Below are 72,089 nucleotides of genomic sequence, written 5' to 3'. Positions count from 1 at the left end.
ATGAGACCGAACCTCGACCGCGGGAGGGTGAGTGCGTCCTCCTTGCCACTCACATCGACCGTGGATTTTCTCTGCCTCCGCATCCTTTTTTCCGGGCTTTCTTGAATTTCTTTGGAGCACAATCACTTTTCCCCCAACACCATCATATATCTTGCTGCTTTCGTGTCTCTGTGCGAAAACTTCTTGGGTTGTCGACCACATTGGGGTCTCTTCAAGCACATTTTCACGTGTCGCTCCCAGTCGGTCAAGAAGGCTAACCCGAGTAACGAGAGGACTCAGGTGATCCAGATGTGTGGGGGTCTTGGGATTCAGATGAGGGGTAAGAGCTCTTTCCCAGCCATAACTTTTCCTGAGTCAATACGAGGATGGCAGTCGACCTGGTTTTACTTCAAAGACCAGCCGACTCCAGGTCAGTCGGCTGGACTTCCTCCTTTTTCTATGGCTCGCGTAGAGAAGCCCTCCGCCCTGAAAGTGACTCCAGGGGAGAGCGGAGGTGAAAGTGCTGGTTGAGCGAGTGGTCTATCTCATCCGTGAGGGTGTAACTGGAATGGATCTGCAGGAAGTCTTCCTCAGACGACGCATTCAGCCACTTCAAGCCCGCGACCATCCAATGTGGATGTATTCGGGCATGGAAGATTCCACTCGGGTGCACCCAGAAGAAGTCGACGAGGATACGGTGGAGAAGTGGTTGAAGAGTATCACTGGCAACAAGGATAACCCCAGAGGAGCCAGGAGAATCCCTCCACTTGACCAATCCTACGAACCAGAAAAGGTTCGATTCTGAATTACCGAGTGTCATCTTTATTTAACATGCAACTGTTTATGCTTCACCGACTGACTTTGTCTTGCTTGTTTTCTTCTAGGCCTTTACTAAAATGTATTCGATGCCCAACGGAGAGCAGGAGCAGGACCCGGAGGGGGAGGCAAGCAGAGGTGAAAGCGGCGAGTGGCACTCCAACGGAGAGGGGGACGAGGAGAGCGACGACCCGAGTGACGAAGAAGAGTTCGACTCTCCTCCCCGCAGGAAAAGGCGATGAAAACTTACTCACGACCCGGCGAGCGCCTGTGACAAGGCGACCATTTAGACTGGGCAGTCGTCAAAGCCTCCTCGGACGTCCTCTCCGGCACCAACTGAAAAAGCTCCAAAGCAGTCCAAGGTTGCAGTGCAGAAGACTCAGAAGGCGCTACCGAGAATCAAAATTGACGTTCCTGTTGCTTCTGCGTGAGTGTTCTTCTTTCGCTTTTACTCGACATTCTGTGCTGTTTATTTTTCCCTTGGTTTGACCGAATGAATCTTGAAACTGGCAGTGCCGCTACCTCTGGGACCTCTGCTTATAAGAACGATGATGAGGAAATGGCAGATACGGTGACCTCCAATCCGGGTACAATCCTCGTGACTCTGTCTTCGATTTGTCGATTGAACTGCGATATATCCAATCGGGTGATGAAACTTTGGCGACTGATCTTTTTACAGCCCTCAACGTCATTGACCTTGTGGAGACGAAACAGGAAAACGTCCGCTGGCAAGACGCTTCAATCAACACCGGTGGCGGAACCGGTAATTCAGGACGCCGGCAATGCCAATCGGACTTCCGTCTCCTTCTGCAGGGACCCCGACTCATAAGTCGTGATCACCGAATGCACGTGTACAGTGATCCCAGAGATCAATGCTCACTGAACACACAGAAGCTGAATAACAAGAGTCTTACATCCATTCATACCGTATTACACATGTAGGACCATTGTGGTCAAGTCTTGAGTATAACTTCGCAGCGGAAATCTTCATCGATAACTTGGACCCATGCCATCTGCCTTAACCCCACAGGCATTCTGACTGGGAAGCATCCTAGCTTGCATGTTCGTCACGAAGTATTCTTCATAAAATCCTGTTCTTTCATGCCTGGCCAATAAAATAACCAGTGGCAAGCCAATGAGTACTTTGAATGTACTCGCAAGCAACCCAAGGGTGATAACAGAATAATTATGCAAGGGACTACTGCTAAATTGGCATTTTTGCGGAAAGCTGGTTTTTCTCATGCAAGTATGATCAACATTTATCAAGGATATGAATGCGTCTGCAACAAGTATCAGGAGGTTACAGACATCAACATCGAGAGAGAGTTGTGAACAACTCAAGCTCAAGCTCATCGTGACTTCCTCACGAATCACGTCAACAGATTTACCAAACCATGTTGTTTTCCAGAAACATATGGACGTAGTCTAAGCAGCACCACCCAACTGTCCTTGACCATGGACACGGCTATTCGAATAGTTTTACACTCTGAAGAGGTTGCACACTTTACCCACAAGATCCGGGTAACTTCCGTGTCATCCACGACCAGCGGTACCTCATGTACCTGGGGTAAGCACCCGATCACTATCTTTCCCTAGACGACACTAACATAGAGTCCACTTGATTGGTAGTAACCCCCGTGCCCAACATTTCACATCTTAAAATTGTGGAGCCTCGCTCCCATATTCATCACATACCACAAGCACGGGGTACCAACGGTGTGTCCGGTGCCCTGTGAAAACATTCATCGCCGCCCTACCTGACACGACCCCGTCCTGAGAGAGCGCAACAACGACTCTCCCGTCACTAGTAATGCGGGCTCCAAGCTAGTATCAGCCTAGGTAATCAATAATGCCCTTTCCCATATAAGGGTAGAGTGGTTGCGCATGTAAGGTTGGGACAGTCGACAAATCTTAAATCTAATCCGTCTCTGTAAACATCACTTTTATCAAGCCTCGGTACACTACTTCTCCACCAAGTAGTGACCTAGTTCATCATCATCTCCCAGGGGCATCAGTGGCACCCACTGGGGTTGTTTGCAAGTATGTCAAACCACACTTGTTTCTTTCCATGCATAACCCTGACCCACTTTGTGTAGCAACTACTTTAGCATCCTATCTACTCCCACCGGCATAACCCTCATAAGGAGGCAGGGTCATGCACCATGCAAGTATCAACGAGGAAGTAACGGTGGCAAACCATCAAGGTGGTTGCCACCTCATCATGATTCCGTTGCAACAACAATATGGTGCTATATGACATGCATAAAAAGGGTTTCATAGACATGGTCAAAGGGCTGCTTGCCTGGTTAATCAGAGTCTTGAAATCTTCTGGTCCTTCTCCAAGTACTCCATCTACTTCATCAACTAACGCCGAAAGCAACCATAATAAGCAACACAACAAGGCAGAAAATAGAAGTGCTCTAAAAATATTAATTTGATTTTTCTAGGACATCTCTGGTTATATGAAAATTAACCAGAGTGGTTTCATTGGAATTGGGTCAGTGGATATTCCTAAACATTTTGATATGATGGAATCAAGGGGTTTATGGATTTGCAAGAAGTGTACAGAAACATATTTTTGAAAAATGAGCAAAGGCACCCATTTAACAAAGGATGATTTTAAAAGCATCTAGGAGTTGGTTTCACTGGATTTGGAGTTCAAATGATTTTCCTATGAATTTGCAAAGTTGACAAGTATGAAGAAATGGCTCATTATTTTGTGTGGTACAGAAAGTATTAATAAAAATGTTCATAAACTAAGTTATGAACTCAAGAGCATCTAGGAATTTGAATCATGGCATTTGGATCAAGGATGATCTCTCTGTGATTTTCTAAAGTTCATCACATAAATAGGAAAATAGGGTTTCACGAAATATGTGTGAAGAAAAGTTTCCTGGAAAAATGTGCAAACAGCACCATGTGACAGATCATGATTGATGGATCCCCTAGAAATTTGAATCATCAAATTTGGAGTAATTTGATTTATTTAAGTGCTTTCGAAGTCTACTGGGAAAAAGAAAAAGGAAAAGGGGGCTTTACCCTTATCATGCGCGTAAGGCGAGAGATAGGCAGCGGGCCGGCCCAGCTGCTCGGCCGCGCGCGGGCTGTCGACGCAGGAGGCGCACTCGAGGGAGTGCGCCTTCCCCGAGCGGAGGCGGTGACAGGCAGAGCCCGTCTCCACTCAACGGGGCGGGGCGAGGCCCACTAGCTAGCGGCTCCGCCTTGCTGGCTGACCGACAGGGGGGGCCCCGGCTGTCGGGTTCGTCTCCCTCCCCCCGCTCGAACAGATCAGTGGCAGGAGCGACTTGTCGTCGCTCGCGCCGGCGACCCAGGCAGCCTCCGGCGACGTTCCACCTACCTACGTGGTCAGCGCGAAGGGGCGCATCCATCCATGGGTCACACGCATGCCGGAGAGGACCAGGTCAAGGAGAACGCCGATCGTGGCAGACGTGGCCGATGGCGATGGCGGGCATGGCGCTCCGGCCGTCGGGAGGAGTAACTGGAGTGAGGGGGAGCTCCGCGGGGCCAGTAGAGATGCAAAGTAACCCATAGGTGGGGAGGAGGGGGCCCGGACGACGAGAATTTAGGCGGTGGTCGGCGGCTCGGCTCCAGCCATGGACGAGGTTGGAGGGCACGAGGAGGGGAGTGGGTTGGTCCAGGGGATGCACGGGAGGGAGATAGAGCCAAAGGGGTAGAGAGGGGGCTCAGGGGTGGCCTTAAATAGAAGGGGGCGAGGTGCACCGTAGACGGGTACGCCGGCGAGGTAGTTGCCGTTGCTAGGGGTCGCGGGGGCTCGCGTGTGCATGCCAGGGGCGTTTGTAGAGATGGTCTACGGCCAGGGCAAGGGAGAGAAGGAGCGGGGAGCGCTCCGGGTGGAGCCACGAGCTCGCACGCGCATTGGCGGCTCGGGCAGCTCTGGGCACGCGCGGCATGGGCAGGACAGAGAGGGGAAGGAGGGGGCCAGCATGGTGGCGTGTTGCGGACATCGAGGCACCACGACTGGTGCAAGGGGGAGGCTCGAGGTTGTTGGGGAACGCGGCGTCAACGGTCGGGAGCACGCTGACGTGCTCCAGAGCACGCGAATGGCCGGCACCCGCGGCTTTTTCTCGCGTCCTCACGCGCCCACTTGCGTCTGGCAGCTGCAAGGGGGAGTAAACAATGTGGCAATGGCATTGGATGCCCCGGGAATCCACTAAAGGGGAGAGGGAGTTGAGAGAGAGTGGAAATGCTGCTGTCCAGGGAGGGAAAAAGAGCTTTTCACCCCCCTTCATCATGGCTTCTCGGGCAGGGAAAGATGCAGGGGGTTAGAGGAGTATCACATGAGGTTGTGGTACAAATTTGGACACAAGGAGATTAGTGAAAATGGACAAGACATGCATTTTAAATTTCTGCCAGAAGGTGTTTGATGTAGGTTTGGGCAAGCAAATGGACTTCCCTTGTCATGAGGCTTGACATGGTCAAATGGCATGAGAAAATAAGAGGTTCCACCAAGATTGAGTTCATTTGGGAAAAGTTGCCAATGCAACTTTTGTAAACCCTAGAAATCAACAAAAATGGACTTTTCAAGATTTATTCATGCAAAGCTATTCTCCTTGATGCACCACTTAGTGTAGTGTCATCATTTGAGGTTCTGAACATGTCCACAAAAGTTGAGATCAAAAGGAGAAAGTTGCCAATGTAAAGTTGTTCAAATTTGGTTCTGGACAGGAAGGGTTTTGGGGCACTTTGATCAACTTAACTTGTTCTCCAACTTGTTCCACTTGGTCTAGATGAATAATTAGACCATTTTAGCATGTGGACCAAGTATGAGAGCATTTGGACAAGTTTAATAGTGTAAAGTTGTTCAAACTTGAAAAAAGACAGAAATGGTTTTGGGAGGGTTTCATGGGGTTATACTGTTCTCCATGACATGAGACATGGCAAGATCAGAACATAGAGCATTTGTGACATTGATGGAATTTTCTTGGATTTTTATCAAAATATTTCTTGTAGAAATATTTCAAATCCTTGAAAGGGGCAGAAATGGTTTTGGGAGGTTTTGTCCAATATTTTGAACATGACCATGTGCTGAAACTCTTATATATGGACAATATATGTCCACTGAGTTTGCCTAGGTTTTTCCCAAATATTTTTGAAGCTTTAAAATAATTTTAACCTATTAAAGACCATTTCTAGACTTAGGAAAAAGCCTTTCAATAAAATAGGAAAATAACTTTTAAAATTATATTTTTGTGGTTTTTGGGTGTCCTATATCTAATAGGAGTCAAATATATTTTTGGAAAGATTTTTACTACCCTTAATTAAGTACTTGCAGTGCAAATATCAATTCAGGGGTTTTTGGAAAACTAATTTTTGAAAATACTATTTGGCCAAATTATTTTTGTAAGAAATTATTTTTATGTCCTATACACATGGCATGATCATTGGGAAAGGTTTTTGGATCAAGGAGAAGGATTATAAGAGTTGGAGACTTTATTTTATTTTTAGAGCACTTGCAAACAACAGTCAAACATTCAATCAAAGCAAATACAAAACACTCAAAAGTTTTTGTCAAACCACATTTTATCATGATTTATTAGCTTAAGTGTTGTGGCATGCAAATCAGGGTGTGAGAGACCTACCCCCCTTACAAGAATCTCGTCCCCGAGATTCCCAGACTAGGCGCGGAAAGGGGTACAGAAACTTGGATCTGGGGTAGTCTTCAAGTCCTCATGTTGCTTCTGCTTCCGTGTGGTGCTCCATTGAGCTAGAAGTATTTGATGGTGTGGCTTCGTGTACAACGTTCTTCTTGATCCAGGTTGCTAATGGGTAGCTCGCGGTAGGTTAGATTGGGCTAGGGGTCGATGGCTTGGTGATCGATATCCTTGTAGAGATCGGGCTTATCAGGAAGTTGGAAACAATTCCAGGGTTGTGATGCATGGAAAACGTTGTGCACATCAGGTAACTCAGGTGGCAACTCCAGCTGGTAACTGTCTTCCCTTCGTCTCGTAGCGATCTCGGAGGGGGTTGTTAAATCTTGGTGTGTGTTTTCCCTTGAAACGGAGATGCTTGGTTCTTCTGAGAGGAGTGACCCGTTGGTACACCTGGTGTTCGACGCAGGAGTTTACTTCTTCACGATGGCCGTTGGTTTAGTTCTTCCTCCTTGACATGGCGGTCTTCAGATGTCCCTTAACCAGCTGAACGATTCTTCTTCCATCTTTGGGTAGACAAGTATGTCATCAAATAAGGATGACAACTAACTTGTCCTAGTACTCCATGAAGACTTTGTTCATGAGGTACCTAAAGTAGGATGGGGTATTGGTGGTGGTCATGGTTGAGTGTTGGCCAGGGTCTACTTGACCTAGAACCAAAGCTCGTGGTCATGATCCGACCATGTTGTGGCTTGGTAGGGTTTTAGGGTTTCAAGGATTCTACGGTGCGTGTGAATGTTTATCATCCTATCCTTGAGCACAGTTTCTGAGATGCCAATAGTTCTACCTAGTCCTTCAAACAAATCACATCATATTACCAAAAGAATCATCTTGTGTAGGTCAACTCCAATCATCAGTCATGCTATTCATATCCTTATGACTCTCGAGAGGAGGTTTAACAAAATCATATATGTCTATGATCCCCAAACTCATATGTATGGCTACCCATAACAATCCGTGGGTAGAGCATACAAGCTTCCAAGATGGAATAAAACATGACAATGCAAGTGCTCATCCTATTCTTCCAGGGTCCAAGGTAGTGCATCTCTATCCTAAGGAAACACGTCGTATGCCACTCCAAGATCTTGGTGCCTTCCTATGAATCAACTCCAGCAGCCCATTATCTTCCGTCAATCACTACACAATCCATTAATTCTACAAATCCAATGTTTATGGTGTTCCACACGATCTTATAATGCCCTATAATCCACAAATACTGGAAAGGGCTATCTTTGCTATAGTCAGTCTACCGATTCCCATTATCATGGTCAAGTAAACTCCAAGGTCAAGCTTATATAGAATCCTAAATCAACTCCGACAATTAAATCCAATCTCCTAGTTTATCGTCCACCGAGAAACATGGTATCATGATCGAGATCATCAGTCTAAATCCAATTTACTCCGAACCATGTAGACTTACTCACCACCTATACTCCACTAGGATCACCTATTTAAATCCAAATCTCACGTCCAACGAGAATTCCTACATGTTTACCCCAAGTCATACTTGTATTGTCAACTATCTCCTATCCATATCCCCTGGTTAAGACAAATCCCTATACTTCCAAGAATTTTTTTAGCTTGCGATCATAATTGTCCTACTAAATCCAATTTACCCAGGGCAATGAGAGTCATGTCACTCTATTAACTGATCCCACCAAGTTCATCCACCAACATGAAAGCCTCATAATTCACCAAAAAAACTTAGATAATTCCTCAAGGTCACTGATATAAACTCATCATGTCATTAGTCCTCTGTTCATATATCCTCAATTTGGTCTACCCTATGGCATCGCCAGTTCTAGTACTGTCTTAGGATGATAATGTGCTCGTACACTATGTCCACTAGTTCCATAATGAACCCAGTGATGAGCAAGGTTACTGACGCTTAACTAGTTCTCTTGCAATTTTGTGAGTTAAGCACATGGTTAAGGATTCGATATGGGGTATCTCGTGAAGTCTCGAAGGGTCTATGTATGGGTTTCTAGCCTGGAGGGTTAAACATAATTCTACGGGGTTGCACTTGGTCGAGGAGGCTGCAAAAAAAGTCTCCAATGCTAGTTGGTCGCCGAGGTGGAATCCTTGGTGCATCTTGTCTTGCTGGTCTTTGGTTGATGAAAGAGGTGAGAGGGGAAGTAGCATAGATGGGGGATGCCTAAAGGGGGTTCTATAGTGCAGGTGCAAACAAACAAGTGCCAAAAGAGCCAAGTACAAGCATCAAGATAAGGAAGGTGATATTGTCGCGTACTTGTTGCCTAGGGCAAAAAGAGCGACTGATATCAAAATGCAAACAAATAAAAACAAGCAACACACAATCATGGTTCTATTCAAACCATCATATGGACTCGACTGCGCATAGGGGGGTACACGACTCATCCTACCCTAGGGGTCCTCGGATTCAGTAGTCATGCTTTGCTCCGTGCCTGGTGCAGTCTTCTGGGTTTTCCTCAGGTGTCGCTACATCTCTTGTAGTTGTTCGATGAAACGATCCGGGTTGAGCCTGAAGAGTCTTCAATGACTTCTCGCCTGTTGAAGTGATGGGGTGAAGGTGGCTCCTCGAAGTTGGCATTGACTCGGTCTTCGGTTGTCTTCTTAACCATGATAATCCATTTTGCCTTCTAAGGCGTCAAGGGTTCCACGTAAGCAATCCTTTATGCAATGACATAAACAAGGCATAGTAGAGGTCCATCCTATCGGTTACGTTGATGAAAACATCGACACCAAGAGCGGGAGACGAAGAGAACCGTTTTCCTGCTCACTATAGTGAGGCGGACCTAATGGCGAGGTTCTCATCCACCGGTGGTTGCCGATACAATAATGATAAGGACAGGGTTGCTCTATTAGCGATGTATATCATTATCTTGCATATCCAATGCCCTGATCATCGTAGGCCAAGGTTGCATCATCCTGGGCCAAATTCAAAGGTATCACCATCCTCTGGGTCTTCATGTCCTCATTCCACGAAGATGTATCTTCTGTTGGCATCGTTTGCTCGGGTGTCGCCAATCTTGTGTTTAGAAGAGGTGGGTGAGTGTTTGGCAAGGTGTACTCCTTCTAGGATTACAAGGAATCCTGTGGTCAGGGGCATAAGGGTAGTAGCGACCAAAAGTTTTGAAGGGGAAGAGATCAATAAGGAAAATATACCTTAGTTTTCGAAAAACTGAGAAGGGAAGAGAAGTATAGATAGTTTTGAAAACTAGTAATAGTTTTGGGAATAGCTTTACCCTAACTAACGACCATGCTAACTAAGGCTTCCTACAGTCAGGATGGCTCTGATACCAGCTCTGTGGGGACCCCGACTCATAAGTCGTGATCACCGAATGCACGTGTACAGTGATCCCAGAGATCAATGCTCACTGAACACACAGAAGCTAAATAACAAGAGTCTTACATCCATACATACCGTATTACACAAGTAGGACCATTGTGGTCAAGTCTTGAGTATAACTTCGCTGCGGAAATCTTCATCGATAACTTGGACCCATGCCATCTGCCTTAACCCCACAGGCATTCTGACTGGGAAGCGTCCTAGCTTGCATGTTCGTCATGAAGTATTCTTCCTCAAATCCTGTTCTTTCATGCCTGGCCAATAAAATAACCAGTGGCAAGCCAATGAGTACTTTGAATGTACTCGCAAGTAACCCAAGGGTGATAACAGAATAATTATGCAAGGGACTACTGCTAAATTGGCATTTTGGCGGAAAGCTGGTTTTTCTCATGCAAGTATGATCAACATTTATCAAGGATATGAATGCGTCTGCAACAAGTATCAGGAGGTTACAGACATCAACATCGAGAGAGAGTTGTGAACAACTCAAGCTCAAGCTCATCATGACTTCCTCACGAATCACGTCAACAGATTTACCAAACCGTGTTGTTTTCCAGAAACATATGGACGTAGTCTAAGCAGCACCACCCAACTGTCCTTGACCATGGACACGGCTATTCGAATAGTTTTACACTCTGAAGAGGTTGCACACTTTACCCACAAGATCCGGGGAACTTCCGTGTCATCCACGACCAGCGGTACCTCATGTACCCGGGGTAAGCACCCGATCACTATCTTTCCCTAGACGACACTAACATAGAGTCCACTTGATTGGTAGTAACCCCCGTGCCCAACATTTCACATCTTAAAATTGTGGAGCCTCGCTCCCATATTCATCACATACCAGAAGCACGGGGTACCAACGGTGTGTCCGGTGCCCCGTGAAAACTGTCATGGCCGCCCTACCTGACACGACCCCGTCCCGAGAGAGTGCAACACTGACTCTCCCATCACTAGTAATGCGGGCTCTAAGCTTGTATCGGCCTAGGTAATCAATAATGCCCTTTCCCATATAAGGGTAGAGTGGTTGCGCATGTAAGGTTGGGACAGTCGACAAATCTTAAATCTAATCCGTCTCTGTAAACATCACTTTTATCAAGCCTCGGTACACTACTTCTCCACCAAGTAGTGACCTAGTTCATCATCATCTCCCAGGGGCATCAGTGGCACCCACTGGGGTTGTTTGCAAGTATGTCAAAACACACTTGTTTCTTTCCATGCATAACCCTGACCCACTTTGCGTAGCAACTACTTTAGCATCCTATCTACTCCCACCGGCATAACCCTCATAAGGAGGTAGGGTCATGCACCATGCAAGTATCAACGAGGAAGAAACGGTGGCAAACCATCAAGGTGGTTACCACCTCATCATGATTCCATTGCAACAACAATATGGTCCTATATGACATGCATAAAAAGGGTTTCATAGACATGGTCAAAGGGCTGCTTGCCTGGTTCATCAGAGTCTTGAAATCTTCTGGTCCTTCTCCAAGTACTCCGTCTACTTCATCAACTAACGCCGAAAGCAACCATAATACGCAACACAACAAGGCAGAAAATAAAAGTGCTCTAAAAATATTAATTTGATTTTTCTAGGACATCTCTGGTTATAAGAAAATTAACCAGAGTGGTTTCATTGGAATTGGGTCAGTGGATATTCCTAAACATTTTGATATGATGGAATCAAGGGGTTTATGGATTTGCAAGAAGTGTACAGAAACATGTATTTTGAAAAATGAGCAAAGGCACCCATTTAACAAAGGATGATTTTAGAAGCATCTAGGAGTTGGTTTCACTGGATTTGGAGTTCAAATGATTTTCCTATGAATTTGCAAAGTTGACAAGTATGAAGAAATGGCTCATTATTTTGTGTGGTACAGAAAGTATTAATAAAAATGTTCATAAACTAAGTTATGAACTCAAGAGCATCTAGGAATTTGAATCATGGCATTTGGATCAAGGATGATCTCTCTGTGATTTTCTAAAGTTCATCACAGAAATAGGAAAATAGGGTTTCACGAAATATGTGTGAAGAAAAGTTTCCTGGAAAAATGTGCAAACAGCACCATGTGACAGATCATGATTTATGGATCCCCTAGAAATTTGAATCATCGAATTTGGTGTTAATTTTATTTATTTAAGTGCTTTTGAAGTCTACTGGGAAAAAGAAAAAGGAAAATGGGGCTTTACCCTTATCATGCGCGCAAGGCGAGAGATAGGCAGCGGGCCGGCCTAGCTGCTCGGCCGCGCGCGGGCTGTCGACGCAGGAGGCGCACTCGAGGGAGTACGCCCTCCCCGAGCGGAGGCGGTGACAGGCAGAGCCCGTCTCCACTCAACGGGGCGGGGCGAGGCCCACTAGCCAGCGGCTCCGCCTTGCTGGCTGACCGACAGGGGGGGCCCCGGCTGTCGGGTTCGTCACCCTCCCCCCGCTCGAACAGATCAGCGGCAGCAGCGACTTGCCGTCACTCGCGCCGGCGACCCAGGCAGCCTCCGGCGACGTTCCACCCACATGCGTGGTCAGTGCGAAGGGGCACATCCATCCATGGGTCACACGCATGCCGGAGAGGACCAGGTCAAGGAGAACGCCGACCGTGGCGGACGTGGCCGATGGCGATGGCGGGTACGGCGCTCCGGCCGTCGGGAGGAGCAACCGGAGTGAGGGGGAGCTCCGCGGAGCCAGTAGAGACGCAAAGTAACCCATAGGTGGGTAGGAGGGGGCCCGAACGACGAGAATTTAGGCGGTGGTCGGCGGCTCGGCTCCGGCCATGGACGAGGTTGGAGGGCGCGAGGAGGGGAGTGGGTTGGTCCAGGGGATGCACGGGAGGGAGATAGAGCCAAAGGAGTAGAGAGGGGGCCTTAAATAGAAGGGGGCGAGGTGCACCGTAGACGGGTGCGCCGGCGAGGTCGTTGCCGTTGCTAGGGGTCACGGGGGCTCGCGTGTGCGTGTCCGGGGCGTTTGTAGAGATGGTCTACGACCAGGGGAAGGGAGAGAAGGAGCGGGGAGCGCTCCGGGTGGAGCCACGAGCTCGCACGCGCATTGGCGGCTCGGGCGGCTCTGGGCACGCGCGGCATGGGCAGGACAGAGAGGGGAAGGAGGGGGCCAGCATGGTGGCGTGTTGCGGACGTCGAGGCACCTCGACTAGCGCAGGGGGGAGGCTCGAGGTGGACGGGGAACGTAGCGTCAACGGTCGGGAGCATGCTGACGTGCTCCAAAGCGCGCAAATGGCCGGCACCCGCGGCTTTTTCTCGCGTCAGGAGCACGCTGAGTGCACCCACAGGGTGTAGATCTTTTAACCAGTGGGGGCACGCTGAGTGCACCCACTAGGTGTAGTCCCCGAGACCATAATTGACTGCGGGCAGTCGGCTATTGTCTGAGCATCAGAATTTGAATTTCTTCACTCGGTCAGGTCGGGCCATGTCGAGTGGAACTTTGAATCAGTGGTTTTTTTTTGCACTCGTGCTGGAAAGGCCTTGTCGACTGTAAACTAAACCAGTGGGGGCACGCTAAGTGCACCCACTGGGTGTAGTCCCCGAGACTACTGTTGGATGTTTGACTCGGTAGTAGTCTTAGAATTTGTTGCCTTTATCTTTTTACCTCTCCGAAAGAGCCAATCTTTTCACCAGTCGGCTGACCTGTTCTTTGGTTGCAGAAATCTTGTTGTCTTGGAGCTCGTTTTGCTGACCTGGAGAAGCAGCAGATTTAGCTCAACCTCGATGTGGAGCTGGCCAAGACAGAACTGCAGAAGGCCAAGGATGACGCCGCTGGTAAGGAAGACATGTCGACTAAGTTTTCCCTGAACTGGATTTCATTCTGCTTTTTCTAAATCCAGCATTATTTCTTTCAGAGAAACTGAACCAAGCTCTGGCGAAAAAGGATCAAGATCTGGCGGCCGCACAGAAAAAAGCTGATGAGAAAACTGCGCTCGCTGAACAGAAGTTGGCTTCAGTCGGCAAATTGGAGGACGAAAACTCTAGGCTGAAAACTGCCCTTGACGAAGCCAATAAAGAAGCGACTCGCCTGAAGAAGGACAAGGAAAATCTGAACGAGAAGATGGAAGGTGTTGCCCGCAGGAGGAACGATCTGGAGAATTATCTGGGAAACCTTGCTAAGAAGTTGTTCGTCATGCTTGAAGGTGTTTCCTTTGATCCGACTGGTTTGTTCTTTTCGACTCGGCATATGATCATTGGCTTACCCTTGAATTGTGTATGCAGAGTTTTGCCGGGACTTCGAGGAAGAGACCGGGCGAATTGAACCAAGCTTGCACCCCATCAACTCTCCGGTGAAGGAGGAAGCTGCCATGAACGTGCTCCGACTGGAATCCCGCATCACTGGTGTTGTCAATTATCTCGCCCAACTAAAAGTCGCGATGTCGCGGATTGACACAGCTCTCTGGCCCATGGCAACACTTCAGAATGACCTCGAGTCTATGATGGCTCAGCTCAATGAAGCTCCCAGTCGAATTCAAGAATGGAAGAAGTCTTCTGCCCGGTGCGGCACTGATGTGGCCCTATCTCTGGTTCGCGTCCACTGTCGAGAAGCTCGGGAAGAGAAGCTGGCGGCGATTAAAGTTGCTAACACCAAGAGGCACGACTTCCAGTCCTTCATGGAGACTTTCATTGCAGCCGCCACTCGGATTGCTGACAGGATCGACCTGGACGAATTCGTCGAGCCCGCCAGCCCTCCTCGTGTGGAGTGAACAAACTTTTATGCTCTGCCTTAAATTTGCCTCGGAATGCCGAGTGATTTTGTAACCGTTAAACTCCTTCGGTCTGAATGCCCGAGTACTTTGATCCGTGGTCTTGAACTTTAGGATTTATCTGAACTTCATTTATCTCTGAATATGCTTGTATTTGTCTTCGAGTGGAATTTGTTCTTCACACGGAATAATCTTTGTGCTTGAGATGCAGCTCTGAGGTTGATGTTCCAGTCGACCCGCACTTCGTCGTCCTTGCGGATAAGGGTGGAGCGCACGTTGTACTTGTGGCGCAGCTCCGAAAGAGAAAGTTGCAGTCAACCCGCACCTCGTCGTCCTTGTGGATAGGGATGTTGCGCACACTGTACTTGTGGCGCAACTCCGAAAGAGAAGATTGTAGTCGACCTGCACCTCGTCGTCCTTGCGAATGGGGATGGACTTCGAACTTAGGCGAGTACTAGACTGCAGCTAAGCCCACGAGTGGGAGGATTGCTCACCACTCGGTAGGATTTTTCAAACTTAGGCGAGTACTGGACTGCAGCTAAGCCCCCGAGTGGGAGTGTTGCTCACCACTCGGTAGGATTTTACAAATTTAGGCGAGTACTGGAGTGCAGCTAAGCCCCTGAGTGAGAGGCTTGCTCACCACTCGGTAGGATCTTACAACCTTACGCGAGTACTAGACTGCAGCTAAGCCCCCGAGTGAGAGGCTTGCTCATCACTCGGTAGGATTTTATGAACTTAGGCGAGTACTGGACTGCAGCTAAGCCCCTGAGTGGGGGGATTGCTCACCACTCGGTAGGATTTTACAAACTTAGGCTAGTACTGGACTGCAGCTAAGCCCCCGAGTGAGAGGCTTGCTCATCACTTGGTAGGATTTTACAAACTTAGGCGAGTACTGGACTGCAGCTAAGCCCCCGAGTGAGAGGCTTGCTCATCACTCGGTAGGATTTTACAAACTTAGGCGAGTACTGGACTGCAGCTAAGCCCCCGAGTGAGAGGCTTGCTCACCACTCGGTAGGATTTTTCAAACTTAGGCGAAACGGATTCGCGGCTAAGCCCCCGAGTGAGAGGCTTCCTCACCACTCGGTAGGATTTTTCAAACTTTAGGCGAAACGGATTCGCGGCAAAGTCACCCACTGGGGGATTTTAGACGCAAACAAAAGCAACAACAACCATTTAGGAAGACTATAAAGCTCTTGTCTTTGATAAACAAACTACAAAGGTATTTCTTATTACATCTCATCCGAATGACTACTTAAGTATAAAAGGGGCGCAGCAGCTCCGCGTTCCAAACCCGTGGCTTGTCTTTTTGATGCTCAACATTGTAAAGATGGTATTCTCCATTGTGGAGAACTCTGGTGACAATTAAGGGACCTTCCCAAGCAGGGGCGAGCTTGTGTGGTTTCTGCTGATCCACTCGAAGAACCAAGTCTCCCTCTTGAAAGGCTCGGCCTCTCACGTTTCTGGCGTGGAATCGACGCAAGTCTTGCTGATAAATGGTCGACCGTATTAAGGCCATCTCTCTTTCCTCCTCTAGGAGATCGACTGCGTCCTGCCGGGCTTGTTCTGCTTCATCTTCAGAGAAGAGCTTGACTCGGGGTGCATTGTGAAGCAAGTCACTCGGTAGAACAGCTTCAGCTCCATAAACCAAGAAGAACGGAGTTCGGCCAGTCGACCGATTGGGAGTTGTCCTCAATCCCCAAAGAACTGATGGAAGTTCATCGACCCAGGCGCCTGCTGCGCGCTTGAGATCACGCATAACTCGGGGTTTTAGTCCTTTGAGAATCAAGCCATTTGCTCTTTCTACTTGTCCATTCGACTGGGGGTGGGCGACTGAAGCATAGTCGACTCGTGTGCCTTGGGAAGCACAGAAGGCTCTAAACTCATCAGAATCGAAGTTCGACCCATTGTCAGTGATGATGATGTGCGGAACTCCATATCTGAATGTCAATTCTCTGATGAAGCTGGCGGCAGTACTGGCTTCAAGATTCTTGATAGGCTTGGCTTCAATCCATTTGGTAAACTTGTCGACTGCTACAAGCACATGAGTGATGCCGCTCCTACCAGTCCTCAGGGGTCCAACCATATCCAATCCCCAAACAGCAAAGGGCCAGACGAGTGGAATAGTCTTCAGGGCTGACGCAGGCTTGTGGGCGTATTGGAGTCAAACTGGCAGCCTTCACATTTGTCGACTATATCTTTCGCCATTTCATTTGCTCGCGGCCAATAAAATCCAGCTCGGTATGCTTTGGCCACAATGGTTCGAGAGGACGCATGCTGACCACAGGTCCCCGAGTGGATGTCGTTGAGGATCACTCGACCTTCTTCTGGTGTTATGCATTTCTGGCTGACTCCGGTTACGCTTTCCTTGAACAGTTGTCCTCTTATCACAGTAAAGGCCTTGGATCGACGGATGATCTGTCGAGCCTCTTCTTCATCCTCTGGGAGTTCCTTCCTAAGGATATACGCAATGTATGGCACTGTCCAGTCGGGAGTGATGACCAAAACCTCCATGATCAGGTCAACCACGGCTGGGACTTCGACTTCAGTCGGATCTGTGACACTCTTAGGCTGCGGGGGTTCTTCAGTGAAAGGATCTTCTTGAACTGAAGGTGTATGAATGTGTTCCAAAAACACGTTGCTGGGAATGGCTTCCCTCTTGGAACCTATCTTTGCCAAATCATCGGCTGCTTGATTTTTCAGTCGGGGTATATGATGGAGCTCTAACCCCTGAAACTTCTTTTCCATCTTCCTCACCGCATTGCAGTAACTGGTCATAGCTGGGCTTCTGACCTCCCACTCCTTCATCACTTGATTGACTACCAAATATGAGTCGCCGTAGACCAAGAGGCGATGGACGCCGAGTGAGATGGCCATACGCAACCCATATAAGAGTGATTCATATTCTGTTTCGTTATTGGAGGAATCAAAGTGAATCTGGAGAACATATCTGAGCTTGTCTCCTCGGGGGGATACAAGTACCACCCCAGCATCGGAACCATTCAACATCTTGGAACCATCAAAGAACATGGTCCGGTGTTCCGAGTGGACTTGAGTCGGAAGTTGCTGTTCAATCCACTCGACGAGGAAATCTGCTATTGCTTGGGACTTGATAGCTTTCTTTGCCTCAAACTTAATATCCAAGGGAAGGAGTTCAATCGCCCACTTTGCCACTCGACCAGTTGCATCTCTGTTCTTCAGAATCTCTGATAATGGAGCGTCGCTGATGACTGTAATGGAGTGGTCAGAGAAATAATGTTCAACCTTCTTCGTGGTCATATAAATCCCATAAAGAAGCTTATGATAGTGTGGATATCTTTGCTTTGATGGAGTCAAAACTTCAAAAACATAATATACTGGGCGCTGAACTTTATAGGCTTTTCCTTCTTCTTCCCGCTCGACCTTAAGTACTGTACTGACGACTTGTCCAGTGTCTGCAATGTAAAGTAGTAAAGGCTCTTTGCTGATTGGGGCAGCAAGCACCGGCTGGGTGGAAAGCAGGGCTTTGAGCTCTGCAAATGCTGCATCAGCTTCAGGAGTCCACTCGAACTTATCAGACTTCTTCATCAGTCGGTAAAGAGGCAATGCTTTTCACCGAGGCAAGAAATGAATCGACTTAAGGTGGCCAAACAACCTGTAAGCTTCTGGACATCATGCATACGCACAGGGTGTTTCATTCGGAGAATGGCACCAACTTTCTCTGGGTTAGCGTCGATCCCCCGTTCGGAAACGAGGAAGCCGAGTAATTTTCCGCCCGGAACTCCGAATGTGCACTTTGATGGATTAAGCTTGATATCGTACCTTCTTAGGTTGGCAAAAGTTTCAGCAAGGTCAGCCAACAGGTCGGAACCTTTACGTGACTTGACCACAATGTCATCCATGTATGCTTCCACATTCCTACTGATTTGAGTGAGTAAGCACTTCTGAATCATCCTCGTGAATGTGGCTCCAACATTCTTCAGGCTGAATGGCATGGTGACATAACAGAAGCACCCAAATGGAGTGATGAAAGCTGTTTTTATCTCATTGGGTCCATACAGTCGGATCTGATGATACCCGGAATAAGCGTCCAAAAAGGACAAGCGCTCACACCCTGCAGTCGAGTCGACTATTTGATCGATGCGGGGGAGAGGAAAGTGATCTTTCGGGCAGGCCCGATTGATATGCTTGAAGTCAATGCACATGCGAAGTGAATCGTCCTTCTTGGGGACCATGACAACATTGGCTAGCCACTCGGAGTGGTAAATCTCTCGGATAAACTCAGCTACTAGGAGCCGAGCCACTTCTTCACCGATTGCTTTTATCTTCTGTACGGTGGACCGTCGAAGATGTTCTTTGACTGGTTTCACTTTTGGGTCGACGCACAAACGGTGCTCAGCCAGCCCCCTGGGAACACCTGGCATGTCAGAAGGTTTCCATGCAAAGATGTCCCAGTTCTCATGGAGGAACTGGATGAGCGCTTCTTCCTATCTGGAGTTGAGTGTTGTGGAAATGTGAGCCGGAGCAGCATTGGGATCGGTCGGGTGAATATAAATCGGCTTCGTTTCACCAGACGGCTGAAATGCTGAATCCGTGGCAGGCTTCTTAGCTCGCAACAAATCACTCAGATCTGCATTTTTTTGATACTCCTGCAATTCCACTAATGCCATTTGCGCATCGGCGATCTTTGAGCCCTTCTGGAAGCACTCTTCTGCCTTCTTCCAATTGCCAGTGATAGTGATCACTCCTTTAGGACCAGGCATCTTCAATTTGAGGTAAACGTAACATGGCCGAGCCATGAAACGTGCATAAGCTGGCCTGCCCAGAATAGCATGATAAGCACTCTGGAAATTCACAACTTCAAACATCAACTTTTCTTTGCGGTAATTCTTGGAATCACCGATAACCACATCGAGGGCGATCTGGCCGAGTGACTCAGCCTTCTTGCCAGGAATAACTCCATGGAAACTCATATTGCTTTCACTGAGTCTGGACATCGGAATGCCCATTCCCTTCAAGGTCTCCGCATACAGTATATTAAGGCCACTGCCACCATCCATCAGAACCTTAGTCAACCGAGTGCCTTCGACGGCTGGGTTGACCACCAACGCTTGCTTCCCAGGGGTGGCTATGTGTGTTGGGTGATCAGACTGGTCGAATGTAATGGCAGTCTGAGACCACTTCAAATAACTGGGCGTCGCCGAAGCGACCATGTTCACTTCTCTGTTGATGACTTTCAGTCGACTTTTGCTCTCAACATCAGCAAAAATCATCAGAGTTTAATTGATGTGGGGGTAACCATCATCGTCCTCTTCCTTATCCTCAACTTTGTCTGATTCTTTCTCCTTCTCTCTGGGCTATTTCTCTCGGAATTGCTGGATTAGGAGCCGACATTGTCGAGTGGTATGTTTCGGGTAAATGAGATTACCCTCCTCATCTTTTTTGGTGTGAATGTGGCATGGTAAATCCAACACATCATTTCCATCTTGATCTTTTACTTTCTTGGGGTTCCATGGCCCTTTGGGCTTCCCCTTAAACTTTCCTTGAGTCACGGCTAAGGCTTCTCCGGGAGCAGCTGGCTCGGCTTTGCGCTTCTGCTTCCGACTGGAGTTCCCTCCCCCAGTTTCGTGGGCGACTGTTTTGTGCTTGCCACTCCGGAGCCGATCCTCCTCTTCACCATTAGCATACTTGGTGGCAATTTCTATCATTCGACTCAGAGACATATCTCCGGTCCGACCGAACCTCAGATTCAATTCTCGATACTTGACACCTTCCTTGAAGGCACAAATTGCTTGGTGATCAGACACATTCTCCACCGTGTGGTGCAACGTGATCCATCTCTGGATATAATCTCTCAAAGTTTAATTCGACTTCTGCACACAAGACTGTAGCTCTGTTAGCCCTGCTGGCCATTTGCATGTACCTTCAAATGTTCTGACAAACATCGGGCAAGCTCTTCCCAGCTATAAATACTGCCAGGTGCTAACTGATTCAACCACGCTCTGGCCGAGCCCTCTAACATCAGAGGAAGGTGCTTCATGGCCACTTCATCATTGCCACCACCAATCTGCACAGCCACTCGGTAGTCCTCAAGCCAAGTGTCAGGCTTGGACTCACCAGTGAACTTCCTGACTCCAGTCGCCAACCTGAAGTTGGGAGGAATCAGTGCTGCTCTGATGGCTCTGCTAAAACACTCGGGACCTGAAACATGCACCCTGCTGCCGGTCGGGTAATCTCTATCGTGGCCATCTCTGTGTGCTCCGTTCCTGTCAACCAGACCTTAAAGAAGAATGGATCTCGCATCAAAGCCTGGCTCCCGGGGGTCGACTGGAATCCTTCGCCCACCACTGTGAGGGCGCCTGTCATCGTGTTGCCAAGGCGCGTATGACCCACTCCTTGGGGGAGGAGTGGGTACTCGACGATGATCATACTGCCCACGGTTTCTGTACAGATCCTGTCGATCTCCACGTCCCTCACGGCTTGGAGGTGATCTTGGGCTGTGAGCCGACTGAACTGTGTCTGCCATTATAGATCTACTATGAATCCTATTCCGAGACTGTGAAACTGCTGTGTTATGCTCCCCCGCCGCCCAGTGCAAAGCCCGGATCTGCATCAAACCCCTACCAGCCTCCGACTGGGAAGGCTGAATCGACTCTGCTATTCGGGCAGCAGCTGTGATTCTAGATCGGAGTTCGATATACCTGGGTTGGAGGTGGAAAAAGTTGTCGTCGACTGGATTCAGGAACTCGCTGCCGAGCATGCTCATCGAGTGCGTGCTGGAGATTCTCCAGTCGAGTGCGCTCAGCCAAGTTGGCCAGGCGCACCTCCTCCAAGGCCCGGGCCTCGGGGGTTTCTCCAATGATAGGAGTGTGAAGTCCATCCATGTTATGGCGGCGAAGCTCTTCCCTCTGCTGCGAAGAGAGGGGCTCGGGGCAGTACTCCTCGTGGACACGCGACGGATCGCCTCCGCCATCACCACCATCGTCGCGGGGGAAGCCAGGAGGACTGCGCAGTCTGTTGACCATCAGGACTGCAGCCGTGGGGTCACTGCTGTCGCACTCGGATGCGGTCTCAACGGAGCCAGTCGAACAGGCCGTAGAGAGTTTCGTCGGGCTCAATTGCCGCAACTTGGGGGTGGCCGACTGGCGAGCCACCGCATGCCTCACCCACCACTGGAGCCTCGACCGACCGGAACGCTTGTGCCGGCGGGCAGCAGGGAGTGAAGACGCCACCGGAGTTGACCGATACTGGGTCGACGGCTGCCGCAAGAGGACGCCGCGGACACACGCGCGAAAGTGCGTTGCCCCGCGGACGGGGAGTGCCTCGACGTCGAGTGGAGCTTCTTGGAGCCAAGCGGAGTCATCGGCGACAAACACGAGCGCGCTGAGACGGATCTCGCGGCCCTCGGCCAATCCTCCGCGTGAAACCATGATGATGGGAATCGGAAAAATTGCAACTTCTTCAACAAGTCGCTAAGACACCTGCCCCACGGCGGGCGCCAACTGTCGTGGTTCTAAGTCTGACAGTAGAATGGGGGTAGGGATGTAGAGGCAAGATCCTAGCTATGGAGAAGCTGTACGCACGAGTTTTACGAGTTCAGGCCCTTCTCGTAGGAAGTAACAGTCCTACGTCTCGGAGCCCGGAGGTGGTCGACTGGATTATATGCGTGTTTGTTACAGGGGGTGCGAACCCTTGTGCATGTGGAGGGGGTGGCTTATATAGAGTGTGCCAGGACCCCGGCCAGCCCACGTTACAAGGTATTTAAGGTACATCAAGTGGGGGGCTTTACTGGTAACATCCGTAATAATGTGTTATAAATGGCTATTAAGTCTAGGAGTTAAAGCTCGACCGTTGCTGTGTAGAGTGACTTTAGGTCTTCTGTCGATCGAGTGTTTCTTGTTACGGTCGAGTGATCTTGATTCCTCCGAGTGGAAATGTTTCTGGTCGAGTGGGTGATGGTCCTTGGGGAGGGTATTTAGGTCAGGCCTGCGACCCTACCCTAGGTACATGTCCTCATCACATATTGCTTTGGCATGATCCCACCATATAGCGGCAGCTCCTTTGAGATAATGCGTTGCGAAGGGAACCTTGTCTCCGTCGTCTGTGCGAGCAATTTCTAGTTTTCTTTCAATAGCCCTTAGCCAGTCGTCGGCGTCCAAAGGATCAGTAGCATGGCTGAAACTGGGAGGCTTGGTTCACTGAAAATCTAATAGCTTGGAATGATGGCCATTCTGGTTTCCATTCTGCCCAACCATAACTTGTACACTTTTCAGTATTTCCAGCAGATCGTTGCTCCTTCTTTCTTCGAACATTCGCAGGATTTGCTCGGTGGAAGGCGGTTGTGGCGGTGGAGGCGGAGGTGGCTGGTATGGTTCAGGGGAATGTCCTGCCTGTCTTGCGGAACGACGGACAGGTACATCCTCACCAGCTTGACTGCTGCTGCCTCCACGCGGCATCTTATTTTTCGTTTTCCCAATACATAGCAACCATGATGAGAAAAATCCAAAATGGGGGAAAAACCAATGACAAATCCTGGAAGAAAGCAGCGAATAAAATCAAGTCGAAAAAGAGTCCAACATAATTATACATAGTCCCAACATGAAAATAAACATCGCAATGGGTCTACTACCCCCGTACATGAAACTACGCATCATGACAAGTGTGATTACAACCATACATCATGCTCATGACTACCACGATACTCTAACGATCTACTGCTCGGATGGTGCTGCTGCAGGCTCGTCTCCTGAGCCGGACCCAGATCCTGAACTGATAGTAGAGACCTCCGGGGGAAGAGAGGTGCGCTGGTGCTGCCTTGAGGGCTCTCCCTCAGGGGCAGGCGGGGGATGGGATCTAAGCATAGGAGCGGCAGGAGTAGCGACAAGAGATGACCATGCAGCGGGAGCGCTGCGAGGGTTCACCGTCAAACGGTTAATGGTACCCTGCGAGGTTGTCGTAGGAACGGAGGTGGGAGGAGCAGAAGTGTAGATGACAGTGGGAAGAGGGTTCCTTATATGAGCAGCAGCGAGAGCGGCGCGAGCGCGTGAGAGCTCCCGAGCTAACTCGTAGTTAAGGAGATAGCTAGCGGTGATGTAGCGTGCAAGGTGGCTAGTGGGACGATCGCACGCCAGATTAATCAAAGGAAAGCGAATACGCCCATTCTCGTGCAGAGATGGGTAGAAGAAAAGTCCAGGGTGGGTGTGCATGCGAACCTCATTGTAGCGCAAGTCTACCAGAGCCTCGATAGCAGCAAACTGAACCTCCCATTCTCGTGCAGAGATGGGTAGAAGAAAAGTCCAGGGTGGGTGTGCATGCGAACCTCATTGTAGCGCAAGTCTACCAGAGCCTCGATAGCAGCAAACTGAACCGCCTGAGATGGCATAGAAGCAAGACCACCCTTGGATGAACGAGTGTAAGCGCCGGATGGGGAACTGTGGTGTAGAGTGACCTCAGCATAATACTCATACAATGCACCGGCCAGATGCTCGCGATACACCCGATACTCTGGATCAGCACCCTCTGGATAGAGTCGTCTCCACACGTTCTGAAGCAGGTGCGGCGATGTGCACGGAGCTGGCTCGGGATGGTACAAGATCGGTACTGGTGCCATCTACACTCACAAACCATACGGTTAGTAATAACAACAATAAGTCATGCATGAAATGCAACAACCAATTCCTATGTCTACCGGCACTCAAACGAAACTATCTACCGTTTTACTAATGCACTACCGGTCTAGCGTGTCCTACAATCAGCGCGGCTCTGATACCAAGCGTTGTGGCACCCCGGCTCAGAGCAACCGGTTTACCCTGCATTGCCAGCCCAGAGATCGATTCTTTTGGCAATACACAACAACATGGTACAGAAATAACCGCTTTATTGATACTAGCATGGTACAAAGGTCTAATATTACATCGAGATTCGAGGCCAAGCGGCACACACGGTGCTGCTGGACTGTATGTACATTATTTAATGAACATGGCTGGGGCCTTGATCACATGAAACTGCGCGGCAGCGGAAGAACGATGTAGCGGAACTCCATGGCACAGGGACACCGACGTGGACACGGCCTAGACACGAGATGCGCTTCGATGTGAATCAACTTGCCTAAAAGCTGGCATGACACGCCAGGTCAGTACATTGAATGTACTTGCAAGCTCAGAACAAACATAAGCACGATGACGGACAATATCATGATAATTAATCAAGTTGAATTAATGCAAGAAATTACTACAAATGCAAAGCTATGCAAAGCAACCAAACAGCGCACTGAGTCACACGGACTCGCTTACCAGATGGTTACCTCGTAACCAAACGGTGACCACACCGGGGTCACACCTGAAACCAATCACTCATGAACACCTCGAGTGTTCAAGGTTCACCACGAAACAATGCATCACAACAATTACTAGTTTGCAAGATTAATTATAAAAGTTGATCCATGGTGTGACTTACTCCCGAGTCTTGCCCATAACCGAGGGCGCGGCTATCGATAGATTAAATACACTCTGCAGAGGTAGCACACTTTATGCACACTACTGAATACCTGGCCTCGTAATCCCATTCGGGTGGACCAAAGTATTCCGACGAAACCCTCCCTTTGGCATGCACTCTCCCCGGCCACTCCGACCATCTACCTCTCAGGGCTAGGTCTTGGGTGGCCCCGTGTCTACCAAAGACACCAACAACCACCGTCGTGGAAAAACGGTCCCAAACGGGGACAAGGTACCATAAAAACAAAACGAGCACACAAGGTTATGTCTGCCTACCGGGCCAGGGTATGCACGCCCATAACCTTCCCTCGCGGGGAGGCACCGGTGAGAGCCACGACAAAGGACCGAATCAAGACCTTCCCATTTGGTAAATGTGGTCGCACTGAATAAAAAACCCGATTCAGTGGCACCATGATGTGATCAACATCATATTCAGGTTGAACTTAATCAAGAATTAACTTTCAGTAAAGCTTTTTATTACTAACATGGCATCATACCGGAAATCATGCAACTACTCGTCACACAGAGCAAGCAACTCTTAAGCATGGATCAAAACAAGCAACATAACTATCTTGCAATACTAAGATCAGAAACTTCTCTGGTTATAACTCATTTTTATCTACAAACATCATTTTTATTAGTTCATCATTTAGTTGAAAACTATTACTAGCAAAAATAGCTACCATAAGTTTCCATAACAAAATATCTAGTGCAAAATCTTACTCTACTTAGCTAAACAATTCTATGAACTCAACCAGAAGCTAAAACAAGCATATCAAGCATCATAAAACAACTAGCAATTAACCATATTAATTTATCAAATTTTAAATGCAAATAAAGACTCATATTCAAGTAGAAAATCATAGATATTGAAATAACACCATCCAAATGATGCTGTGGCTTGCTTAGTGCAGAGGAGGGTCACACTCCTCCTGGTTAGCTTCAAGGCAAGATCCTCCTTCTGAAAATATTTTAAAACCACAAAAATAAATGTCAAAACACATTCTGAAAATCACCAGAAATTCTAGACAGCAAGGAAAAATCCACCTTTTGGTGTGCTGCTAGAGCTTTCTGTAACAAAGGCAATGCAAAAAGAATGAATTCATTTGGACTTATGGTTTAGAAATGGTGGCTGGTCAAAGTTTAGTCAGGTTTTTGAATTAAATTTGAATAAATAGAAAATCCTGGGGGGTGACGTCCAAGGCGTAAAGTGGGAGTGCGCCTCCACTCATACCGCTTCGGGCGCGAGTGGTGAGGCCGACACCGGGCCCCACCAGTCAGGAGAGAGGGAAGGGGGTCGAGATCAGAGGGGAGGCGGTGCTTCGCCGGAGCTCATGCCGGCGACGAGGGGGTTTGGGGCTAGGCTAGAGGGATAGATCGGAAGCGGGGCTCGCGACGCACCTGCCCGTACCCGTGGCTTGGAGAAAGGTGGACGGAGCTGGTCGCAGTCGAGCTCGCAAGCTTCGGTGGCGGACGGGGTTCGCCGGAGAGGTGGAAGACGGTGGCTAGAGGCAGCTCCGAGGGCTTGGCGGGGTCCAGGCAGCTCCAGCAGACCACCAAGGCTCTGCCCAAGCAGCTGCTTGAGCTCGAGAGGCCCTGGAGAGCGGCAGCTGGCCTGCGGGGATCGCCGGAGTCCTCGGGTCAGGGCGACGGCCAGAGGCCTGCCCGACCGGGCTTCTTCTCGTCTACGTGTGCGTGGAGGTGGTGTGGAGTGGTGCATGGCTAGCAAGGGAGGCGGGGTGGCTTTATATAGCCGGAGCAGGGGGGACGTGTCTCCGCCGGAGCGCTCTGGACACACGGCGAACGTCGACGAGAGGCTCCAACGCGAGGGGACAGGGTGCAGCGTCAACGCCGGCGCTTGCCCACGCTCGCGGACGAGCACAAGAGGCGGTTTGAGATGGGGACAAGCACACGCGCGCAATGTGCCATTTTGGCCGCGACTTGACCGGGCTTGCTGCGGCGACTCCGGCATCGGCGAGCACCAGGGAGGGGTCACGGGTGATGGGCCGAGGGTTGTGGCACGTTGCGGCAGTCGGAGGCGAGCGCTTGCATGCACACGCGCAAAACAGAACACAAAGCGCCGGCCAGAGCGCGTCGAGACGCTGCCAGGCGCCGTGTCCTCGCGCGGTCACCAAGCTGGATGGCCAAAACGACGGCCAGGAGCGGCCAAACCTTGTCTACGAGCTCGACCGTGCAGTGCTACGTCTAGGAGAGGTGATGGATCATACCCAGGCCGACCAGACGCGACTCTACCAAGCTGGCAAGTTTCTGGTCAGAAACTTGGTCGCCAAGTTTGGCCACCTTCTAGAAGGCCATTAGGGCTAATCTCTTGGGTTTTAGGGTTTCTTAGGAAGGTCTTTAAGCTTCGGAAATCTCAAGGCCAAAAGCTCAAGGAAAAATGCACTTGCTGTATAAAATGCATTTGTGGTCGAGAAGTGAAAAGATTTTCTACAGCAAAAATATTACAAAAAGTGATGCAATATTTTTGCATGGGAAGATGTGCCATGGTCCTAGGAATATTTAGGAATTATCTCAGATTTTTCTGAGCAAGAAAAATTCAGGTTGCTTTGGAGCACAAAGTTCTGAAATGAGCTTAAGAGAGAAAAATGAATATTTTCCTTTTAGGAAAAATATTCATTTTATTATTTTGGGAATTTGTGGGAGGAATAAGGTAGATAGGTCACTTGGGTGAAATCCAAGGATATGCCCAAGTGACAAGTCCATTTGAATTGATCCAAAAATCCAAATCAAATCAGGGCAAAAACCACGATGAAAACCAAGTCCGGAAAGAGAGAGAAGGCAAGTCCGGTAAAAAGAGAGAAGGCAAAATCCAGGCTGTCACACTTTGTTAACCGGACCGGAAAAGGGGGCATTTTCTGGGTAGGTTTCCCTATTAAGTCAGCACCGGATCAAGATTGGAGAACCACCACAAGCAGAGAAAAAAAGCCTAAGAGTGGTGACCAACCATCTACAAAAGGAGTAACAGAGCAAAGCAGAGAAGAGAAGGGGGAAGAAAAAAGGTTCCTAACTCATTGGATAGCTTAATCTATTGGTCAGGGATCCCATTGCATTTTCCACCCTTTTCCATTTTGCTTCTTTCAGGCAGTTTTGGCTCGCAATAAAGGTAGGGTCCTAATCGAGCAAGACTACGTCCTATCTATCTACCTCTCCAAACACAATATCTTGAGTACCCGAAACCATGTTCAGTGCTGCAAAAGCGCAGCTGTAGCCCCCTAGAATCTTTGGCCCTCATTTTTATTCAATTATGAAATGACTCATTTTGATGGAGATTTGTAGCATCATTCAAGTAAATACAAATTGAGATCATAGAAACATGAGCTTGTGATATAGCTACACCTAATTCCAGGCCGGTTAATGCTATCCTTCGCCATCATCATCGATGATGAACGTTCTGGGTAACTCCCCACTACGAACCTTTCTCTCGGCCTTGACCCAATCTACCACTCGAAAGTAGTACCTAGAGCTGTCTCCATAAGGAGAAAGCCCTTCATGCACCACCCATAACTTTGCGTGTTCATGGAGATCTTCTTTATGGAGGAGGGTCGCCGTGGCAAGATCTGGGGTGCTTTCCTCTTCAAAGTGATGGCTCCGGAACGATCTAACATCGATACTCCTTACAAGAGTGCCAATATTATTTTGCAAATCCAACACCAGGGCAAGACAGCCCTCCTCCTCCATTGTAAGAGAGTGTTCCTCAGGCAGAGTTACAGGGGCCCTTCCTCCCCTCAGGATAAATGGCGCAACCTCCCTTGATGAATCATCGTCCGACATAATATTAATACCAATAGTTGCATTAGCCTCACTATATGAGGAGGCGTAGACGAGCGCTTCCGCGGCAAATAACGGAGAGGCTAAGCAGAAGGCATAATTTGAAGGCGAGAAACGACAAGGATGAGACTACTATAATTAGATTTATACGGAATGGAAAAAAAAGCATACAAAAATTCAGATTCTGGTGAAAGACACGGTAAGTTTTCCATAAAGAAAGGTCCCATTCTTTCCACTGCTTGAAGTGATTGTGACAACTATGAAGAAACGACGAATCCCAACTACGGATATATAAGAACCGAAACTGCTCAGAGCATTCCATCCGGCGTAAGCATTTGGATAATCTGGAATGCGATGTGGCTTACCCGAAAGCCCTAAGAAATGCATGGGAAAGAAGGTCAGATTAACCCCGAAAAAAGTGATCCAAAAATGGATTTGGCCGAAAGTTTCAGGATATGTCCGACCAAAGATTTTACCCACCCAATAGTAAAATCCAGCAAATAAAGCAAAAATGGCTCCCATAGAAAGTACATAATGGAAATGTGCAACCACATAATAAGTATCATGTAGAGCAATGTCTAGCCCAGAGTTTGCTAGAAATATTCCAGTGAGCCCTCCTATGGTGAACAAAAAGATGAACCCTACAGCAAATAACATGGGTGTTTTCTATTGTATCGAACCTCCCCACATGGTAGCGATCCAACTAAAGATTTTGATTCCTATGGGCACAGCTATGATCATGATAGCTGCGGTGAAGTAGGCACACGTATCAACGTCTAAGCCCATAGTAAACATATGATGAGCCCAAACTAGAAATCCAAGAACACCTATACCTATCATGGCATAAACCATGCCTAGATACCCGAAGACCGGTTTTCTTGAAAAGGTCGATACGATATGACTAATAATACCAAATCCAGGCAGAATGAAAATATACACCTCTGGATGACCGAAAAACCAAAAGAGATGCTGGTATAATATTGGGTCTCCCCCTCCTGCAGATCAAAAAAGGTTGTATTAAAGTCTCTATCGGCTAATAACATTGTAATTAACCTCGCCAGTACCGGAAGTGATAATAAAAGTAGGAATGCTGTCACTAGAATGCACCACACAAAAAGTGGTAATCTATGCATAGTCATTCCAGGTCCACACATGTCGAACATAGTTGTAATAAAATTGGTAGAACCTAAAATTGATGAAATACCTGGTAGATGAAGACTCAAAATTGCTAAATCGACTGCTCCTCCAGAATGGCTGGTAATACCACGTAAGGGCGGATAGACTGTTCACCCAAGGCCGCTGCCCACTTGTACTAAGGCTGAGCTTAATAGGAGCAAGAGACTTGGTGGCAACAACCAGAATGATATATTATTTAATCATGGAAATGCCATGTCAGTTGCACCTAAAAAAATCAGAACAAACCAATTACCAAATCCACCTATCGTCGCGGGCATAACCATAAAAAAGTTCATTAAAAAGTGTGAGCCGTTATTAAAACATTATAAAGCTGATGATTCCCACCAAAAATTTGATCGACGGGTCGGGCTAATTCCATAAGAATTAGTACGGAGAAGCATGTGCCCATCACTCCTGCAATGGCACCGAAGATGAAACAGAGAGTCCCGATATCCTTGTGGTTAGTAGAGAAGAGCCATCGAACCATATTTGTCATTTTTTATTTTAGAAATGAAAACTTTCCTTATCAAAGAGGGGCTGGGGGGCTGGAAGAGAAAAGAAAGAGGGGCCTGGGGGCTGGAAGAGAAAAGAATCAGAATTACTGAGCTGCCCTGCTCTTTTTTTCTAATTCCCTTCTAAGATCCTCCGACTTAAACAAGTTGAGAGCATGCTCGTGCTCAGCTCTTTGGAGACTTGCCTTGCTCTTGGGGATTTCTTCCCACCGGATCCTCTGGTCCACTTCCAGGCACCTCCTTGCGGAGCTTTCCACCTCAAGGAGATCCCGGTTGTGGGAAATAGCATTTCGAAAGAAAATGGATCCTCCCTCATTCTCCCGCAGATCTTGATAAGACGCTTGAAGAACAGTGAAAGAATCAGTTGCGTGAATATGGTCCAGATAGGAACGAAGCGCTTCATCGACCAAGTAGGGCTCGATCGATAGATAAGGCACTACTCTTTGATAAGGCGCCACAAATTCCTGAATGACATCTTTTTGCATAGAAGAGAGCTTTTCTTCCATTAGGAAGAGCTTAAGCCGCCCAGGTATGTCTTCCAGGGGGTATTGTTATTATGCTCGTTTTGAATGAACTTAACCCATCCCATATCCTGCTCGTAAAGACTCAAATAGAAGTTTAGCCCTGCTAAATGAGCTAGAGCCTGGGGTCTTGAATCTCCGACAGGAGAGTGATCAAAAAGGAGGAGCCAATGAAGCACGAACTAAAAAGATTGAAAATTGGTATTAGGCATAATACAAAAGGACAAAGGAATAAAAATATACAAATCGAAAGTAATATCAAATTATATATTAAGGGAAACTTAATACATAAGAAAAACTAGAAATTAGTAAAGCGGGTAGTGGAGAAGAGCCATCGAACCACATTTGTCATTTGCTTTTCGTTTTGAAAACATGACTTATCAGAGAGGGGCCAGGGGCTGGAAGAGAAGAACTTGAATACTAAACGTTGGAACAGAAGAACCTGAATACTAAATCAAGTTTCGGGAACTTCTTGGTGACTTGATTGGTTCCCTTCCCCCAATTTGCATAGGATGATTCCCGTGAAGGTGATCTCGGTCACCATTCTATGATATTTCGGGATGCTTTCGAGAAGCTTTTCCTTTTACCTAATGCCGGCTACCGACAACTTACTTCATGCTATTACTAACACTTATGACTGAGCCGCACTTGCTTTCCAAAAGAAATTGAAACTATCATGCTTGAGACTAGCCAATAAAAGAAAGAGCCACAAGAAAGCCATAGCAGCATCCTTTTTCTTCGCTTTCTTCAACAATGTGAATCTACCTCACTCTTCATCATAACTCAAATACAAATTTGAGTTCCAAATTGATATTTCATCACGTAAGCAATAAAAGGTGAAACCAATATTCATCATGAAACTTCAAACACTGATGATTGTGAGGTTCTGGAAGAGAGACGACGTAGGCTGATTGAAAGTAAACAGAAAACCACCCCTTAAACTCATTTGCTCAACATTCTTTCCACAGCAACTACAAAAGTGGAGAAAATCCAATAAGGGGAGGTCCCAGTGAATACAAATCAATTGGAAACGAACCCCGCATTCATGTCTCTAACAAGGCTGTCTAAGCTAAGAAGCCATGGACCCATAGACCCGAGGAATCTGAACCATTAGGTAGAGTTTCAGCTGAAAGAAAACCAGGTCAATCTTCCGATCGCGGGTCTTTACAAGCTTGAAACAACTTAAGCACAGGCTGGAGTCGCCCCTTTTAAAGTCAGTATTTATGCAGCGCTGAACTAACGAGCGGATACCTAACCTTCGAAGGAGAAGAAAAGATGGATGTATCTTTCATTCATATCGATCAGATGTTCTTTGCTTAGGACTCCCATTTTACCATTGCTTAAGCCATATTACATAAAGCATAGTGAGTGATAGGCAATGTTGGTACCACCATGTTTTTTTCCTCACTTTGTGTAGCCACACTCGTTTGTCCATTTCTACTTATTATTTATGTTAAATAGTATCCGTTGGTTGTAAAAGCACTGGCGTCCAGGGATTGCAAAATCCATCATATCAAGAAGCGGTAGGAACCTGGCTAACTTCGATGCGGATAACGTGCTGTAGAAGAAAGTGGATCAACCAAAGTAGACCTTGATCGAAAGGCACCACAAGGCGAACCAATAGAATTTGGTGTAAGCGGTGAAGCAGAATAGGCTTGGAACTACTTGAATTAGAAAGGGCTTCCACTACCGCGCTACCTCGGGAGCTCCGGAAATGGTATACTCGCTTCACTCATCTGTAATGGTATCCTTGAAAGCTAGCTAAAGTGGGTTCTAGACAAAGTTCTCTTAATCAGGGCAGAAGGAAAAACAAGAGCAGTATAGTTCTACATTACGCCTCGGGGGCCTCGTCTTACTCACTCAACTTCTACTAATCGGACCATGACAAAACAACCAGCCCAGCAATAGGCAAGGACTAGCTAAAATCCCTTTCTGGATCCAGTCTATCCGTATCTGCGGTCCCTTCCGCTTTCTTTGTTGATGGAGCTCGGTCAGATAGTTCCGGTATTGCGAAGGAGGGCAACGCATTGGGATCGTCCAATCCCTTTTGAGCGGTTGTCATATTGAATTGCAAATTCTCGTATAGTAAGAGTTCCTTCGGTTTCCTACCTAGCACATTCTCTATTTTCTACGCCAATATTTGACCTGCGAGTAGTGTGTGGCTAGCTACATACGGGGAACTCAACCTACCTTTCGAAGGGTAGACCTTTACAGAGGAGTGAAACGAGGATTTAGGTGTATAAGGAGATGACCCGCCAAGCGAGCCACCCTGATACCAACTTTCATTGATAGGCCATGAAACATAGAGAACGGGAACTTATTCGCACGTACCTCGACCACAGGTCTGAGAATGACGAGTGTGCTTTCGCCCACAGCTTCTGTTGCTTAACCGGCTCGTGGTGTTTATGGTCCTGACCCGGTACAGCTGCTAAGCTCATTTTTCATTTCCAAGTGTTGTTACTAGCCTCGAGAGAGATGTTTCACAGGATTCACCTATAATGGATAAACCAGGGGGATAATACCAAAACAGTCCTTTTTCTTATCATAGAGGAGCCGTATGAAGCTAAGGTTTCATGTACGGTTTGGCAATAGTGGTGGGAGCTGTGATGTTATTATCGACTATGATTATCTAACAATTCAAGTACAGTTGATATAGTTGAAGCACAACCAAAATATGGTTTTTTTATGGAACTATTGGCGTCAACCTATAGGCTTTCTAGTTTTTAGAATTTCTTCTTTGGCCGAATGTGAAAGATTACCAAGAGGGGGAATTAGTTGCAGGTTATCAAATCGAATATTCCGGTATCAAATATGGTTTCTTTTATCTTGTTTCTTACTTATCATTATTAATTAGTTTCCTCTTTATTTCTAACAGTTCTTTACTTAGGCGGGTGGAATTTCTCTATTTCCTACATATCCACGATTCTCCCAGTGTAGGAATCACACTAGTTATCTTGACCTTGATTCGGTCAAGACGTTTTTCCTTACTATACTCCATTACGAACAGGAAAAGAATCTGTGTACTCAACGGTGCATTAGCAATTATCTGGGATTTATTTTGCTCTTTAAAGCAAAACGGTGTCTTGACTCTCAAGAATAGTGCGTGTTAATATCCATGTAGATAAAGATAGAGATAGCAACGAACTGGATGCATAGTAAAACAAAAAACTTGTGACTTCTTCTCGTTGGCTAACTAACATAATCAAAGGATCTAACACGAGACCGGATAAACACCACGCCCATGCCGTGTCTATCTATATAAGCTAATCCCTCGACCTCAAGCGACTCCCAAATCTCAATTGTTTTGGCTCTCTCTCCCTCCCTTTCGCCGCGTGCGCCGTCCAATCCAAACCAATCCCAAGTCCCCACCCGCTCGTGGCGAGCAAAGCAATATGATTTCCCCGAACGCAGCCCGCAACGTCATCAGCAATGTCATCTCCTTCGGCATCTTCCTCTCCCCTGGGTAAGCTGCCACCGCCATCCCCCTCGTCCGCTTGTCTAGTCTACTCTCTATGGAAGGTGGTTTGTAATTAGGGATTTACTCTGATGAGGGGGCGCTTGCTTTTTTCTTGTACATGTGCAGGCCGGCGTTCTGGCGGATCATCAAGAACAAGGACGTGGAGGAGTTCAAGTCGGGCCTGTACGTAGCGACGCTGCTCAACTGCATGCTCTGGGTGTTCTACGGCATCCTCTGCATCATATTCGGCTCGACAATGTACCCCTCCCCGCTCACCATCATGATACGTACCTATCGATCCCGCTCTTGATCCACGTGCATAGATGTCTTTTTAGATCTATATTGGTAGATGTTAGTGATATTGTCGGTTGCATGCAGGGTAAAGTGATCAAGACAAAGAGCGTCGAGTACATGCCCTTCTTCTTATCGCTGCTGAGCTTCCTCAACGGCGTCTGCTGGATGTCCTACGCTCTCATCAAATTCGACCTCTACGTCACGGTTAGTAATATCTCCATATTCAGGTTCCAACCAAATCTTATATAACTTGAGAGTGTCTCTCTAACCGTGCCGGCTCTTGTCTTCGTTCGTGCACTGTAGATCCCCAATGGCCTCGGTGCGCTGTTCGGCCTCGTCCTCGCCTGCTACTACAGGCCGACCCCCAAGAAGGAGAAGAGTGCAAACCTCAAATATGATTGAAGGCTCCTGGCTCCTTGATTGCAATAACAAGTGCTAGCTACAGTAAGAACAAGGGAATCTAGAGACCGAGACTGAAAGAAAAGGCTGGGCTACTTCTATTCGTTATTCGTTTCCCATATGATTTTCCATATTTTACCATCAAAAATAGGATGTTTTAGCCATTTATTGTTAGTACTGAAATCAGGCATAAAGGATTTTACGGGGTGTAAATAAGTTATTTCAACAACGTTCCTGTCATCAAATCCTAATTCAACAAAGCCATACCAGCTGTGTTGGTCGCTCCTCCGATTCAAAGATCTATTGGATTCCAAAAAGCATCGCTACCCGCATACTAAAGTTGCTTAAATCTATTGAATTCCACCTCTGCACCTCTTTCTTGGGGCATAGGTGAACCTATAATTGATAGTAGAGCGTATGCAAAATCCCCAACCCTCATGATGCACTTCGTTTGATTCATTCCGCTTATCGTACCACTTAGAGCCCTCAAACCCTTTTCTTAGCACTGCGGTAATATGTTGTTATTTAGAAATATGAATGGTATGTTTAATAGCTGGCATATGTGTGTTTCAGATTCTATAGTACTCGGTTCTTCTGTTCGACGAGTTCTGATTTTCCTAGGTCTAGTAATATGTTTACTGGTTCATTTTCACCGGAGGAGGCAGCTAGAAATCATGCTTTGTTAGTAGGTTGGCGTACAAGGAGGATAAAGGAAAGCCCGTTTGTAGTTCAATTCGTTAGAACCAAATGGCACGTTGAGAAATGAGAACTTCCACATGCCGAGCATCATTACCGTACTGGTGACTTCACCACCTGTTCAACTATTAGCTTTCTTGCCTTATCACAATCGAATGAATTGAGACAACCAGAGCAACTGGAACTACTACATCAGAGAGAGATGAGGAACCTAACCTACGGTGAAAGCCGAAAGCCTTACGCATTGCTTTAACAATGGGTCTAGCGGGCGTATTGAATCCGTGACCCCTATCTCTTCACTTCTGATCGATTAGGGAGGGGGGACGCCTCTTACTCGAATACACCTTTTGGGGGTGCACGTTGTCCAACTGACCAGTCGGATCCTTCTTCTATAGAAATTGGAAACATAAATCCCTATTATAGCGGAGGTTATATTCCACTTCTGAGACAATCTCATTAATGCATAAATAGTAATAGGTTATTTAATGGTGGGAATCATAATTCAAAGATGGCGGTAAAGCATAAGACTGCGGAAGCGAAATCACACTAATCTAGTTGGCCAAAGCAAGGGAAGTTCATCTCTTTCTTATTTTGCCTACGTCGCATATTGAAAGGCATTCTATCGATCCGCCATTAAGCTTCAATCGATCGCCTACTTTCATTCCTAATCTATCTCTAATGCTTTGCTTGCAGCGAGAAAACAGATGCGTAACGGCTTCCGAGTAACAAAGAGCTGGTTTTGCCTACCTCTTGAAGGCTCGAAAGGCGTGTAAAGTGACAAATAGGCTAGATTGTCCTATTAAAACAGACCTTGTGCCAAATAGAAGGTGGTCCCTTGATCCATCCCTGCGGACGAGATACATCAGTTGAGATTCAGCAAAACGAAATCAGCTGCATGTATAGACGCCAAAGAAGGAGATCAAAAGAATCTTTCGAATCGATATATATTATATAATCTGTAGAAGTACAATAATTGGAAAAGAGGGCTCAGACACGGTTGCGAGAATTCTTCTTGTTCCCGGTCAATGAAATTCCTGAATTCAAGTACCTCGACTTTCCAATATTGATAGTTTGCGAAAAAACTAAGATCTTCAAGGCTATACCAACTGAGCTATCCAGACTATTAATGGAATCTGGATTCCCCGGTTTTCTTCCTGGCTCGGACTCCTTGTCTAGAATAGGTCGCATAACAACCCCCAGAGGGAGACTCGAGTTATTTACTTCTTTGTTAAAATAGATTATATAGCCATGATGGTTGGTCAAGTGGACAATGCCCACGTGGGTAGACCCATATAGTAGAGGAGATAAATGCCCTGCAGTGCTATTGAGACCGATCTAGGTTATTGATGGCTTTTATTTAAAGACAAGGACCTTAAAGGTGATGGATAATGCTTTCACCCATCCGATACTGAGTAATCTGTTAATCGATCCCCAAGGGAAGGGTACTTGTATCTATAGCACATTGGTGTTTGAAGCAGGCCAGCCCACTCTTAACAATAATGCAATTAGTCCATTCACTCAAAACCGGAACCCACACTCAAAGTTAAGGTCAATACTCCATTTATACATACCAGCCTCGACAGAGGGGAAGCACCTACAGCATAATCACTCATGAACACATATTGACTCACTTCTAGATAGATTAGTTGATTCAGAATGCCCGTAGATACCTATATATGTTATTTAACCTTTTTATTGGAATATGTTTATCTAAGGCAGATCGAACTAGTCTTAATATATGGAAGAACTTGGGGACAATGATCTTAAACGTTATCGATCGACATATTGGCTCGTTCGGGGCCCATGCTCTACCCTCCGAGCACTTACGCGTGCATCCGGATTCGGGCTCTAGGCTTGCTCATAAATATGTCAATGTGGCAAGTGCTTAATGTAGAATTCTTGTCAAGGACTTCCCAATGTTTAAATGGAGTCTAGGGATCTGCATGCTTGTATTGGGAAAGCCACCCGCTTCCAGCATGCGCTTTACCGGGCTACCATCACAATAATCTAGGGGTTGCTGTAACACCCCGCATGTAACTTGCCATATTTGTAACTCCGACTCTTGCCATTTCCGGCTATGTGATATGTTTTTCCCTCCGTTGTTGGGTTTTGTCTTTCGTTTTGTATTTTGTCATGTCATGCATTTTCATATCATATCATCATGTGCATTGCATTCGCATACGTGTTCGTCTCATGCATCCGAGCATTTTCCCCGTTGTCCGTTTTCCAATCCGGCGCTCCTATCTCCTCCGGTGCACCCCTCTAGTTTTCTTTCGTGTGCGTGTGTCAAACTTTCTCGGAGTGGACCGAGGCTTGTCAAGTGGCTTTAATATACCACCCGGAATCTACCGGTCAAGTTTCGTTCCATTCGGAGGTCGTTTGGTACTCCAACGGTTAACCGGGCCTCCGCAATGTCCATTTGATTATCCAGCAAAAACCCTCTCCAAAACCAGCCCAAAACCCACCAAACTCTCTTCCATGCTCTAGGTCGTTCGATCACGATCGTGTGGGCGAAAACCGCACCTCATTTGGAGTCTCCTAGCTCCCTCTACCTATTTATAGGTGGACATCCCGATATACATTTGCAGACGAAACCCTAACCCTCTCCCTCCGCGCCGCGCCGCACGCGTCCGCCCGCGCCGGACACGTCCGCCGCGCCGCCCGGCCAACCCGCGAGCGCCGCGTGGCCCGCCTCCGTCTCGCCTCGCCGCCGGCCCGCAGGCCCGTCGCCGTCCGCCACCCGCGCGCCGCGCGCCCGCCGCCGCTCCGCCTCCCCGCCGCCCGTCGCCGGCGCCCCGCCGCCGCGCGCCCCGGCCCCCGCCGCCCGCCGCCGGCCGGCCCCGCCATCTCCGCCGCCGGCGCCCGTGCCCCGCCGCCCGGAGCCCGCCGACCCCGCCGTCCTCTCCTCCTCCGGCGACCGGCGCCGCCGCCCCGCTCCTCCTCCCTCCGGCCCTGTCTCGCCGTCGCCCTCCGGCGCCTCTTCCTCCCACCGGCGGCCCAGCCCCGATCGAGATCTGGATCGATCTCTCTGTGGTGAGGCGTTGACTTTTTCCCCCGAGATCCCGTTATTTTTTCTAAGTCCCAGAAACTTTTCAGTATATGCTCCTGTTCCCGATGCGATAACTTTGTGCATGTAGCTCCGATTCGTGCGTATAATATGTCAAATTGTTCGTCTCGTGATGCTCTTCATTTTGTTAAACTGCATCATTTTCATTAGAGGTCATCTTGATGCCCAAATCTTCGTTGGAAGAGGGCTAGTTGTTGTTATTCTCTGGTTCTTATCAGAACTTGGAGATTTGTCATTTTTGTATCATTTATTCTGTGTATCTTTTGAGCATGAGCTCTACATGTGTTTTGAATTATGCCATGCCATCTTTCCAGTGGTATAGTCCATGTATTTTTGTGATCTATGTGGTGACTAGCACAAGCATGCAAAGTAGGCCCCGTAATATTTCTGATTTCAGGGACTTAGTGATTTCTCTAAGTCCTCGTCTGCTGTAATTTTATTGACATGAAAACTTGATGCTACAGAGAGATCCATGCATATTTTGGAGATGTACAGTAAGGATGTTTTGTAGCTATAGTCGTAGTTGATCCGTTCCTGCAATTGTTTGCAATTTTAGAGTACCATAGCATGACTCAATCTTGCTCTACTTTTGCTATAAAATATTTCTGGCAGATTCTTAACATGACATGCATTATTGCCAAGCTTATTGTAGTTGATCCATACATGCTATGCAATTGTTCTTGCCATGGATAGCTTCATAAACATGCCATCTTGCTGTAGCTATGCTTGGTTTGTCATGAATTACTCTGTAGTGAGTGCTTCAAGCTCACAAAGAGGCCTACATATTAATATTTCTGCCATGCTCTGTTTTCTGCTAAGTCTGAAACCTGATAACGAAACTTGCTATGTTTACATGCTTGCCATCATATCTTCTGTTCCTTGTTGGCTTATGGTCAGTAAGGGACTTTTGTCATTTGCATTTAGTAGAACACTACTGTGCCTTGTTTTGCAATGTTAAGTTGCTGTAGCATGTTGATTTCGTGCTCTGAACATTGCGACCTGATGCTGATTTCTGCCATGTCCAGTTTTTCACCAAGTCTGTGAACCTATAATCTTTTGCACTTTTGCCATGCTTGTTTGAGCTTGTTATGTTGTGAACTAGCCGTAGCTCAGTGTTCATCTTTTGTCAAGCATCTCCTGTAGATTACTGCCATGTGCTTTGTTGCTATGTTGGGGTGCTGTAGCATTGTTACTTGTTGCATTTGAAGTGCTATCTTGCTGTTTATCGCAGATTAGTGTCATTCTTGTTTTGCTTGCCATTTGCAAACCGTGCATCCGATTCCGGTGATCTTTATATCGATTTCGACCGAAATCATCTCATCTTTCCAGTGGCATGCTTGGTTTGCCAAGTTACTGCCATGTTCATCATTTTCCTTCCGGAGCACGCATATGCATCGCATATCATATCTTGCATATCATACATGTTTTGCATCATGTTGCTTGCGCATTTCTCGTGTTGATTGTGGTACCGTTTGCTTGTGTTCTTGTCTTGGGTAGAGCCGGGAGACGAGTTCGTGAATGAGGAACCTGTCGAGTACGCTTACGAGGATCAAGCTTTCGACAACTCTGAGAACCTTGCAGGCAAGATGACCACCCCTCGAAATCACTTCTATCTTTGCTATACTAGTTGTTCGCTCTATTGCCATGCTCGCTACCTATCACTTGCTATATCATGTCTCCTATTTCAGCCTTGTCAGCCCCTAACCATCCTTTCCTAGCAAACCGTTGTTTGGCTATGTACCGCTTTTGCTCAGCCCCTCTTATAGCGTTGCTAGCTGCAGGTGAAGTTGAAGTTGTTCCATATCGGAACATGGACATGTTGGGATATCACAATATCTCTTATTTAATTAATGCATCTATATATTTTGGTTAAGGGTGGAAGGCTCGGCCTTATGCCTGGTGTTTTGTTCCACTCTTGCCGCCCTAGTTACTGTTATACCGGGATGATGTTCCTTGAGTTTGCGTTCCTTACGCGGTCGGGTGATTTATGGGACCCCCTTGACAGTTCGCCTTGAATAAAACTCCTCCAGCAAGGCCCAACCTTGGTTTTACCATTTGCGACCTATACCTTTTTCCCCGGGTTTTCTAGAGCCCGAGGGTCATCTTTATTTTAAACCCCCGGGCCAGTGCTCCTCTGAGTATTGGTCCAAACTGTCAGTCGCCGGTGGCCACCAGGGGCAACTTTGGTCTGGCCTATCGGAAGCTTGGACAATCCGGTGTGCCCTGAGAACGAGATATGTGCAGCTCCTATCGGGATTTGTCGGCACATTCGGGAGGCTTTGCTGGTCTTGTTTTACCATTGTCGAGATGTCTTGTAAACCGGGATTCCGAGACTGATCGGGTCTTTCCGGAAGAAGGTTTATCCTTCGTTGACCGTGAGAGCTTATGATGGGCTAAGTTGGGACACCCCTGCAGGGTATTATCTTTCGAAAGCCGTGCCCGCGGTTATGAGGCAGATGGGAATTTGTTAATGTCCGGTTGTAGATAACTTGTCACTTGACCCAATTAAAATACACCAAGTGCGTGTGTAGCCGTGATGGTCTCTTCTCGGCGGAGTCCGGGAAGTGAACACGGTCTGTGTTATGTATGACGTAAGTAGGTGTTCAGGACCTCTTCTGGGTCATTGTTAGATGACGCCCGTCCCATTGCTTCTCTTCTCGCTCTCATTTGCGCAAGTTAGCCACCATATATGCTTTTGCCGCTGCAGCTCCACATCTTTGCACCTCCTTGTCCTATAAGCTTAAATAGTCTTGATCTCGCGGGTGTGAGATTGCTGAGTCCCCGTGACACAGATACTTCCAACACCAGTTGCAGGTGCCGACGATGCCAGTGCAGACGATGGCGTCGATCTCAAGTGGGAGTTCGACGAGGAACGTGGTCGTTACTATGTGTCTTTTCCTGATGATCAGTAGTGGAGCCCAGTTGGGACGATCGGGGTTCTAGCACTTGGGGTTGTCTTATTTTCATCTGGATTTTGGCCGTAGTCGGTCTATATGATTGTATTTTGGATGATGTATGAATGATAATTATGTATTGTGTGAAGTGGCGATTGTAAGCCAACTCTTTATCCCATTCTTGTTCATTACATGGGATTTTGCGAAGATGACCCTTCTTGCGACAAACCACTATGCGGTTATGCCTCTAAGTCGTGCCTCGACACGTGGGAGATATAGCCGCATCGTGGGCGTTACAGTTGCATATGATCTAGCATTCATCTTGTTTTTGGTCTTTCTTGTTCTCCCTGGGTCTCACTGCTTCCTTCCTACCCCGGATAGCAAAAGTCACGAGATTAGTTATTTAAAACGGGCCTTCTGCCTTGGATTTCTTTGGCCCATTTGACTGGATTCCCAGTATGGCACCTTGCCCATCAAAGCTAACTACTAACTTTGGTGAATGAAGAAGCAAGTTCCCAAGAGAAGTGAATTCATCAACCTGGTGTTAGTTTTCCAATCTAAAAGTCAAGTGATACAGGTCGGGATGGGAAGAAAGAAGCGATTTCCTCCAATTTGCTTTCGAAAAGGTGTAGCTGCCTGGAAAAAAAATCCACATTACCAGTTCTCAATTATGAGTAACTTGTAGGATGAAAGATTCTTATTATTGTTAGCACCTCTGCTCTACCTTTTCGAGCTAGCTTCCCATCGCTCGAAGTACACTTCCAGTGCACTCCTCACTGGTCAAGCACTATCGCTTGATTTCTCTCATAACTCTTCCACCTACTGCTTTGAGTAAAGGAGAAGATTGTTGGATTGATCCCTCGATTTGGACACTGTAGGGAGCTTCTTCAGTCAGTGGGCAAGGAATTCTGCAGCACAAGTCTCTGAGCTTGATTGCACATAGGGTGAGAGAAATCGACCTTCTACTAAGGTGTACTGTGTGTGGGGCCCTGCTAAGTCTTAAAGACCAACTTGAGGACTCAAGCCAATAGCTGACTGACTTCTCGATGGCCCGAGAAAAGCAATTCGAAAACAAATCTAAGTAGTTCCACACATAGGGCTTTGTTTGAAAGACAGAGGTATGTTTGTAAAGGTAGGCTAGGTGCGGCGCAATCCTTAGAAAGCATACCTAGATTCAAAGCCCACTCTTTCCTTCAGCTTCCACCGCTGTCTTATGCGGTAAATAACCACCTAGGGAGTAGAAGTTTCTTATTTCGGTCTTTTTTTCGCATAGTTGTCTCTATTTCGATTTCATTCTATGTCAATAGGTTCATTTTTGCTTTATCGATAACTATCTCCTCTTGATGGAAAAACAAAAATGTCATTTGATTCGCTAGGAATAGGAAAAATTAGGATAAGCAGAAGGGAGATAGGATTGGGACGACCAGTCGGTATTCGAAGATACTTTGGGCTTAAATGAAATAGACTAATAAAGACATTCGCACAGAGCACACGATTCGCTAACTAGTCAAGATTCAGATTTGGTGTAGCATAGTTTGGATCAGTGATATCATGACGTGAGCAGCCATCCTTCACCTCGGAAGTTCCCATATTATGAATAGTCAAACTTCACGTGGATGCTGCTTTCTGTCTCAGATACTGGAATTGGCGCAACTAGAGCAATTATCCGAGATGCGGTGGGCATGTTCATTGCGGCCTGCAGTGTTATGCTCCCTCGGGCAATTGACGCGACATCAGCGGAAGCAAAGACAATAATTGTTGAGGGTGAGCCCCGCTCCCGAAGATAACTAATGATAAGTATGTTATCGAAGTGTTAAAGCGAGAATTCACATCTGTAAAAGACTCCCACATTCCGTGAGATTCGTTGCCTACCAAACAAAGGTGCAAATAAGCCATTTTATTCAATTTTGCCTCTGCTGATCCTGCTCATGCTTTTTTATCAATTGGTAAAGTCTCTCGACCTTGCAAAGTGGAAAAGGAGATGCGCGACGGATCCATGTTTCGCTAATCCCGAGCTTGAAGAGAAGTGAATGCCCGTGGGGAAACGAAGAAGGCCTAGGGTTATCTATTGAAAACCATGCATGCCCAGATCTATTACGAAAGTTGGAAAAACACAATGGCCAAATGCACTTATTTTCGAAGAAGAATGAGGCAATCGATCATCCGGACGAAAGGGATATGGAAAGTCGGCTTGTTCTTCACTCTATAAGTAAATATAACCGGCATCCATGGTTAACAAGTAGAGACTTCTCCTTTCTTTAAAAAGCCCAGAGGTCCTGCTAAATAAGATGTATTGTAAGCATAAGACACTACAAAAAAAGACACATCCGTGACATTTTGGGCCGAACGAATTTTTTCTGTCATACTTATGACACTTCTATGACGATAATTCTGACAAAACCCGGTATCATCATAGATGTGGTGGGGTCCTACTTCTATGACAAAAAATCATGACAGAAAATGGGCTTTTCATCTTGGGCGGGCCGGAGACGCAGCTGCATGACATTCTTTGGGCCGTCCATGACGGAAAAAACCGTGGTAGAAGCGAGGGCGAGGAAAATATCGCGGTGTTCCCGATTACGGTGGGTGGTCGGGGCCGAGCGATGCACGCTTCTCTCGTACACGCACACGCGTTGGTGCGAGGCGTTGGGCTCTAACTGAACCCGAGCGATTGCACTGCAGGTTACGCGTTACTGAACCCGAGCGATCGATGTATGGCTGTTAACTGAACCCGATCGAGCGATTCCTTCGCTACTGCTGCTAACTGAAGCTGATCGATGCTGCCTCTGGATGAACAGTGAGCGTTGCTGGGGGGTTGGATGAACGGTTCCCGGTGTGGGTGGATGAACAGGACCTCGTGGTGTTGCCTCTGGATGAACAGGACCCCAATCGATCGAGCATGTTGGGGCTGGATGAACAGGACCCCATGGAGGGCTGGATAAACAGGACCACCCCGTGGAGGGCAGGATGAACAGTAGACGGTGCAGGGCTGGATAAACAGTAGCCCGTGGAGGGGTGGTTGAACAAGAGCCCGTGGAGAGGGCTGGTTGAACAGTAGCTGGTGGAGTAGCGCGCGGTGGAGGCTGGATGAACAGGAGCCCGTGGATGAACAGTCGCAGGTGGAGGCTGGAGGAGGTCGACAGTGGATGAACAGTAGCCCATGGAGGATGGAGGAGGTCGATGGTGGAGATGAACAGTATCCTGTGGAGTCCCGTTTTGCGGTACGCCACACCCCTCCCGATGAACAGGACCCCCGTTTCGATCGTAGCGCTCCAACACAAGTCCGTTTCCTCCTTTTGCGGTACGCCACACCCCCCGATCAACAGGACCCCCGTTTCGACCGTAGGAGGTCCGTTTCCTCCGTTTTGCGGTATGGCAGACCCCTCCCGATGAACAGGATCCCGTTTCGAACGTGGCCAGTCGAACACAAGGTCGTTTCCTCCGTTCTGCGGTACGCTAGGCCTCGTTTCCATCGGCTGTTCCGTCCAAGCCCTCCCGATGAACACGACGACGCATTCCGTTCCAACCCAGCCGGTTGGCTCCCCATGAACACGACGACGACGCTGTTTCTCCGTTCCGACCCAGCCATGTACACGAGCCCTGGCCGTACGTACGCGCGAGTAGGCGTTCGAGACCCCGCCCGTATGTACGTACGTGGTCGTATTTACTTTCTTGCACCCTGGCCGCTGTATGTACGTGTACATGCTACGTGAACGCCTCTGCTACGACACGTGCGCGCCTCTACATCGACCAGTATGTACGTTCACGATCGCGACCAGAATGACAACACTATGTATGCTTCGACCAGGTGGGTCCCGACTGTCAGGCACTTCCTTGCGTGCAAATGTAGCTGGTGGGTCCAAGTAGTCAGGGGGGCGAATCGTTTTTTTTGCCCAGACGCACTTCCTTGTGTGCGAAGATGTAGCTGGTGGGTCCCAGCAGTCAGGGGGAAACATTTTTTTCACGAAATACGGTGGCTCGTCCAATGGGTCCCCGCTGTCAGGTGGAGGAATAATTATTTTGTGCGTAATAAGGAGGCACTTCCATGCTGCGGCCGTGGACCCAACTGTCAGCCTCTCCACGTACAGTACTCTTCCGATGGAAGTCGTTCCTTGACCACGTTGACCACGCCGCGCCGAGAGCACCAGGGCGGTGGACAACGGCGAGGCCTAGGAAGGGGATGACGCGGAGCCGGGGAAGACGCGGCAGTGGAAGCCTGCGCGGAGAGGAGTACGAGGGTTCACTGGTTCGGCAGCGGTGTGAGGCTGCCATCGCCGCAGGGCCTGGCCAACGGTGGGAATAGTAGGGGGCGGTGAGGCCTCCGCGGCAGCACAGCCGGCCACGGGAGGCAGGAGCATGCGGCATGACCGGCGCTGCTTTCGGCGGCTGGAGCAAGAACACCAGAGGTTGAAGAAGAACTACGGCCGTTGGATGGACATCGTACGGTCACTGGAGCAAGAATCGTTCATATTGACTAAGTTGACAAAGCACTCCGTCCCCGTCAACTTAGTAGGCCTACAAGTCAGCCACCCACCAAGGTGGGTCCCAACTAGCAGGGGGAGTATTCATTTTTTTGTGCGTAATAAGGAGGCATTCCGGTGGGTCCGAGCTGACAGCGGGGGAACATTTTTTCACGAAATACGGTGGCCCGTCCGGTGGGTCCCAACAGTCAGGGGGGAACGTTTTTTCGCCAAATACGGTGGCCCGTCCGGTGGGTCCCTGCTGTTAGGTGGAGGAACAATTATTTTCCTCGTAATAAGGAGGCACTTCCTTGCGGCTGTCATGGACCCAGCTGTCAGCCTCTCCACGTACAGTACTCTTCCGATGGAAGTCGTTCTTTGACCACGTTGACCACGCCGCGTCGAGAGCACCAGGGTGGTGGAAGACGACGAGGCCTAGGAAGGGGACAACGCGGAGACGGGGAAGACGCGGCAGTGGATGCCCATGCGTAGAGGAGTACGAGGATTCACTGGTTCGCTGCGCTGTGAGGCTTCCGTCGCCGTAGAATAACAGGGGGTGTGGGTGAGTACAGGGATGGCCTGGCCAGCGGTGGGAGTAGTAGGGGGCGGTGAGGCCTCTGCCGCATCGTAGCCGGCCATGGGAGGCAGGAGCACGAGGCACGACCGGCGCGGGTTTGGGCGGCTGGAGCAAGAAGATCAGAGGTTGAAGAAGCACTACGGCCGTTGGATGGACATCGTACGGTCACTGGAGCTAGAATCGTGCATATTGACTAAGTTGACAAAGCCCTCCGTCCCCGTCAACTTAGTAGGCCCACAAGTCAGCCTGCCACTATACTGGGTCCCAGCTAGCAGGGGGAGTATTCATTTTTTTTGTGTAATAAGGAGGCACTTCCTTGCATGCGAAGATATAGCAGGGGGAGTATTCATTTTTTTCACGAAATACAGAGGCCCTTTCGGTCGGTCCCAGATGTTAGGTGGAGGAATCATTATTTTGCGCGGAATAAGAAGGCATTTCCTTGCGTGCGGGCGTGGACCCAGCTGTCAGCCTCTCCACGTATAGTCCACTTCAGATGCATGTCGGTCGTTGACTACGTTGACAAGGCCGCGCCGAGAGCACCAGGGCGGTGGACGACGGCGAGGCCTAGGAAGGGAACGACACGGAGGCAGTGAAGACTTGACAGTTATTTCCCGCGCGGAGGGGAGTACGACTGTACGAGGGTTTGCTGGTTCGTCTACCGTCGCCGGAGAATAACAGCAGGTGTGGGTGAGTAGAGGGATGGCTAGGCCAGCGATGGGAGTACGATGGGGCGGTGAGGCCTGCGCGGCAGCACAGCCGGCCGCGGGGAGGAGAGAGCAGGCAGTCCCGCCGGCGCTTATTTGAGCGGCTGGAGCAGGAAGAGCAGAGATTGAAGAAGCACGACGGCCGTTGGATGGACATCCAACAGTCACTACTTGTGCGTCAACCTTTTTTAGGAAAGCCTCAAATCTGTGCAAAACATCATACAACCCATCTGCCATTATTTCTAATAATTTACAGCCCATTTGCTAATTCTTAAGGTTTTTTTGGAGCCCATGTTCTTTTTGTTAGCATTACAGCCCATATTGTGGCCATGGTTAAAAAATTATACGAAATTTTCCATATTTTGGTGCGGTCCAAACTGTTTTTAATCCCGAAATTTCGAGTCACATTCAAACTTATTTTAAAAATAAATGTATATCAATATAAAATCCAACAAATTGTCCACGCATAAAAATCAACGCAATTTAAAATATCAAAATGAAAAAAAGATATTTGAAACTAATTGCCGGTTTGATGTGTTTTAAAAATACAGCCCATTTTCTCATTACTGATAGGCCATTTTCTCGGCCAGCCGAATGAAGCTCTCCTCGTCTTGAAAGATTTGCAGCCCAACAGGCCTGACAAAGTGACTTACTTGGCAAATCACAAAAAAACTGGGCTGTGGCCGTGGACCCAGCTGTCAGCCTCTCCACGTACAGTACTCTTCCGATGGAAGTCGGTCGTTGACCATATTGACCACCCCACGCCGAGAGCACCAAGGCGGTGGACGACGGCAAGGCCTAGGAAGGGGTTGACGCGGAGCTGGGGAAGACGCGGTAATGGATGCCCACGCGGATAGGAGTACGAAGGTTCACTCATTCGGCTGTGGTGTGAGGCTGTCGTCGCCGCAGAATAACAAGGGGTGTGGGTGAGTAGAGGGATGCCCTAGCCAGCGTTGGGAGTAGTAGGGGAGGTGAGGCCTCCGCGGCATCACAGCCGGCCATGGGAGGTAGGAGCACACAGCACGACCGACGCTGGTTGGGCGGCTGGAGCAAGAAGACTAGAGGTTGAAGAAGCACTACTGCCATTGGATGAACATCGTATGGTAACTGGAGCTAGAATCGTTCATATTGACTAAGTTGACAATGCCCTTCCTCCCTGTCAACTTGGTAGACCCACAAGTCAGCCTCCCACGATGCTGGGTTCTAGCTGGCAGGTGGAGTATTCATTTTTTGTGCGTAATAAGGAGGCACTTCCTTGCGTGCGAAGATAGCTGGTGGGTCCGACCTGTTAGCGGGGGGCACTTTTTTTCGCAAAATACAGAGGCCCTTCCGGTGGGTCCCAGATGTCAGGTGGAGGAATCAAAGACTTGAGAAGGCGTACAGAACAAGCTAGTGTACCAGTAAAGAGACGTTGTTGAGTTTTAGAAAAAAAGAGAGACGTGCTCCTGTAGCTGGTTCGAATCCAAACCTAGACTATGACTATATATGGTGCTATGCTATTCTGCAAGTAATTAAACTGACATATCCAACGTTCGCTTCTCCTCTTCTCTACTTACTATGCCTAGCATCAGAAGCTCTCGCCGCAGCAACCATGTCCGCTGGCTGCTCGTCCACCTGCTCTTCAGCAGGCAACAACCAAATATGCGCGAAGTCGCCACCCGTACCATCACTTGTCGGTCTCATCACACCCCCACCGGCACGCGCACCGCAGCCGGTTGCTCATCGCAACCCGCTGCCGTTGGTGTGGTGCCACTGCTGCAAATCACGCAGAGTCATCCGTCGCGTCTCAACCACAATCCTCAACCCTGGACGAGTCTTCTACAAATGCCCGAATCATGGGGTAATAATATGTTTAAGTGTTGTTTTGCTGCTTTCAGTTGCTGATTTTTTTAATAGTTTGGTTGATGATCTTCCAATTTGATCCGTGCAGAAAAGGGAAGATTTTTGTGATTTGTATTTCTGGGAAGTTGCTGATGTGGGGGAGTGCAACTACACTGATTATTTGGTTAGCCGAGGAATCCCAATACCAGCAGGTTGGGGTGTTGGACAAGTAACTGAAAGAACGACAGAAGAGGAAGATGCAGAGCAGAAGGTTAAAGATGCAGTTCCTCTGATCATGGCCAAGCAACAGCTGCTGAACGGCCTTGACAGCAATGAGGAGATGAAAGAGCTTGTGAAGATAATGGGCAAAATCGATGTGCTTTGTAGGATGATTGTCTCTTTATTTGCAGTGTATGTAGCACTCGTGATGTATTCAGTGGCTATGACATGAGCACTTTGCTGAAACTAGTAATGAATGAAACCTGTGTAGCAGGCTGGGCATAGTGTTGTGAACATCTAATGATTTCCATTAACGGAAATCAGGGGGTATCCCCTTTTGCTCCTAAATAAATAAATAGCAGAGGACCTTTTGGTAATAAATAAATAAATTAGCAGAGGCCCTGTCGGGTCAGCTTTGTTCTCATTCGAAGACGTCGAGAAAATTGCAGTCCAACATCAAACTATGTCATCAAATTCAAGTTCCACGGCCAAATATGAGTACAACTAAACAACAATGTCATCATGTTTTAGTCATCATACAATCACCAAACACAAATCAGCATACATAACAAGTGATGTTCTCACAGGAAAATACTAAACAACATGTTCATCTGGTTTCAGTTATCATAGCAAACACAATTTCACATAGTAGATAAAAAAACGTCTTCTGACAGGCAATACGACAAAAGTAATTTAATCATCATCCGCAGCAGCAGCATCAACATCTTCGCCATGTGTATCAGTCTGAATCATAATTCCCCACGATGTCATCTTCTTCTTCGTCCTCAACGTCCTCGAACGTTGGCTTCTTCTTGATCAACTCTTGTATGTCCACAGCACGACAGGCAATCTTTTCGCCGGCGTCATTGACGTGATGGTTCTCAAAGATATTAGGAACATCTGTGTTATCTTGTACATCACGAGCAGTGTAAGCATCATCTTGTTGTGCAACTTCATTAAACGAATTCATCTGCTCAAACCTTTGCAATACTCTCCAGTCATCTCTACATGCAAATTTTTCTTCCAAGAAAAATATCTGTGTTGCTTGATTTGCCAAAATAAAAGGCTCGTTGGTCTGGTACGCCGCCTTGACATTGATGGATTTGAAATAATCATCAGCTCTGGGTTTTGCGATCCTGGAAAACAGGTTATACCAACGACAGCACAACAGAACCACACACCGATGATCCTCGAAACAGGAGATATACTGCAACTGAACAATGTCTGTTATGTTAGCATACATTTCAGTTGTCTCTTTGTCATATGTATCCGTGCTCATGATGGCACTGTTTTGTGTCTTCCTGCCTTCGTCTCGTGCAAGGGTGTTGTAGCGCACATCTCCAACAACGCAAGATTCATAATGTCTTACCCGAGTATCAGGACCCATTGCTAGTGAGTAAAGGGCATCATCAACTGCCTGCCCATCCTCCCGCATCTTCTTAACCTATGGTTAGAAAATAGACAAGCTGATCATCTTATGTACTCAATATATTAAAAAAACTGACAGTGCAATTCAAAAGCTTACATGGCTCTTGAACCATTTCGCAAATCCTGCCATAACCAGTTTGTCAATGTTTCTTGGATTTTGCGGTAGTAACTCCTTTTTGTAGATGTTGCACAACATAGTGATCGCGTCAGACATCTAAATATGTAAGAATGTGCTGCAAGTTTAGTAGATTACGATGTATAAGCTACGATACTTAGCACTTACTTGATATAAGGTAGTATCTCAGGACAGTTATTCAACACATACCAAACCATTTTGTCCAAATCTATAGGTTTGTCCTCTTGTCGACTCTTCCCTGTAACTCGAATAGAATAATCAAAAACATTGAGCCCGGGATTGTCTTCATCCACCTCTTTGCTAAGTTGATCAGCTATTTCAATGTATTTTGAGCAGAATGTCAACGCTTCTGTAGCAGTGTAGGCGTCTGCAATGGAACCCTCGGGTCTAGCTCTGTTCCTAACATAGCCCTTGAAAGTGCCTAGCCGCCTTTCCATAGGGTACATCCAGCCATACTGTACTAGACCTCTAAGTAGTGCCTCATCAGGTAGATGAACAACCAAATGCACAATCAGATCAAAGAAGGCTGGAGGATATATCTTCTCAAGGTAGCATAGGATAGTTGGTATCTTGTCTCTAAGACGCTCCAAAGCATCTATCCTGATATTTCTACTGCAGAGTTCCCTGAAGAATTGTCCCAACTCTGCAACTGCTCTGTATAAGTCTGGGCGGCCCAATCCTCTAAGGATAACAGGTAAACCCCTTTGAAGTAGGACGTGGCAGTCATGAGTTTTCAACCCTTGTACCTTGTTTCCATCTGCACTGACTCTCCTTTCAGGTTTGGAAGCAAATCCATGTGGGAATCTCACACGTGACAGGACCTCGCAGAATTCTTTTCTTTTTACCTTTTCCAAGACGTACACAGCTGGTGCCATATCCCCGTGGTTTACCTTCATCTTTCACCTGCAAATCCTGTCTGATACCCAGGTGTGTCAAATCAATCCTAGATTTTAAGGTATCTTTCGTCTTGCTTTCAATATTAAGAAGTGTGCCGATAATGCTGTCACATATATTTTTCTCAATGTGCATCACATCAAGATTATGCCGCAGATCCAAATCTTTCCAATACTCCAAGTCCCACAAAGTGGACCTGCGGGTAAACAATAATCTCTCTTCTGCCCCGCCACGCTTCCTTTTCCCGCTACCATTATCAGGATGGTTTCCTGGTGTAATATGCCTGACCTTCTCTAATTCCACTTGCAACTCATCGGCGGTGAGCCTCTTTGGCGCATCACGGTTTTCATGCTTTGCATTGAACGCATGTCTTCGGTATTTCTAGGATGCGGCTTGTCCTTGGCAAGGAAACGGCGGTGTCCAATGTAACAGATCTTCCTAAGTATTGCATATGACAGCGGATTCCTGTCACAGCGAACACATGCATTGTAACCATGTGTCGTTCGCCCTGACATAGTGCCCAAAGCCGGATAATCATGGATGCACCAAATTATAACAGCACGCAGAAAGAAATCAGCTGGTGGGCTGCTATATAGGTCTTGAGTGAGAACACCCCTGCATAGCTGTTGAAGTTCCTCCACAAGAGGCTCCATGAACAAATCAAAATCCTTTCCAGGACTTTTTGGACCTGGGATGAGCAAGGCCATCATGTAGTTTGATTCTTTGGTGCAGACATTTGGAGGCATGTTGTAAGGGATAACAAGCACTGGCCACATGCTATATGTGGCGCTCTGGTGGCCAAATGGGTTAAATCCATCTGAAGTTAAGCCAAGTCTAATGTTTCTCGGGTCAGCAGCAAACTTTTCGTGCTTCTGATTGAAGCTTTTCCACTCACTACCATGTGATGGATGGCTCATTACATTCTGATCTCTGTACTACTGGTTCCTAGAATGCCATGGTACATCCTCTCTTGTTTCAGCATCATGAAACAACCTCTGCAATCTTGGTGTAATTGGAAAATGTCTCAGAACATTATGAGGAATCCTCTTCACAACATCACCATCTTTCCATCTTGATGATTTGCATTTCGGGCATTCACTTAAGTTGGCATAATCCTTCCGGAACAGAACACAATTATTCTTACAAACATGGGTCATATCATATCCAATTCCAACTGCACGAAGGAAATTCTTCATTTTACCATAATCCTTCCGGAATAGAACACAATTATTCTTACAAACATGGGTCATATCATATCCAATTCCAACTGCACGAAGGAAATTCTTCATTTTACTGTAGGTGTGTGGAAGCTTAGACGCATCTGGGAAAGCTTTGCGGAAAGCAGCCAACATCGCATCGAATGATTTGTTGGTGATCCGCTCAGATGTCTTCACCTGAAGAGAGGTGACCATAGCTGAGAATACTGACAGCTTATTTCCTAGGGTGACAGCCACGTTGCATTGTTCCAACATGCGGGCCCACTGTTTTTCTTCTACAGGTGAAAGTTCACAGAATGCACGAGCATTTCGTATTATTGTTTCAATGTTGGTCAAACTCACTGGCTCCGCCACCACCTCCTCCTCCTCCTCTTCCACCTGAGCATCAGGTAGATCAAGATGGTGATCTGCTGCTTCCACGTAGTCAACAACATTGACGTTCACAGCTTCACCATGATGAACCCACCTAGTATATGTGACCGACATCCCATACAAGTGTAGATGATTTTGCACAGTTGATTGGGGTCTTGTAACTGAATTCATACAACTGCTACACGGGCAGAGCACATCTGATTTCGGACCACTGTACTCAGCTCTGATAAAGTTCCTGAAGTTTTCAACCCCCTCGACATATGCAACGGAGAATCTTCGAGCAAAAGTTATCCAAGTCATGTCCATCTGTTAGACATACAAATTAGTTCTTCTACTAGATATTACAGGAAAAACATATATGCTTTTTTATGAAGTCCAGAATAACATACGTAGGTCGATGTCTAAAGCTATGGCAAGATATTTGGACGAGCAGATCTAAGTAACGAAATATATGTAAAGCTAATTCATCAAACAGATTTGAGTGCTAAATTGTGGCAGGCCGTTTCAGCTATCAATGAGGCCGAGCACACAGCCAACGAACTATCGAAGGCCATCGCAGCAACAAAGATCGAGTATAAAATGGTGTAGAGCTATTTCACCTAATAGATTGGCTACTAGACCATGGCAATCTACCTCACAATAAATATATGGCAGGATATTTTAGCAACTAATCGGCCTTCGCATGCCATCTCAGCTAAGCAGATTGAGTGCAGAACAGGGCAAGGAAGCTTCTTAAGCAGAGCATATTGACTGTAAACTACTTCGGCAAACAGTGAGATTAATAGCGTCTATCAGCTAACATTCAGCGCTACACCAACATGCATGGGGCCTCAGTCTAGAATGCGCGTACCGTGGGAGAAGCTGACCATCGTGCGTCTCCACACGAACGTCGCCAGCGGTGGCGGCGCTGACCGCCGTGCGCCTCCACAAGAACGTCGCCAGCGGTGACGGCACGGTGAGAGGACGGCAGTCTACGAGAGTGTACTGTGGGAGCGAGAGGATCGCCGTGCATCCCCTCGACGAACCGCGGCGCTGACGTATCAGCGTGGCGGGGAGGGCGGCTTTGGCGGAGCGAATGGAGTGGAGGGGGACAGGGGGGACGGGGGTTTGGGGAATATTATTGGCTAGTTAGCCGAAGGGCGGTGGAATCTAGGATTTGGGGGGAATTCTTGGGTGGGGGGGAGGATTTTCGCGCGGTGGGCAGGGGGAGTTTGGCGCATGGTCGGTTTCTCCAAGTGCAGTCCCACGTGTCAGTGAAGAGGCAAGCCGAAGCGCGTTTCATTTGTGTGAGCCGTGTGCAGGACCGAACATGTGTGGGGTGCAATGTGACTGCGACAGGGGTGCTGTGAGTGTACCGCTTTTTTCCTTTTAAACTAGGTGCTTCGCCCCCTAACAAAAACTTGTTGCTTCGCCCAATCCATCGATACTACTACTAGTAATCCGGTAATCCCGACTAAAACGGCGCGGCCGGGTCTTTTCCCGCGCGATATGCTGGGAGGTTGGCTTAGTTGGGTTTTTTAGGACGAGTAATGCTACATCTACGTAGTCCCAGTTACGTAATTAACATAATGTGAGACGTGTGAGCTGATGATTGTAGATTGGGCGGAGGGAGGGGCCCACCACCATGAAAATCAGGGGAGGAGAGAGAGAGGCAATTTACGTTAACCCTTTCGTAGGTTCCTGTAGATGTGAAATGCGTGAATGTGCATTTGCAGATAAGGCCTTCCCTCGTTCATCCTTTTCTCCCACAAGATCTTGATCTTCAGTGCAACGCACGGGCATCTTGCTAGTACTCCTACAATATACTATATTATTGTGAAAGTTCATATACACCAGCCGAGATTCATGCAAACACGGTAGATTTTCATTACATTTCAAACTTTTGTAGGACAGAAAAATAAAAGAAACCCGACCATAAACCTATTCTACGGCGGCGACCGACGTCCTCCATCTGCGACCTCCATGTACGGGGGCGGGGTTCAAGACCTGTGAAGTGAAGGTGCGGTCTCCGGCGAGGAAAAGTAGAACACGGGAGACGGACCGGCCAGTTGGCACACCATGCCCTGCCGCCTCCCATGCCCTACTCATCCTCGGAGGAGTCCCCGACCTCGGCGGTGCCGGAAGTTGGACGACGGCAAGTAGGACGCGTGGCTGACGGTGCTCCCGTCGTCGGCCGCCGGTGTGGCCACCGCTTGTGCGGCGACTTGAGTGAGGGCGGCGACCTCGAGCTCCATCCCCGAAGACAAGCTCTCCTGCAGAGCGTTCGTGCTTGCGTTCATGGCGGATGTGGTGCCAGGTAGGAGGACGATGCGCTATGGTGTGGAGGTTAGCTGGGCTTTGCCGCTTTAAGTAGCGCATTCCGGCGAGGCCAGGTGTCCTAGTGCGTCATTAAGTCGCCGGAGTTGGTTCCTCGGGCCCCGAGCCTCTTAACGACGACATACAGACGGACGGCATGAATGCAGGCAGCTGGTGCCGGCTAGGAACGCACCGTGCGACGGTGCGAGGGACGAGGGTTTTTGCTGTGCCAGGGTAGTCAGCTGCGGTCGTGGCAACCTTGGAGATGCCCTTTGCTCACGTGCGGTCGATGCATGTCATTGAAAAAGCAAGACGACCCGGCATGGTCTCACGTCCTGAGGATGCAGTTGGCCGCGCTACACCACTCCACGGACGCGTCCCGGCGCCCCGTGCATCCTCGACGAGCCGGGTGTTGGGGTGTGTTTGGATTGTGGCCAAAGTGCACCTTACCAAAATTTTGGTCATGACCCAAAGAATTGTCTTTGTTTGGATGGTTGCCATTTTTTGGCATGCCAATGAACTCTAGCCAACTCTAGTTCATTTTTCTTGCCGATGTCGGCCAAATCATGGGCAACCAAAACCTCAACCAAAATTTTGGCTACCCAATGCTTTGATGGGGCAACCTTGAGCACAAACCAAACATACTGTTGGTCGTGCCACAGCACTAACGCCACCCTCGGCACACTAAAACCGACCGTGTCTAGCGACGATGAGCGTGTCACTCACCGAGGTCGCCATGTCCAGAGGCGGTGCTGGAGCTGTGCCACGTTGTTGGCCCCCACGACCCACATGAACGGTTGCGGGTGGCGAGGAGGTCGTGGGCCAGCTCCTCCATTGGACTAGTTTGCGCTAAGTCGTCCCGATAGGTGTGCCCCACATGTTGGTTTCCCTATTTTCCCGGCCATATTGGAGCGTTAGTGCTCCGCGTTGCGCATTAGGCCTTTCACTATGTAGGCCAAGCGAGACAACTTATTGTTTATTTGAGCCGTTCAAGTATAAATAGGTGGCGTTTGCTTATTTCTCATTCCTCTCCAACCCTCTTCTCCATCGATCATGTCGCCCTCCGGTCGAGTCCATCCCCCCGCATGCCTCATTTGAACATTCCGCCGAGTTTCATTTGCATGTGGGCCTAGACCATGCTTGTATTTCCAATGTTTATTTGTAATTTTTCCGACATGCATACAAACAAACGGCTCATTTGAAGTTTCACTTTGCCTCCACTACGTGTCGCTTCGCGTCTTAGTTTTGACATCCCATTCAATTCATGCCCCAACACATGTTGACGAGATCGATTGATGTTCAAAGATCAATTGCGTGTCGTGCAAGGAGATAAAGGTTTGGTATGTTTCTATGATAGAAATGACCCGCAGGGGGGTCTGTGGGGATCAGAGGGAGTATATTGTACATTCATAAGCGAAATGAATGTATTGTACCCACCCTAGTCCTCTTTCAATCGATCTCCGGACCCCGAGATGAAATCGAGAGAGAACGAGTGGGGGCATGTGTGATACCTAAGGCAGATTCAAAATTTTGAACCGGTGATCATAGCATCCGCAAATCATATATAAAGGGTATTCAATGTTTGTTTCGTTTTTGAATGTACAATATACTCCCTCCTATCCTTTCTAGTTTACATATATGTTTTATGTGTAGTCAAAGTATCTCTACTTTGATAAAAAAAGTATCAACATTCAACAACGCCCAATCAATATTGTTAGATTCGTACGTACTCCTAGATTTGTACTCGAGATGGTTTCCAATTTGTTTTCAACCACGTGAATGTGCTTGTTCTCACGCATGCTCTTCCTACTAGGATTTCGCCACGTATAGCCAGTCCAATAGTAACTTTTTTTAAGCTCCCTGTCTAATAGTACTAGTGGAGTACTGACAACATCTGTACTAGAGTATGCAGTGCTCATAGTTGTACTCCCTCCTTCCATTTATATAGGGCCTATGTGGAGGAGAGAGATGTGAAAAAGTAAGGGGAGTGAGCTCTCATGCAAGAGTCTAGCTATATATGCATTCCTAGTTAAATACGTACAATAAATATGAAGAAAGAGATGGAGAGGAGATGGAAAAAAGTACTAATACAATAGCCAACCTTATAAATTTTTTTGTGGGAAATAGCCAACCTTATAGCCCACACTACTATATGAGTGCATATAATAGATGATGGCTATAGATGACATGGCAGTTCCTTATAGCCATCGACTGGCTATATTATTAACCATGCTCTAATGCATTTTTCAAAACCGCATTTGACTATTGACAAGATTAATAGTACATGAGATGTATAATGTGAAAATTATATCATTGGAAGCTCCTTTCACATACGTATCCCTGCCTTACCCTCCCTTTCGGTCACTTACTAGCGGACCCCATGCTCGCTAGGCCCCGCATGTCAGTTACTCAATGGGTTCGGCCACGTCAGGGGATCCTCATCCGTAGTATACTCCCTCTATTTTTATTTACTCCGCATAAAATGACGCGGGCGGGGGAGGGGGAGGGACGTCGGTTTGCTCTCAACTACGGTCCCACAAGCGAGCGAAAATGCAAGACGAAGCATGTTCCATTCGGTGAGCGACGTGGAGGGTCCAGCATGCCGGGCTGCAACGCGAACGCGACAAGAGCGATGTACAGTCAAAACCGATTGACCGGTCGTCACCGGAACCACTATTCACACCAAAACCTTCGCTGCTCGGCCTACGCCAGCCACTGCCCTAAAAGCACACCTAATCTCCAGTCCCTTCCCCCACCTTTCGATCCCCTAGCCCGCATCAAGCGTCCCCTAGTTCGCCGAAAAGCCATGGTGCGCCGCAAGATCACATACTACAAGATGCTGACGCCGGAGCGCCGTGCAGAAATCGCGGCGGCGGTCGGCGCCATAGACCTCCGTTCCCAAGATCGATTTGCGGCGGGCCAATCCCCGAATTCTCTGGAGCCAAGCTACGAGGAGGAGGAAGCCGATCCAATGTTCATGGCGGAGGTCGCGGCACAGAAGGCGCCCGATGGGTATGAGACGATGGACGTCGACTTCGTGCCGGCGTCGGAGTCCCCCATGGTGCAGGCGGACTAGTGGTTCAACCTGGTGATACTAAAGGAGGACCGGGAGGCAGAGGCTCAACTTGACGCGGAGCGCGCGCATGCCGCTGCCATCGAGGCTCTCCTGCAGGAGGAACCGGATGTCGTGGATGTGAACCGGGCGGCGGAGGCTCAACTTGAGGCGGAGCGCGCGGATGCCGCTGCCATCGAGGCCCTCCTGCAGGCGGAACCGGACGTCCTGGACTTGAACCAGGCGGCAGGGGCTCAACTCGACGCGGAGCGCGCGGATGCCGCTCTCATCGAGGCCCTCCTCCAGGCAGAACCGGACGTCCTGGACTTGAACCAGGTGGCGGAGGCTCGACTCGACGCAGAGCGCGTGGATGCCGCTGTCATCGAGGCCCTCCTGCAGGCGGAACCAGAAGTCCTCGACTTGAACCGGGCGATGCTCTCGTCCGTGCAGAGCTCTCGCACGCTCCGCGTGAACGAGTAGCTGGAGGCCGAGGACAACCACGGTGTGGAGACACACGTCCGCAGCTATGGCTGGTTCGCGCCTGCAGCCAAAGACGACAAGGCCGTTTCGTTCCGCGAGCAGTGATAGTTTTTCTTTATGTTGTTGTTTTTATGGATCTTTTGTTGTGTAGAAACATATATTGTTATGCAAGTCACCTGACTTGGGTCAGTCTACCATTTCAGGCGGTTGGATGAATATCCTACGTCTCCTAACCCTTCTTCTTGACCTCTTCTTCTTCCCCAACAGACCACCGCACGGGTCGTACGGATACACCCCAACATGCGGTTGGATGAACATACTCTACGAACGAAAATTATGTGTCAGAGGTAGGATGGCTGAGTTTGGTTTGTTCACATGCGACAACATGTGTCAGTGAGGGTGCGTTCCCTTGGTTGGGTTTGCGGCGTGCAGGAGCGACTGTGCATGTGAGGGTGCGGTGCGACCGCGGCGTGCAGGAGCGACCGTGTGAGGGTGCGGTGCGACCGCGACAGCCGTGTGCCAGTGTACCTCCTTTTCATTTTGAAAACTTTAGGCAAGCTTGGCAAAAATGTGTGGCGAAGTATGGCAATGCAAGGCCTAGATCCAAACAGGATAAGTACGTAGTACTACGTACTAGGAGTACTAGTGTTAAAAAACAAAGGCGGGGTTTTCCATCACGGGATTAATCGATACTAATCCTCATTTCACGTGTCAATTAATGCGTATTTTTTTCCAAAGCCTAAAGAGGTAACCATCTCAATCCTCATCGCTTGATTAATGCAGCGTCATGCAAACCAACCTTCTCACTTCCGCATGCATGCAGGGGATATTAATGTCCTTGGTTGCTAGTACGAGGCAAACCCCATCAATTTTGCCTCGATTAGTGTTAGTGGCCTTTTACAAATTGTAATTTTGATATACTGGCCTTGTGTACAAAAAAAATGGAGGTAGTAACTATATTTGACTTCCTTCCCCATTGTGGTGACGTCGACGATATCTCGAACGTTGTGGTTTGGCGAAGTGCGTTCGACGGAGAACACCATTGAGGGAGACCATGGTAAGTCATTCGCAAGTGCCGCCTGCAAGCCGAGACAACCGCCTTATTTGCATCCAGGAAGTCCGTTGAACCAAAGGACGCGTAAATGTACTAGTACTACTTGTACACAATAGCGTCATCCGCCCAGCTTAGTGCGGTGAGATGGTTTCTCGAAGAAGACAATGGAGAAGCGGAGTCAGCGAAGATTGAAATGATGGTTGCTTCATCCGTGCTTTGTGATTTGACGCCTCACTGCTTTGTCATATGTGATAGAAGGGACAGGTGAGTAGACTCTGTCCTCTATACTGTACATGCGTCCAAGCATGGGAGAAAGAGGAGAGACGTTGCATTTTTCTATTCCTTCAATCAATCAATCAGGGAGCTTTGGTTCCATCCTTTTGGCTTTGGCAACACCGTCCACAATGGTTCCCACGATGCCCAAAGTTATTTTCACATTTGGCTACACATTGTGGATGCCCTTAATCGTACCACTTGGTTTTGCTCCTGTGTGCTATCTATACAAATCGCAATTATATTGATCTAAAAAATTATGGAATCAAGATTAGTAAAAAGGAGGTGATTTTGCCGAGCGGATGGCGGGGGAGGTTTCTTATTTTTAGAGGACGTTGTCCTAGCGGTTTGCTAACATGCGGTCCCACGTGTCAGTGCTTCACCAAGCCGATCCGCTTCCCACATGAGGCAGAACAACGGCAGAACCAACACGTGGTTAACTTGAAGAAGATGAGGGAGCAGCGGATTCAGCAACTAGTGAAATGATGGTTGCTTCGTCCCTCCAACTTCTTTTTTTAGCATTATTACTTCGTCCCTCCAACTTAACTGCGGGAAAGGTGTAGCTTTGTGATTTGACGCCTCATTGCTCATTACTACGCCGGCGCCATGACTGGGTACTTCACCCCGGCTGCTCAGCACTGTATTCCGGTATGGCACGTGGACCCGGTAGCTTGATGCCTCACATGTCAGCGAAAGGGACTAGAAGATTTATGAAAGCGAGCGTTCCACTCTTACGACGGCCCAGTGAACTGTCACTTGTACTGTATATAGTACTATAGTTTTGTTGTTTCGCACGATCCATCGATACAAACCCGATTAAACAGGAAAGGGCGGGATTTTTCCTACGCGGTATAAGATACTGGCCATACATTTCAAAGGCAATTTTAATGTATGCAAACTGAATAATTAAGTAATAATATGATACCTAGTAAAACTAAAAACACATATGATTTATTTTGTTAGAGTGTAGTAGTAGTGCTGTATTGCATAGTTGTTAGATGTAACATGCTAGAACGTGTAGAGATGTAGTTTTGGAGGGCCTACAGAGAGAAAAGCGTAATATGTTCACCGAACTTCAGAATAAGCTGATTACGGTCAGTATATACGTTTTGCGGTGATTGTACGATCACTTGCTCACGGTTCAGCATCGGATTGCACTTTGTTGACCGGCCAAATAGTCTGTGTGGCACCATGTTGACTAGTTAAATTTACCACGTTCCTAGTGGGTCCCACCTGTCAGTTCGCATAGGGAAAAGGTTAGATAAACACAAATTTACACAGGTGCGACAAGACTCCACCCCGTGCATGGGAATCACCTGGTTGTGTATGTGTCTGTCAGGGCCTGATGTGTGCGCATGCACGTGTAGGTTGAGCACTTGAGCGTGAGAGTGTGTGTTGGTCGTGTGGTGTACTGGTGTGTGCATGCATGCGTGCATGTGTGCGTGTGAGTGTTGCGTGCGTGCATGGCTGCGTGTGTACGTGTGAGTGTTGCATGCGTGCGTGGGTGCATGTGTTCGTGTGAGTGTTCCGTGCATGCAGTTCGTGTGCATGCGTGCGTGTGTGTATAATCACCACACCAGCTCCTGTGTGTTAAAGCAGATGGCTCAGCATACCAATACAAGGCCACCTTGTCCGCTGTGCCCGCGGTCATGACTTCGAACCACCGTCCAATATTTTTTTGTCGTTTGTTTTCATTCTTACTAGCAAGATGCCCGTGTGTTGCACGTAACATCAAGATGCATTTGTATGACTAGTTTATCTTGTGAGAGAAAAGGATGAACGAGGGAAGGCCTTATTTGCAAATGTGGAGAGGTGTGTGGGTACCTTTTTGCAAAATTGTCATAGTTTCTTTCCGATCCGTCAGATGTAAATCGGACGACCTATATTGCAGGATGGCAGGCACACCATCATCACCAACTCTGTTTTTTATAAGAGTGTATTTTATCCCTACTCTTATAAAAAGCATAGTCGGTGATGATCGTGTGCCTGCCATCCTGCAATATAGGCCGTCCGATCTATATCTGACGGATAGGAAGGAAACTATGGCAATTTTGCAAAAAGATACCCACACCCCTCTCCACACTTGCACATAAGGCCTTCCCTTGTTCATCCTTTTCTCCCACAAGATAAACTACTCATACAAATGCATCTTGATGTTCCATGCAACGCATGGGCATCTTGCTAGTATTTTATAAGAGTGTAGACGTAGAGTAGATACAAGCCGACATGTGGGCCCGATGGTAGTGAGATAATGTGATGCAACACTAGAGGTGCCACGTGGAGTGTTTAACTTGTCAACTAGTCGTGTCTTGAGCAAATACAGAGTTGTACGGTGAGCCCGTGACTGTATAATAACCACAAAACATAAATGGTGACCGTAATGAGTGGATTCTGAAGTCCAACGTACGTATCGTGCTTTCGCTTCAAATACAATGATCATCACTGTATATATCGTGAGAGAAAGATGAAACATGTGTGAATGTGCTGGGGGCTTACTTTTAGAGGACCTGGAGATAGTTTGTGTGCGTACGTGAAAGGGGCGTAGAGGGGGGGGGTATGCGATGGAGAGAGAGATGCTCTTCGTTTCTCTTTATTATGACTAACTTTATATATAGTATAAAAATATACAAATTCACAGTGCGGAATAAATATCATTGTGGGCACCATGCAATGCAAGCGTTCATACTCCTCCGTGTAACATTGTAATGTTGTATATATGTAGAAATTCTAAAATATTTTTTTGCCACACTTTATTCAAAAGGAATGTTGTTTGCGAAATAAACGTGAAGAGAGGGCTTTTTAGATCAATGGGGTACGTGATGTAACATGTGTGAATGTGTAGTTGATGCATTTGGCAGGGCCTAGAGAGGTATGTGTGTGTATTACGTATTCGAGAGAGGCATGGATAGAGGGGCCGACAGGGGGCGTGGGAGAGATAGCACGAGAAATGAGAGTGGTCTAGAGAGAGAGAGAGAGACGAATATGATGTCACGGCGAGAGATTCCCTTGAGTGTGTATATGCGAGGGGGGAGTGGATAGAGGCACCAGGAGAATATATTTTTTGTGTGTGGTGTCTGTGTTGGTATGTGTGGGTGTGAGAAGATAACGAGACATGGGGGCAGAGGGTGTGTCACCGCGTGAGGTCCGGTGGGTCAAGGTGAGGCCCTTCGTTCGGTTCCGTCCTGCGCCACATTGGTCGGCCCGTGACGCATTTAGGGAGACCCATGGATGACTAGTCGTACAAAACAAAGATAGCATAATTGTGAAGGACTCTATGTCCACTGACAAAGCCGGCTAGGATTTGTAACCCTAGGTTCTCGGACTAAGGTAACCCCTTTATCTCTGATATTAATCTTCATCCAACCTAACTTTAAGGGGCATCTTACAGAATGCTCTGCTAGAATCATACTCGTCGATTAGGAAGAGAGGTGTGAGACAATGAGTGAGAGACATGACTAAAGATAATGTGCGTACAGGAGACACGTAGGCAGGTCTATGTATATAGAAAGGGTCGATGGGGATTGTGCGTGTGTATGCTTGCGAGAGGGCGAGTGCTTGTGATAACGGTTAGTGAAAATAGTCGTAAATGGTTACGAGAGGGAGGGAGGGTTATATTGAGAGAATGTGTGTGAGAAAGACACCTCGGGAGAGAGTGTGTGAGCATGTGTGAGAGACCACCGATGGAGAGTGAAACTACCTGTACAAGACTGCTGTACACATTGATTAAGGATATAAATTGTATCCAAATATTAGGATGGGATCATGATATTTGCAATTCGCGTAAGGAACGGTCATTGATCCATCAGACATCTAGATTCTATCGAATATGAGCATGTCTATATTATTATTCGACACAATTGATCCACATAGTTAGTATTTTGAACTCCAGACAATGCATCGCTTTAGCAATCGAATATAAACGTGAGTATACTTCATGTTGTGTGAAAGCACATTATACATATGAAAGTTACACAATGAACATTATAAATAGCTACCTATGAACTAGCATACATTTGAATTCAACTTAAGGTGGTTTAAAAAATCGAATTCAACATGAAGTCCATTCAATTATTTGAATTTGATATCATGGCATTTGTAAATCATACCTAAATTATGGGGGCACCAATCTTTGCTCTGATTTTGTACATAATAGCATATGTAGTCGTGTACAAAATAGATTCTGATTTAGCTCCTCCTTTCCAAAATAATTGTAGTTATAGGATTTTCAAGTGTCAAAATTTCAAAAAGAAGCGGATAATTTAATGAGGTTTTCAAACATACAAGGTCAAATTTAACGTTGTCTATTTAGGTCAATCCTCAATGTTCAAGAGTACTCTAAACGTGAATGCTTGTGTTTCAAAATTTCGAACGAAGCGCCAAAAGAGCCTCTACTCGCCCGAAACCGCGTGGGACCAATGTTTGGTAGTACAAGGAAATTACTTTTCTAATAACTCCGACCCGTGAAACCTACCGGCCCGACGTCCAAAGGTCTAAACCGGGGTAGGTTTGTAGCTTCATCTAGACGCCACGCAACCACCTCCGAAAAAAATTCATACACAATGGCCACCTAAGCACACATGCGCGCGGCCAAAATCGCTCCCGCCCACTATTTGGGACACCTGGGATTACCATCCTACCCCCGACCCGCAGTAGGTCCGAAATTTAAGAGGGGGCAAAGTTTGTACTTTCCCCAAATTTCAAACAAGCACGTCCCATCTTCTGTTAAAAAACAAGCGCGTCCCAGACCGAAACATGGTTCCCCCCTCCCCCCCCCCCCCCCGCCCACCCGTCCGATTCCCCATTCGTACTCCATGGGCGCAAAAACTACCTCTCCACCAGCTGGGAAACCCTGGCGTCCTCCGTCCGCCACTCCATTCCACCCATCAACCGCCGCCCTCCTCCATCACGCCGGAGCCGATACCCCGACGTCGTCGTCCAGCGCAACCTCAACTGCAACGCCTTCCACGGCTAGTAGTTGAAGCTGAGGCCGAGCCGTCCGTACCCGAGCCAGTTCAACCACGCCGTCCTGCGCCTCACCGCTGCCGCTCCAACTTCGCCACCCTCCACCGCACCGGAGCTGTTCCTGCTACGCCATCCTTCGCCGCCTCGGATCTGCTTCCCCTCCGCCGACATACGGCCACGGCAACATAGTCAACAATTTGGCCATGGGTTCGTCCAAGCCTGCACCCTCCTCCAGAACATCGGTTTCCTGGCAAAAAGTAGAAGATCAGCGCGACATGTGGAGGCGACCACACCGGCAACCGAAAATGGTACTCCTCTTCCCTTATTCGTGCAAATCTACGTGTCTGCTTGCACGGTATTCAGCCCACAGAAGACACTAGTTGACCGCTTCTACTTGATACTAGATATTCCTAGTAACTCGTGATGCACAAGGTTTCTCCTCATATACTATTTCACCTTAGCTAGAGGTCCATCGCCCCCCTGAATTTCAATTCCTGGTCAGTTGATTCCCAATTAACGGAAGCATTCCCCGGCGTAACAGGCGCTAGTCCGCCTATTACGCCGGGGAAGCAGTGCCTCGGTGTTTTTCTTAGGGGCGTGTGGGGCCTAGAGCTACTAGCGCCCGATCTGGAGGTCGGCCGGGATTTAAGGGATGGCCTGGGGGCGCTGCCAAGCACGGCAGTGGTTTGAGGTCGAGGGGAGGGCGGGGCGGCGGAGGCAGGGGTCTGGGCCGGTGGTCGCTGGCTGTTCGAGAAAGATCGTCAACAGTGACTAGCTGGAGGTAGACGAAGACCATCTGCCCGTTCCTTACAGATCGGACGGTTCATTAAAAAAATTGACTGACCTATTTATTTTCAGTCGACTATTATCTTGATATGACCACATGTGGTGGTGTGCTGGAGGAGTACCTGCATTTCCTGTGCTCATATATTACAAAATCATACGGAGTAGAATCTAATTTTGTTTGCCATGCAATGTTGTAGAGGTATCATATGTCTCCTATCATTTATTTTCAGCCACCTGCGATCTGCTACTTTGCAGTGCACTAGTTCTGCACACACTTCACCCATACTCTCACTATTGTGTTTTTATGCAAGGGTATTTCAGACTCTGCTGCTATGAGAGAAGCAAAAAAGAAAAGAGAGAAGTCGCTCCAGCGTCGTACGTGGATCGGCCAGACACGTTTCAGCCTTATAATAGGTGCAGTGTCAGCAGATGGTGACGGTAAACGTAGCTCTGAAGTTGATGACCTCGCTCACAATGAACCACCATCCCAGGTGCTTGCTTTAACTTCGCGGTGTCATATGTGGTTGCATCTTCCATATGGTGTCTAGCTTGTATTTGAAAGGCCAAAGTCGGTCTTTATTAAGATAAGGAAATATATTTTTTACATGAACCACCATCCCGTGAGCACCAAAAGACAAATAGCTAGTCAGGGCACTGGTCGAGCCAGTGACAAGCCAAGCAAAGAGAGGCATCAACTGGAAGCCAACTAAAAAGCCACGATGGTGGCGAAGCAGCCCGCCTCCCACCAGGCTCTCAGGTCCTAGATGATCATGCTCACCACTCCAGCCGGATGTCTAGCTTGAATTGCTTCCAATTTGGTTAAATTGCATCTGCTTAGCTTACACATTATACCTTTGAATATGACATGCCTTTCTGTTTTTGGTACATACTAGTACGTCTGTGTATTAACCATGTTCTTACATCAAACTAATGTTCTTGTGTATCCCTCATCAATCACTTATGATGAGGCAGTCAGGCAAGTGGATTACCCCTCATTTAAAGAATGCAGCGTCAGCCTCCCGACATGATTCTCAAGAAATAGCAAGGCTAGATGAAGATAGTGAACGTAACTCTGTAGTTGATTACCGCATTTCCCCTACACTAGCATCGCAGGTGCTTGCTCTAACTTGGCAGCGTGATATGTGGTTGCATGTTGCATATGGTGTCTAGATTGTCATTTTTCCAATCTGGTTAAACTGCATGTGCTATTCTTCTTAGCTTATACATTATACCTGTTAATGTGACATGCCTTCCTGTATTTAGTACATAGTACATCTGTCTATTAAGCATGTCCTCACATAAAACTATTGTTTTTTTGTATCCCGCATAAATCAATATGACGAGACACCTTCAGTATATGCAGTGTGATATTAGTTGCATGCGGTGCTTCTAATTTGTTGAAATGCCATTTATGATGGGACACTTTTAACTTGGCAGAGTCATATTGGTTGCATCTTTCACGTGGTGTCTAGATTGCATTGCTTCTTATTTGGTGAAATTGTTTCTGCTTAGTTTACACAAACAGTTGTGAATATGCCATGCCGTCCTTTTTTTTGTATTATTCCATCCTGGAATCATGTGTTTGCCTTACATCAAAGTTGTGATTGTCAGTATCATGCACGAATGAGTTCTGAAGAGTGAATTATATTGCTTTTTCTTGTCGGTTTTACTTGACAGTTCAAAATCAATAAAGCGGATGGATGTTAGCAAGGCAGCGGATGAAGGTGCTCCTTCCAAATGGAGGGCCTCTACAGATTCTACTCCTCCATCCCCCAAGATGATTTCCAAGACAACACATGCATAGACACTCAACGTAGCTGTGTTGGTGATGAGCACGTCTCCCCTAGTGCACCATCACAGGTGCTCCCTCTAACTTGGCACTGTTATATGTGGTTGCATGTTATGTATGATTTCTAGCTTGTATTGCTTCTAATTTTGTTGAATTTCATGTGCTTACTTTACACATTATACTTGTGACTAAGACACGTGTTCCTGTTTCTAGAACATACAATATCTGTCTATCACACCATGTTCTTACATCAAAGTACATTTGTTCTGAAGAACTAAATTGTTATTCGTTTTTCTTGTCGGCTTGACTTAACATGGCACAGAGAAAGAGGAAGCAAGACAGAACGACAGGGAAAGGGAAGCGGAACAATCCTGCAGATTCTGCTGGTACTGATGGTGCAATAGAAGGTCAAAGTCCAGCGGAAAATTGTACCGATAGGGTATCCCGTGCTACACGAGCTGCAGAACAAGCCAAACAGAAACAAATAGCTGCCACCAAACAAGCAGAGACAACCCTAGTTGTTGCAACACCTTGCACAGTACCACCAGCTACACGATTTACTCATTGGTCAACTCAGCTAGCAGAACGTTCCCAAGCTCCCTTGCCACCTAACACTACTTCCGAACCACTCTTGACACAAGATGAGTTGGCAAGATCAGATGAACTTTGTGAGCTTCAACAGCAAGAATGTAGTTGCTGGAGTCAAGTTACAGTTGCATGCTTCTTATATGTAGTCTCACAGTCTGATGTACACTAACACTTCCTATGTTTGTTGTTGGACTAGCACCTTGGCGCAAGAGCGAACAAACATTGGGGATAATGCTCGATCGGTTAACTAAATCTAGAGGAGGAGGAATGGAGATCGGTTTTGAGGCAGGTTTAAAAAGGCCACGTGATGCTATAGAGTCAGTCAAGTTAGTATCAGAGGCAGCGGTTACTGTTAGGTCTCATGTACGTATCCTCCCAACATGGATTCAGTACAGGAAAGACAAAGACGAAACCCAGTTCAACACCTTCCTCGACCATTTATCTGTAAGTATGGTTATCTATGGAAACTAGTAATATCGTCTTCCTCTGTCCAATACTTTCTAGGTTGCTGATAATGAGACTCCCATAATTTTCAACAGATGAGGTTCAAGTTGGATAGCCAAGATGATGCAACCAGACAAGCTTGCACCCATGTCAAGTCTGCTCTACGACAGTATCGGTATAACTTGAGGAAAACTCACTTTGAAGGCAAGGCTAACAGTGAATTTGCCCAAACATCTCCAGTGGAAAATATATATGATGAAGACTGGAGAGGCCTCGTTAAACACTGGTCCGATCCGAAGTATCAGGTACATTATATATATATGTGACCAGATCACATGTTGAAGTCCTATTTACGCATGTGCCACATAAATCTATCTTCTTGTAGGTGAACTGTTCAAAGAATAAGGCCAACCATATGAAAGTGAAATTCCAACAGACGACAGGATCTCGTAGCTATATTGCACACCGCGAGTCTCTTGTAATTAGCTGTTGTTTCACTCTTTTCACTGTACCATATTATCAGATCTATATTTACTTGTTCCAAATGCAGAGGAAAGCCCGCAAGGACCAAAAAGTACCTAAACCAAATGCTGTGGAAATCTTCAAGGACTGTCACACCAACAAGAAGAAGGGCATGACTACAGCAGTCAAAGCCGCTGTTGTAAGTCCTTAATCCTCATGCCTTTTAACTACTACTTACTCTGACTTGTGCCTTCAACTGCATGGTTTGCAGCCAATGTCTATTACTCTTTTCAATTTTATACACAATTTTCTTAGCGTATCATTGCACCTTACAAGGTTTAAAAGAGAGGAGTGATGTTCCTTTGATCTTGACCAGTAATCTAGTTCCGTGCTGGACTTGCCCACACAACGTTACAATTGCATGTTTATCTGTTCTCAGTTGTTTTGTGATATGAATGATGTCATACTATGCTTACCGTATTATAAACTTCGTCTCTTTATCCTTAGCCCTCAATACAATGTGGAGAAATAGACAATACATTACCGATGGTACATGGTCATATGTTTGGAACCTGGTTTTATTATGTAATTTGCAATAAAATACAACTATTATTTTACATGGGTTCACCAGAATAAGTTCTGTATATAGACCAAAGCTATTTTGTTTGGTTTTGCTGCCTCCTTAATATCTTCTGTTCTGGTACTACTAATGTAAAACCTCAACTTTTCAGCGAGCTATGGAAAAAATGGTGGAACCGCCACCTTTTGAAAGTGGCGAGGCAACTATAACCGCAATGTCAGCTCTTGCTGCAGTGGGTCAGTACCTGTCCACTAAGAGTTCCAAAAGCACGTTCCTGCGTAATACTGGCTTGGTTGTTAAGGCAATCTCGTCCAAACTGCCTCATGATCAAGACATGCAAGCTAAAAACAATGTTGTATCTCCGCTCCAGACACAAGTCCATTCCCTAACAGAGACCCTTTGTGAAACAAGGAGAGACATTGTTCGATGTTGTCAAGATATGCATGGTTTTGAAACCAGACTATCAGAGATTTGCTATGTTGTTCAGGAGCCTGGGTGAACTGAAGGCGAAGGTTATGGTGCTCCATCGGACAATACAGTATGAAAACATAACAGTCAGGTCAAATGAACTGAGCTTCTGAACTTCTGGTGGTGCATTTATCTGCTAGACTGTTAACTTTTATGCCAACCTTCCTTTTGTTTTATAGTTGTAATTTGTTTTGGTGCGATACAAGATTTGCTCTTAACATGCAGCCACTGGCTGAAGAAAACAGCAAGCCATTTTTGTATAGTGTAGGGTGTTCCCTATATTTGCACTCGTGGCGAACTTTGATGCCCAGCGGCTATAGTTAACATGGGCCTCCTACGGCCGTAGAAACAATGGGCCTTCTAAGGGCCGTAGAAATAATGGGCCTTCTACGTGGCATAGAAACAATGGGCCTTATACGGGCCGTAGACACAATGGGTATTCTATGGGCCGTATCATCAATGGGCCTTCTACGGGCCGTATGATCGGTTGGCCAAACATGGGCCAATAACAGACCACATTATGGCCGTAAATGGGCTAGAGTTGAAATCGTCCGTTGGGACAACCATAACGGGTCGTCGTTAATCGGCCGTATTTTGATGACGCCATGAAAACGACCCAACGTACTAACGGCCCACAAACGGGCCGACTGTAACCATGGGCTGAATTTGGCCCACAAGCAGAAAATGACATTAACGGGCCGTAAGTAAACAAATGTGGAAACGAGCCCAACAATAAATGGGCCCCGAGAAGGCCGAAAGATAACATGGGCTGGAAAAGGCCCAACGGAATAATGGGCCGTTAATGGGTATAAAGTGATACACTATTCATCACGGGCCAGTTTCACCACGTGCCGTTAATGGGTATAAAGTGATACACTGTTCATTACGGGCCAGTTTTACAACGTGCCGTTAATGGGCCGAGAGTAATAAGGGCCTCATATGGGCCGAAAGACGTCATGGGCCATACATGGGTCGGAAGTTAAAACGGGCTGGAATTATATTGGACGGCCTAGATGATGCTACTAGGCCTAATTCGGATAGGCCGTAAACGGGCCCTGGGTTAGCGGGCTGTAAATGGGCTATATGCGAATAGGCCGTTAACAGGCTTGCTGTGGGCCGGCCCGCCACCTTTTGACCAAGTCAAACGGGCCGGCCTTTTCACAGGAATGGGCCTCTGTTGGGCCGTGCCACGTGTCGACGTATCATAGGCGCTTTGGGTCCAATGAGTGGATGACATCTGTCCC

General features: G+C 47.5%; 1 protein-coding gene and 1 pseudogene across 1 annotated transcript; one reads left to right on the top strand and one right to left on the bottom strand.

Moving 5' to 3' along the window:
- Positions 1 to 30,542: 30,542 nt before the first annotated feature.
- Positions 30,543 to 31,329, bottom strand: LOC109740856 (uncharacterized; annotated as a pseudogene).
- Positions 31,330 to 33,272: 1,943 nt separating this feature from the next.
- LOC109748867 (uncharacterized) lies at positions 33,273 to 35,295 on the top strand. Its single transcript, XM_045227656.1, has 5 exons — positions 33,273 to 33,319; positions 34,260 to 34,440; positions 34,561 to 34,692; positions 34,813 to 34,932; positions 35,032 to 35,295. The coding sequence occupies exons 1-5, from the start codon at positions 33,273 to 33,275 to the stop codon at positions 35,128 to 35,130; spliced, it is 579 nt and encodes a 192-aa protein (XP_045083591.1). The 3' UTR covers positions 35,131 to 35,295.
- Positions 35,296 to 72,089: the final 36,794 nt, after the last annotated feature.

Source organism: Aegilops tauschii, chromosome 4 (genome assembly GCF_002575655.3).
Source record: "Aegilops tauschii subsp. strangulata cultivar AL8/78 chromosome 4, Aet v6.0, whole genome shotgun sequence".
Classification (NCBI taxonomy): Eukaryota; Viridiplantae; Streptophyta; class Magnoliopsida; order Poales; family Poaceae; genus Aegilops; species Aegilops tauschii.
The sequence above is the reverse complement of the archived record's forward strand: the minus strand, read 5'-3'. Positions and strand labels throughout refer to the sequence as shown.

Coding starts and splice junctions, on each gene's coding strand:
- LOC109748867 (XM_045227656.1), top strand. CDS start 33,273: ATGAAACATAGAGAACGGGAACTTATTCGCACGTACCTCGACCACAG. Junction 33,320..34,259: donor CGCACGTACCTCGACCACAG/GTCTGAGAATGA, acceptor CTCGACCTCAAG/CGACTCCCAAATCTCAATTG. Junction 34,693..34,812: donor ATCATATTCGGCTCGACAAT/GTACCCCTCCCC, acceptor GGTTGCATGCAG/GGTAAAGTGATCAAGACAAA.